This window comes from Bidens hawaiensis, unplaced genomic scaffold, assembly GCF_021521415.1.
Source record: "Bidens hawaiensis isolate Kalapana, Puna unplaced genomic scaffold, B.hawaiensis_p1.1 tig00004101_1, whole genome shotgun sequence".
NCBI lineage: Eukaryota > Viridiplantae > Streptophyta > Magnoliopsida > Asterales > Asteraceae > Bidens > Bidens hawaiensis.
Genome location: NW_027491241.1, coordinates 1,057,624 through 1,129,712, shown reverse-complemented (window position 1 = coordinate 1,129,712; position 72,089 = coordinate 1,057,624). Strand labels below are relative to the sequence as shown.

General features: G+C 35.1%; 2 pseudogenes; both read right to left on the bottom strand.

The window, feature by feature from the left end:
* Positions 1 to 27,174: 27,174 nt before the first annotated feature.
* On the bottom strand, positions 27,175 to 36,566 carry LOC143625331 (U-box domain-containing protein 15-like; annotated as a pseudogene).
* A 13,463-nt stretch (positions 36,567 to 50,029) lies between these two features.
* On the bottom strand, positions 50,030 to 71,749 carry LOC143625330 (G-type lectin S-receptor-like serine/threonine-protein kinase At1g11410; annotated as a pseudogene).
* Between the last annotated feature and the right edge of the window lie 340 nt (positions 71,750 to 72,089).

Sequence of the window (72,089 nt, the reverse complement as noted above, 5' to 3'; positions counted from 1 at the left end):
TTCTCGGTTTCAGTTCGGTTATAGTCGAGCTTTTTTTTATTTGTTTTTTCAATTATGTGTAGAAATTGCAAACAAAATTTAAAAATGAAAATGATGATTTTAAGCTCGTAAGAGCATATTAGAGGACTACATATGTATTGAATTCAAAAAACAAAAATAGATGCTTGTTACATAGAACCATACGGATACAAATTTGCTATAGTAGCAAAGCTTAAAATTTGAAAGGACCTTAAGGAAAGTTAGGATCGGTGCGTATAAACGTCTAAGAATGATATCTACTCTCAATGATGTGTGCGGAATCCATAATCAAGGTGAAAAACACAATGAGATCTCTTTAACTCTTCTCCATCTTTTTTATTTCAATCAATAGCAGTGAAGTACAAATGAATATAACAAATATCAGTACATGTACTTACTGGACCAAAATGTATGAATGCATATGTCAAGATTCCTATTTATTGGAATACCTGGACATATCCGGCATATAAGTACTTATACTCCGCAAAACTTATACCCGGAAAACGTATACATTTAAAACATCAAAATACAGCCCAATCACTGCTATTCTAATACACAACCTACAAGACGTAAGCAATAGACATTATACAATAACAATCTCCCCCTTGGATGTTGCTTGGTCTTGGTGTCTAAGCAATAGACATTCATGCACTAACAAACTCCCAATTGGATATTGCTTAGACTTGGTCTTCATCTTTTCAAAATATCAATCAATCATCAAGGTTAAAGACCTTTATACGTTATGCCCCCGTTGAAGCCCCACACCCCTCAGCCTGAGGTGTGGTTACTTGAAGCTAGCTTCATCTATTATTAGGAGAATGTTTAACATATCATTTTCTAACTAATTAAATAAAGTCAATGTTCTCATTTCAAAAAAAAAATTAATAATAAAAAAAAGAATTTAAATAAAATCATATGATGTATTTGTGATCTACACTCTAAATTTGATAAGGCTGAGGGGTGTGGGGGGCTCTAATGGGGGCGCGAGTGGGGGCTCCAGCCAATAATATTATGACGTGTGGCAGAGAGAGAAACTGGATAAGGGGGGTGTTGGAGCCCCTGGCCCTGGTGTGGAGGGGCTCCAGCGGATTTTTTTTTTATTTTTTTATAAATGTATTAAAAAAACGTATTATTAAAAAAACTCATAAATTATTTAAAAAAACAAACATTAATTAAAAAAACACATTAATATCTAAAAATAAAATAAAAATTAAAGTACTAAAAAAAACATTATTCTTATTCTTCGGCTTGGTCTTCTTCGATCAACCTCTTTCGGATACGTTCCTTTTGCTTTTCCATTAGCATTTGATCGACCGGATTTAGGTTACTGAAGTCTCTAGTAAGGAAGTCCAAATCTCTCATTCGACTTTTTCCTTTTTGTCATTAGAGACCACCTCCATGGTTTTGTTGAATTTATTGAGGGATTCAACAAGATTGGCGATGTTTACGGCTTCCCCCTCAGCCGGTTGTTTCCCCTTGGCGTCCCGTCCCAATGGCCGCCTCCTCGGCGGTGAAGACGTTTCCTCCCCCGCAATGTTTAGGTCGAATCCAACGCGGCAATCCGACCCAAATTAAGCAATACCATACCCAAATTAAGCAATACCATACGTAACATCCTAATTTTAATTGGAATAAACTATAGCAATACCATACCCAAATTAAGGACAATAAAATGCTCATTTTTATGGTGTAATTTTCTTAAAGGAATATTAACATATGAAAAAGTTACGGCTGCTGGAAAATCGTTGGTGGGAAGTTGGTTAACAATTAAATTTAAAAGAAATACGTTGGTAAAGATGGAGGTCCAAAGTTGTAACTATTTCTTAAATTTACAAAAGCTGAGTAAAGTTTAGGGGGTAATGTTGTAACTATTTATAGGCATATTTTTTAATGGACAAGTTTGTCCTTATCTTACATGCTATATAATGTGTGCATTATGCATTATAAGTTGTACATTACTTCAAAAAGAGGTGTCTTAATTTGTCCATGACTTATGTATTATATATAGTATAGATATAGATAGAAGAAAAATAAGAAAATATATAAACCTGCCAAATACATAAGTAAAGATGAGGGGTAAAAGTTAACAATTTCTTAAATTTTACAAAAGGTTAGTAAAGTTTAAGGGCCAATTTTGTAACTATTTTCTTACAAATTGAATTTACATAAAACATATTTTGTAGTGGACAACTTTGCCCCTATGTTACATGCTTTATAGGGTGTACATAAAGTTTTGAATATTGTAAATTACTTAAAAACCTAGTGTCTTAATTTGCCCATGAGTGCTACATTATATATAGTATAAACGGATGGTCGTGCGATGCGGCGGGGAACGAAAATTCTAGTAATCATGTAAAAATTACGAATGTTCAAGGTTCCTTTGAAACCTTAAAAACGTTTAAACCGATCATCACTCTTGGTCAGCTGGTTTCAGAATGTTCAAACCATAGCAAACGGTTTGGTTTATGCTTTATACTGAAAATTGTCCATATAAAACTGGGCCGGTCGGTAAACTTACTATTGAAGCTCAATGTGTGAAACCAAACCATTAGTAACGATTCAGTTTGAATTTTCAACGATTCGGTTTCGGTTTTCAATGAAAAAATATGAACCGACGGTTTGACTTATTGCTTAACTTAGAAACTGCTAAAACCGAATTATGAACACACATACGTAACATCCTAATTTTAATTGGAATAAACTATAGCAATACCATACCCAAATTAAGGACAATAAAATGCTCATTTTTAGGTGTAATTTTCTTAAAAGAATATTAACATATGAAAAAGTTACGGCCGCTGGAAAATCGTTAGTGGGAAGTTGGTTAACAATTAAATTTAAAAGAAATACGTTGATAAAGATGAAGGTCCAAAGTTGTAACTATTTCTTAAATTTACAAAAGCTGAGTAAAGTTGAGGGGGTAATGTTGTAACTATTTATAGGCATATTTTTTAATGGATAAATTTGTCCTTATCTTACATGCTATATAATGTGTGCATTATGTATTATAAGTTGTAAATTATTTAAAAAAGAGGTGTCTTAATTTGTCCATGACTTATGTATTATTTATAATATAGATATAGATAGAAAGAAAATAAGAAAATATATAAACCTGCCAAATACTTGAGTAAAGATGATGGGTAAAAGTTGTAACAATTTTTTAAATTTGCAAAATGTTAGAAAAGTTTAAGGGCCAATTTTGTAACTATTTTCTAGCAAATTGAATTTATGCAAAACATATTTTGTAGTGGACAACTTTTCCCCTATGCTATATGCTATATAACGTGTACTTAAAGCTTTGAATATTATAAATTACTTAAAATCGTAGTGTCTTAATTTGCCCATTAGTGCTACATTATATATCGTATAGACGGATGGTCGTGCGATGCGGCGGGGAACGAAAATTCTAGTAATCATGTAAAAATTACGGATGCTCAAGGTTCGTTTGAAACCTTAAAAACGTTTAAACCAATCATCACTTTTGGTCAGCTGGTTTTAGAATGTTCAAACCATAGCAAACGGTTTGGTTTATGCTTTATACTGAAAATTGGCCATATAAAACCGGGCCGGTAGTTAAACTTATTATTGAAGCTCAATGTGTGAAACCAAACCATTAGTAATGATTCAGTTTGAATTTTCAACGATTCCGTTTCGGTTTTTAATGAAAAAATATGAACCAACGGTTTGACTTATTGCTTAACTTAGAAGCTGTTAAAACCGAATTGTGAACACTCATACGTAACATCCTAATTTTAATTGGAATAAACTAAAGCAATACCATACCCAAATTAAAGACAATATAATGCTCATTTTTATGGTGTAATTTTCTTAAAGGAATATTAACATATGAAAAAGTTAAGGCCGCTGGAAAATTGTTGGTGGGAAGTTGGTTAACAATTAAATTTGAAAGAAATACGTTGGTAAAGATGAAGGTCCAAAGTTGTAACTATTTCTTAAATTTACAAAAGCTGAGTAAAGTTGAGGGGGTAATGTTGTAACTATTTATAGGCATATTTTTTAATGAACAAGTTTGTCATTATTTTACATGCTATATAATGTGTGCATTATGCATTATAAGTTGTAAATTACTTAAAAAAGAGGTGTCTTAATTTGCCCATGACTTATGTACTATATTAGTGTATATATATAGTATATATATATATGTGTGTGTGTGTGTGTGTGTGTGTGTGTGTGTGTAGACCGAAAACGTTGTGACACGAGTAAAAACGTTTATTGGTATGTCACTCATGACACAAAACCATCTTGACGAGTGTGATCGAGTTTTAGTTGTTTCTTATTCTCTTTGACTCAATAGGGAAGTGACTCTAATTCCTGATCTGTACGGTTTTGAGAAGTGTTGGTAAGTGTTATGTCATCAAGTCATTTTAGTTAGTTAGATTTACTTAAGATCAAAGGGAAGTAAGAATAAATATGGATACAAGTTTGAAGGTGTGTGTGGGACACATTTGTTTAGAACTTTCCTTATCTCTAACTAGTGTTGTAGAAGTCGCTAGGCGCTAGTCGAGCGGTCGGGTACCGACTAAGGATTAATCGGATTAAAATTATACACACACACACGCATATAGGGAGAAGATAAATAGAAATTTCATTTTTAGAGAGAAAACTAAAAAACTTCTAAAGAATAATTTTTAATTAAAAATAAAAAAAAATATTTTCAAATTTTTGTCTCTTCTATCATTCTTATATTTTGTTACTCTTCATTGGGAAAAAAATAAAAAATAAAAATCGATGTAATGCACATATGTAATACTGTGCAATACTGTTGTATTACAGATGTGTAATAGTGTGTATTTTATATGTTCAATAGTGTTTAATTGCATATATTCAATATTTTGTATTGTATATGTGTCGTAATGTTGTATTATATGCAAAAAATATAAAAAAATAAAATGAAATTCGATGTAGTGCATATATGCATTAGTGTTGTATTACACATACGCACTAGTGTGTATTCGATGTGCGTATTAGTCTTATATTGCATATATACAATAGTGTGCATCAAATATATGCAATAATGTTGTATTCTATGCAATACATACTATTGCACATATGCACTACACTCGACGAGGGTATTTTTATTATTATTTTTTTTTATTTTTTAACAATATCAACATATAAGAATAATGAAAGAAAAAGAAACTACAAAACATTTTTTAAAATTGAGAATTCTTTAGGAGTTTTTAAGTTTTCTCTTCAAGATGAATTTTAACTTGATCTCACCCATATATATATATATATATGTATGTATAAATATATACCTATCAATATGAATATAATAGTTGAAAATAGTTCAAAGTTCAAACATCTAACATTTACATAACAAATTAAGTACTTAAAAGTATATGGCTTAGTCATTTAGGTCAAAAAGTGTATTTGGACTGATTTTGCTGGGTCAAATTTCACTAAAAGATTCTAGATATATTGGGCCGAGTTAGGCGATTTGGACCAATGTTATCTGACTAGGACTGACTTTGAACAATGTCTAGTTGGGCGATTTGGATCAATTTTATCCGACTATGACCTAATTTAACCGACTAGGACAATTTTTGACTGACTAGAGCCTTTGATTAGCCAAATTCGAGGCGCCTAGGGTCCAATTAACACCTAGACGTTGATTAATCATTAGCCTAGGCCTATTTATGAAACACAGTCTCTAACACCCACAAAAATAAGCCTCAAAGAGTACCCATTGCGCTGTCGAATGGGTTTAAGCCAACGGAAGTTACTTCGGAGTTGCATGTTTGGTGGAAAGTTGAATAGAAACTGCCAAACTGGTCAACTAGTAGTAATTGTGACTAGTAACAATTTGACCCATAAGTGGCAACTATTATAAGTAGTAAGTATATTGTCGTAGTTACAACATCAACAATACCGATAGTAACTTAAATGATAAAAAAAACTATGGTTATCGTCAGCAAGTTCTATCATCGGCGACTTTAAAACCTAAAAGGCTACCATGTACTATAAAACCTAAAAGAAATGAACAAGCTTTGAAGAAAAACAAAACCATTTATAATCTAATTGACCAGAATTCTATAGGTATGGAGATGAACTGTATCCACATCAATTATAGTCTATATGATGTTTTTTATCAACTCATAACCACATTCATATCACAATCTTCTACCTACACGATATCATTTTTGTCCTCCGATAGAAAAGAATTTGTCATGATGCTCCACCGGAATACATATTTGAACAGACAAATGCTAAAATGGATGGCGCCAATGTAGAAACACCAAACAAACTAGCTGGAGTTTTACGGGTATGGCGATGCACTGCATTCGATTGAAGGCTTGAGATTTGCAAAACCAAACACCCTTAGTCTCATCATATGCAACGGTCCTCCTTGTGACCAACCTCCAATGTAAGAATCAGTAAAGTGAAAGTTAAAAGTGAGAGTGAAGAAGAAGACGCCCTTACCTTGATCAGAGACTTTCTATTTATACGAAATGTGGGTAAACGTCATTCACATTGAATGACGTCCATGCTGTTGAGAATAACTATTTCTGATGGTAACGCCTTGCATTTGATTGGTCCAAATATCTTCACACGGATTCAACAATATATTCAAGGTCATGCGAAAATATAATATGAATTGGTCACTAATATCATGACACATGGATTTAATCTTTCGCGGGGTTCTAACTCTTGGGTTGACCTGTATGAGATTCCACTTGGAGTTTGGGTACATATCTCTTTCACACTTCTACGATCATGTGTAATGGGAGAGATACGGGTGGCGTTTTGGCCCAAAACTCTCCCCTACACCGCCCCCCCCCCCCCCCCCCTTCAAAGTTATGGGTAAAGTTTTGGGTTTCAAAGTACATAACTTCAAAAGAGGTGGTGCTTTAGGTTGTTTTTTAGAGAGTGAGAGAGAGGTGTGGGTGGGGGGGGGGATAATTGATGTGCTAAAAGTAGTTTAATAATTATTAACTAATTTAACTTAAAATAGACACTAAGTAGTACTATAGACTCTCTAAACTCGACTAAACTGTTAACCGGCAAGTGAACCGATCGACTCTAGTAAAGCTAAGTAAGTCCGGATATCGAACCCACAAAACTCTTTTAATTACATTAACTAGCTAATTAGACTCGACTAATTGACACGACTATTTATCTATATTATTTTATGGGGTTTTTATTAACATAATAAAATTAAACTATTATTAAAAACTAATTAAGAAAAGACAATTAATTTAAACAAAAGATAATTAAGTTGATTTAAATCAGATGATGATGAAAAACTACCTAGGCTAGAATCCCCTAAGTTGCAGTTATCAATTGATCGGGAAATATTTGTTATGGAACTGGGATCGTAAAATAGAAGCTTAAAAGAAAATCTGAATAGGACCCATGACCCTTCTCAAGAAGACACTTATGGGTTTCTAATAAGTTTTAAAGCACACCAGTTTTCAATATTAGACTTCCATACGGTCACCTAATTAATTATGTACAAGTATCTTTATGTGAAATCCTACCTTACGGCGCGGAAATCAAAGATGGTTTAATATATTCAATTGACTCGATAAACAAAGTTGGCCAATCAAACGTAGATGGACTCCTTACGAAGAACTAAATCTAGCAGTATTAATCAACAAAGATCTATCAATAACCTATCACCTTACAGCTATTTAGATTAGCAGCACACTTAGGTTTATTTGATAAATTATTATTATTCCTATGATCTTATTGCAATTCAATCACAAACTAGTCAAAAACACACGTTAAATGACCTAACAGCAGCCTATTATATGACAGACAATCACCAAGGCAATTGTGGAATAATAAAACTCATCATACAATCCTAAATACACATATGCATCAATTAAATATAATCAAACTCTTTAACGAAGGTTCATCATAAGCCTAGGCAGTCTATAATGTTTAGCCTAACATCATAAAATCAAACAAAGCAAAACAAATCCCAATCAAAATCAAACGTTTAACGAAGGTTCATCATAAGCCTAGACAGTTTATAATGTTTAGCCTAACATTATAAAATCAATCAAAGCAAACTTAAAAGAAATCATGGCGAAAAGTAATGGAAACGAAATATAATAGGTGATAAAACCTGTAGTCTTCGTCCTTGATCGAATAGTACTTTACCAGCTGATTCCTTGCATTGAAACCCACCAAAAGATGCAATCCTAAGCTCCAAGAAACTCCAAATTCGGATGTGGTTCGTCAGGTATATTCAGGTTTAAGGTTAAGAATGTTTATACAGTGTTCTGTGCCCAAAACCGGATCAAATTCATGGAATATTCTTTAATACGGGCTCTAGGCGTCGTACGGCTAGGTCTGGCTTCCCTGGTCGCACGGCGCGGCGTACTAGGGAGGAGGGGGGTCAGGCCGGTTTGACCGGCTATCCCTCCTAGTTCTTCTCCGGTTCATTCCTAATTCGTCCGGTTCTTCATTTTAGCTCATTTTGACTCGTATTTCGCCCTTTTCAACCACGATCAACTCCTGGAACCTAAATCACGCAAACATGTTAGTAGTATATAAATTCTTAAATAAAAACTAACAAAAACTAATACAATATTATACAAAATATAAAAGGGAAATATATATTTATCATTATATTCATAATAATGATTGTAGGAGAGTTATGAGATTTTTACCAGTAAACCACTTTTTACAAGACTCTCCAATGCTGATTGGACCGCCACGTGTTGCAAAACGCCTAAGTGTGGAAAGTTTTGAATACGCATGTCACACCCCATCCTAAGGCGGAAATGCCAGGGCGTGAGCATGATTTTCCACAGCTCGAAGATAATATCATAAATAAAATGTGACAATATCTATTAAGTTAATTATTTTATTTCAAATGTACACACAATATCCAAATATAGCAAAATGATTCAAATAAATAACTATAATAAATTTAAATTATTTTGTCTTCATCAAAACCCTAAGGTCTTTCTAAGTGTCCATACTTCAACTTTAATTCAATGGTAACCTACATATGCGTAGAAAATAGAGCTTTTTTCAACAACACATGTTGAGTGAGTTTATCACCAGTTTCTGACGCTAAAAATAATATTAATATAATAAATAAAAGAAATAAGCAAAGCATAATAAATGCGATAAATGAATCAAACCATGAGCAACAATTAACCATTGCCAAGCGAATTGGGCGCCGGTAAATCAACCATGAGCAAATAATAATAAGACCGATGCCAAGCGAATCGGGCGCGGGTAAATTTTAACGTGAACCCTATACAAGGGAATATGTTGGACCTTTCCGAATACGAATACGCACATAAACAAGTAAGCACATAACAAGTATATTTGATCAATCACACATAATTATACGTTTGCTAATTTTTGAGATATACACATATATATAATATGAAGTATGAATATGTCCCCAAAACGTTTAGAAAACTTAGAATGACGAAATTCACCTTAGATGGAAGGCAAGTGATTAATAAATATGATAAACGAACTACGATTTAAACGAGTCGTCCACTAATGCATCGAACAAGATAAAATCAGAACCTGAAACTTTGGGATATGATATTATAAGTAAAAACGAACTTAATGCCGCTGGAATCGATCCAAACAGACGTATAGAACTCCGGTTATGTTAAATCAAAGGTTTAAGCAAGTTCGTACTGACCAAAATCCGAACAGCGAGTCGGAAGTCAGGTTTTGGTCAGTAGCCTTAAAATTTCGTTAAGAGAATAAAAGTATTCTGGACCAAACGTTGAATCCGATCAGAAGCATGAGAAAACATAAAGTCAAACTTGTTGACTGTTTTGCCCTTTAACAGGTTTTAAGCGAATTGACCAGTCAACACCCTTCACTCTCAGAAATCGATTGAATATTATTGACTAGGGAATATATATGAACGATTTCTTAGTTTACAACTTACCCAGAAAGTGAAAGGATCAATCAAGAAGATGTGTCAAAGGTCCACAAGCAAGCAAAGTCAACCGTTTATGAGTGAATCTACAAGAAATAAAGAAAATCGAAGAAGTTTATGATGTGCAGAGGAATATGACGGCTAGGGAATGTTTATTTAGGGTTTAGGGAAGTTTGTGGCAGAGATTATAAGTGTTGTTTATATAGAATAAGCAAAAACGAACCATATTTAGTATATTTACTCGTTTAGAAAACCAAATCGGGTATTAATGATCAAATCAATGTTACAAGCAGTAAAATTCGTTTTTGAGCAAGGGGTAATAAACATGGAATGTATCTAAGTTGTATTAGTTTTATTGGGGTTTAAAACACTCGATTATGTCCTAAAATAAGCGATTTTGGGCCAAAAACGAACTAGGAAACAATATAGGACTAAACGAATATGTGCAGCATGTTGGAGGCGCCGCGTGGCCACCCAAGGGATCTGTCACCGCGCAGCGCTCCGGGGAACAAAAGGAAACTTTTATGTTTTGGCAATTTAAGTCCCTATACTTTCTAAAATGTCTAAATATTGTTTATATTTTAAGATAAATCAAGAAATGACAATCTAAGGAACCTAAAGGATATAAACTGAAAACATTTTAAGGGATACTTATAAATACTTGATTTTATTAATGATGAGGATCCGAAAAACGTTCCTGAGTAGGGTTATGTGTAAACGAATACAAGTTCAAAAAATCCGAGATGTTACAACGCATGGTGTAACACGTTTAGTTTCTTAATTGCACACTCCCAAGAGTGGAGCAATATTTACCATAAAGTCACGCCTTTAATAAAATGATAGGGCTGAGCAGGGGTTGGTTATTAGGTGAAACCGAAGCTAAAGTCATCGGTTGTTTGAATATACAAACCGTTCGGTTTTCGATTTCTCGGTTTCAGTTCGGTTATAGTCGAGCTTTTTTTTATTTGTTTTTTCAATTATGTGTAGAAATTGCAAACAAAATTTAAAAATGAAAATGATGATTTTAAGCTCGTAAGAGCATATTAGAGGACTACATATGTATTGAATTCAAAAAACAAAAATAGATGCTTGTTACATAGAACCATACGGATACAAATTTGCTATAGTAGCAAAGCTTAAAATTTGAAAGGACATTAAGGAAAGTTAGGATCGGTGCGTATAAACGTCTAAGAATGATATCTACTCTCAATGATGTGTGCGGAATCCATAATCAAGGTGAAAAACACAATGAGATCTCTTTAACTCTTCTCCATCTTTTTTATTTCAATCAATAGCAGTGAAGTACAAATGAATATAACAAATATCAGTACATGTACTTACTGGACCAAAATGTATGAATGCATATGTCAAGATTCCTATTTATTGGAATACCTGGACATATCCGGCATATAAGTACTTATACTCCGCAAAACTTATACCCGGAAAACGTATACATTTAAAACATCAAAATACAGCCCAATCACTGCTATTCTAATACACAACCTACAAGACGTAAGCAATAGACATTATACAATAACAATCTCCCCCTTGGATGTTGCTTGGTCTTGGTGTCTAAGCAATAGACATTCATGCACTAACAAACTCCCAATTGGATATTGCTTAGACTTGGTCTTCATCTTTTCAAAATATCAATCAATCATCAAGGTTAAAGACCTTTATACGTTATGCCTTCCTAACATCCTCAAACAATTTGATATTTTAGTCTTTTATTTCGGCTTTAAACTAGATTTAACACCTTTCAAGAATCAATGTGTTAAACACAAAGCTCGTATTGTATCTTTACGTTATGCCCCGAGCTTAACTTTCTTGTTTTTTGTTAAACACCCAGCTGTTTCTACTTGCTCTCCCAGATATTACCAAAATATGACAAGTTAGTACACCAGCATATAAGTATGTACCGTATAAGATACACAGCGTATAAGAAACTTATACGGCGTATAAGACTTTATACGGAGAAACATAAAGGAACTTATATGGCGTGTAAGTGTATACATTCAAGGTTATGCAGCTCATAAGGTTATATGGAGACAGGGCTATACGGTGAATAAGTTATACGGCGTGTAAGATTATACGCTCCAAAGATATACGACGTATATGTTGACAATGACAATTTTTGCAAATTTGGATGTGACAATAAAGGTGTAAAGTTCTGAAATTTGGGAAACTGAAGCAAACTAAAAGTATGACAATTTGTGAGCGTTTGGTAAGGTTTGAACGGATAAATCTTCCGAAATGATTGAAAATAGGTATAAAAGAGATGAAATTGTGCGTTTCCAAATAGATACTGAGACCTCAGCTTTGATACCACTTGAAAGGACACTAAGAAACATTAGGATCGACGTGTATAAACGTGTAAGAATGATATCTACTCTCAATGATATGAGGTATCCATAATCAAGGTGAAAAACACAATGAGATCTCTTTAACTCTTATTCATCTTTATTATTTCAACCAATAGCATTGACGTACAAATGAATATAACAAATATCAGTACAAGTACTTATTAGACCAAAAGGTATGAATGCATATGTCAAGATTCCTATTTATGGGAAAGCTTGAACATATCCGACATATAAAGGAAAGCTTGAACATATCCGGCATATAAGTACTTATCCGACGTATAAGTACTTATACTCTGGGAAACTTATACATTCAAAACATCAAAATACATTCCAATCACTGTTATTATGATGCACAACATACAAGACCTAAGCAATAGACATTATGCACTAACAAAATTCAAAAAAGTTCTTAATCAAAAAACACTCAAAGTTTAGTTCCAAACTTCATTCATCATCTTGTTTATCTTCAAAGTTTAGTCATAGTCTTCATCATCTTCATTACCATCAATCGTTTCGGTTTGGTTTTTTTCGGTTTCTTAAAAGCGGAAAACCAAACCGAAATCAAAAATTCGGTTTTTCAAGAAAACAAAAATTAACTGTCAGTTAATGCTCCGGTTTGGTTTTTATGGTTAATTCGATTTCAGTTCGGTTAATTCGGTTTTCTGCTCACCCCTAAATTATACAACTGAACCAATCCCCAAACATATTACTTGTGACATCACATCAGGCGGCTAACTATTTTATGAAACTAATGATAATTACATTATTACATTACGGGAAAATTCTGAAAATGATTCAAAAGAAGAGAGAGAAAATCAAAATAGTCCAAAAGTTTTTTAAATTCCAAATATAGTCCATTGAAAACCATCGGCGCCGATGCATTTGGAATCCCGCCGATGGTTTTCATCTACCAATAAGAGAGAGACACGTGTTACCTAACCCGATAGTTTTGTTATCAAGTCTATCTTCCCTGATTCTTTTGGACTGGAAATAATCTCCACGAAAACCATGGTTTTCCAATGAAATCTATTTGGCCCGTGAGTTTTTAAAATACATTGAATTTAAACTTCATCTTCTTCATCTTTTGGCCATGAACATCAAACCCACTTTCCGGCCACCGGCACCACCACCGCAACTCCACCGCTGGCAAAAACCCACCTCAAAAACCCACCACCACTCCACCCATCGGCAAAAACTCACCGCCACCACTCCATCACGCCACCCGTCAGCAAAACCCACCACCACTCCACCCGTCGGCAAAAACCCACCACCACCACTCCACCGGCAAAAACCCACCACCACCACTCCACCCGTCGGCAAAAACCAGTTATTTTCGTGGAACTAGTTTTGAGCTTAATTGAGTATGCTGATATTGTAGGATGATATAAGCATAAGAATCAAGTAAGACTGCTTGATATTTTATATCTGGTTACTCAAAACTTTAGTTAATTTGGTATGTATGAAGTAGATTTATGCAAATGAAATTGTTAACTTAATTATTAAAAATGTGTAGTAACAAATTGAAAAGTTAACCGGTGGTGGTGGGTTTTTGCCGGTGGAGGGTTTTTGCCGACGGGTGGAGTGGTGGTGGTGGGTTTTGCTGACGGGTGGCGTGGTGGAGCGGTGGCGGTGAGTTTTTGCCGGCGGGTGGAGTGGTGGTGGGTTTTTGCCGGCGGTGGAGTGGCGGTGGTGGTGCCGATGGCCGGAAAGTGGGTTTGATGTTCATGGCCAAAAGATGAAGAAGATGAAGTTTAAATTCAATGTTTTTTAAAAACTCACGGGTCAGATAGATTTTATTGGAAAACCATGGTTTTCGTGGAGATTATTTTCAGTCCAAAAGAATCAGGGAAAATAGATTTGATAACAAAACTATTGGGTTAGGTAACACGTGTCTCTCTCTTATTGGTAGATGAAAACCATAGGCGGGAATCCAAATGCATCGGCGCCGATGATTTTCAATGGACTATATTTAGAATTTGAAAAACTTTTGGACTATTTTGATTTTCCCTCTCTTCTTTTGAATCATTTTCAGAATTTTCCCCAACATTATTATTATTAATTAACTCAACATCAACTCATCAACCCGCCATGCACTTCTCAATCAAATTGGTCCAAAAATATCAAACCGTCACGCAAACATCCACTCCCCATGGGCAATTTTCTTAATCCACATACATCACATACACACATTAAAACATAAGTTTAACAATTTTGAACTCATTCTTTTACCCATAATTTACATTTTTTTTTTGGCATATTAACATGAGGGAATCCTGCTTTTAGCACGAGACTATGGGATGTCATATGTTCAGATCCTGGTGAGAAAATTTTATCATAGAAGTGTTGGTTGTTAAAAAGAAAAGCACGGGGCTAGGGATTACCCCGCCCCAAACCTTGTGTAAGCCTACACAAATTAACCTCCTTTTTTTTTCTAATGTAGAAGCCACCTAATATAATTGGCCTGCTATTTGTTTGTGTTATTGAACTTATTTTGTTTTATGTCTAAATCTAAGTGTCAACCCTGCTTAAATTATTATACGGACTTTATTTAACCTTAAGGTTGCTTGTCATACTTACTAATTCTAAAAGCATTTACTAAATAAAACCTCTGATTCATATATTAAGTTATAAAATAAAGAAATGTTTTCTTATTTTTGTCGGACCGTCTAACTGACACAACCATTAAATCTACTCGATCATAATACAAATGCCCACCGTAGGAGTAGAAGTATAAAACTCTCATATATTCATGTCCACCATAATTTATTACACACCTTGATACAAGCCGTTTGGTAAATCTTTTCAAAAATAAATTTAGTCTAATTTTTTTTGGTTGTATGTCGTTTTGTATGTATATATTAGGTCATTATTAAAGCTTATTAATCGTTTCACGTTGTCTTTTAAATGATTCGTTTTAGCTTAAACCAACTTTTATCCGCATTACACAAAGTTTTTTCACTGGATATTAAGTTGTATTGCTATGTATATACTAACATACAAAGTTAGTATAAGATAGCACAGCTACATAGATTTTTCTTTTTCTTTTTTTTTTTAATTTTTGAACAGCAAAATATATATTATAAGAGCCACCCTTCCTGTAACTCTGGAAGCCTACTACATATTTTTTTCCTTTTGGATGATGGCATTTCATTTTCTGAATAGAACTTGTTTAACTGCATAGATTAAGGCATCAATTATTTAGTATTCACGTTTAAAAAAAAAAGTTTTGATGATGACTTCATGTACCAGCTGTTAAGTGCTACTGAAATCTGCAAAATATCTCCGGTTTATTAATTTATTATCTTGATGACTTCATTCAATTTCATTAAGTTATTGTGGCATAATTAGACTTTGGTGTGTTTCTGGGGAACATGTCTATCAAGACGTGTGCACTAAGTTCATGATCAAGTTAAATAAAACTTTAATATAAGCAATAATATTGGTATTTGTTGTATTAAATACGCTAGATGAGCTACTAATCCATTTTTATATTCACGTGTGAAACGCTAAAATAAATAAAGGGTATACTTCAATTCAAAATTGATTAACTGTTGATTTATCAATTGAAACATATACAACTTGACGAGTTAATAGATTGAAGGGTTGAATAATGGGAACTCTAACACAACTATATGTATTCATATCAAAGTAATCAGCTCTAACCATGACTTAAAGCTGTGCCAAGATCTTTCATGTCAACCCGTTACAACATCAACAGTTTCAGCTCTAGCCACGTTGCTTTTGTTTAATGACCCCCCCCCCTCTTGTAATTTACGTTTTGATATCTTAAACTTTAATAGAGTTATTATACGGCCGCTGAACTTTAATAATTATTTGTCTTTATACAACCATTTTTCATTTTATCTTTATTATATGTTTAATTAGTTTTTACATTCTTTTATTTAACTATATTGTTACACTATGTTAGATCCCGTGTTTCACACGGGTGGAAATTATAATAAAAATAAAAATTATTATATGTAATACGTAAATTAAATTATTTCATATTCTAATTATAACTTAAAGTGTTAAAATTGAAATACATGTATATTAAAAAAATTAAAAGATTTGTCAATGATTTTCACCATTTAATAATTTTCCAAAATTTTAGCCATTGTATTGATTTATATAGTCGAACTTTTGTTATTGATTTAAATGATTATAAAATAAAATTAAGGAAGAATTTTATATTGAATCGTAAAAGGTTAAAGAGTCTTTTTAATATATATAAATAACTTAATATAATTTAAGAATGGTAATTAAATGAAAAATAATGGATAGAGGATTTTATGAATTTAATAAATTGTTATACATTTATTTTTTTGTTTAACTTTATAATTAAAGCTAACTTTTAACTCTAGACATGTTTAGTTAATCATTGCGCTTGTTTACTTTTACCGTTGTTTAGGTTAAAACCTATATGATTTATATTAGTCAATCAATATATCAGGTAACAAAAACATCATCACCAACATTCACCTACGACCCTCCGTGAAGCGTGGGCCCAATACTAGTTGACGACAATCCAAATAACTATTTTGTTTATAACTTGTGTTTTTGATTATTTTTATTATGTATCTTATTTTCAATTAATTAAGAAACTTGTTTATATATTTAGCTAGATTAAGAAAATAATTGGAGAACGAAAAGGAGCACTTGTGGGGTTTTTCCTTCAACGCCTGCTAACCTTGATGTCAGGTGAGCTTGATTAAGACCATATACTGACCGAGGTTGGTTGAGGCTTTCCTATGTGATGGGAGGTGCGCCACACTATTCAAAGTTGCTGGTAAAAAAACCAGTAATTGTGAATACGGACAACGTTAGTTTAAAAGGGACAAATAGTTTTACTTTTGGAAATAGATAGTTAATTGACAAATAATTAACAATAATAATTCAATTTACTCTTTCAAACTTTAATTTTTTTTAGCTACCCAACAAATATATTTTTCAATAGTGTTTAAACTAGGTTTAAACTTGATAATAAACATGAAAAAGTAGCGTTCAGGTTAATATGTTGAAATATTTTACAGTCGTTCTGGTTAAAGTGTTTAAAAATGAGGTATGTTTGCCAATAAAAGCTTGATTATTTTCATTTTTTATTTTGGTGTTTTAGATCTATGAGGATATATTGCGTCAAGTTGTGTCACGTTATTATACTTTCTTACAATAAAGGGAGTGGATGAAGCCCCTTAATTCATTACCCAATTAGTGTTTTTTTTTCTATTTAAAAAAAATAAAAGATTTGATTAGTTGGATGAATAATGGGGAAGGCGCTTTGTAGGAAACACCCCCAATCCAAAACCAGTCCAAAAAGCCCCGGAGGACGGTGTGCCGGGGCGATTTGGGGCATTTTTGTGGGCTAACGGAGCCCACTACCCATGGCCTTATACGACACCCAAAATCCTATATAAATCCATATTGTCCGGATTAGAACTCAAGACCTTTTACTAAAAACAAGCATCTCTATCTATACTTATATTATAAAACATTTGAGAATAACATGTCAAGAGTTTTTTATTTTTTATTTTAAGAGTTTTACAACATTTTAATATGATACAATATTTGATACATCTAGTTTAAGTAATTACAACTTCTTAAAGTGGTAAACTAGTCTTTTAGTCGTTATCCCACTACATTTAATCCATAGTATTTAATTATTTGTTAGAGAGAACTGCGTTTTCGTTCTTGTGGTTTAACCAAATCTATGGTTTTAGTTCAATAGTTTCAAATTTAAGATTTTCCTCCAATAGTTTTGTTTTCACTTGAAACTAAACCCGATACCACTAACCATGTTAACTTTGATAGTTAAATTCATCAACGCGCCCCTCACATAAGGGGTAATTTTATCCTTTTTCTCCCAAAATAAACTTCATCCCTAATTCCCAAATCCCATTTTCATCTTCATCGTTATTTCCTTCGTCTTCCACAAACCCTTCAACTAAGCGCCATGATCGAAGCCACTAGAGATGAATCGTAATCTTTGTTTGTTCGTGTAAGGTTTGTGGAAGACGAAGAAAAGATTCAAAAGAACAATGAAGATGAGATTTGGGAATTAGGGACAAAATCACGTTGACGGGTTTAACGACCATAGTTAACGGGGTTAGTGGAGTCGGGTAAAAATGCAAACGAAAACAAAACTATTGGACGAACACCGTAAATTTGAAACTATTGGACCAAAACCGCATATTTGGCCAAAACATAAGGACGAAAACCGTAGCTCTCTCTATTTATTAATTAGTTGAATTTCATATTTTAGTTTTAAATAGCTTTTATTCAATTTTCTTTTATTAATACGTATAAGTCGGGTCGAGCAACATGCCGTGTCAGAATAGGTCACATAAAATGGTTATTTTGGTTAGAGTCAAAACGTGTTCGGTTTAGAAAATGTTTAGATAGAATTATTCATCTATTGTTAGTACATTTGTAGTGTTATGAAAAATCTTTTGTTTACGCATGTCAATTATGTTAAAACCAGGCAAACCCCACAGCAAAGCATGGTCTCAACTGTTAGCTATCTGTTAAGTGAGCTAGCCCAATATTTAAAAATATTAAAATAAGTTTCATTATTGAGATACTCGCATTCAATTATTTGTTATTAAATTATTAGTTTAAAATATGTATACAGGAGAGATATTCTAGATTATAAGATTCACAAGCATGCGTAATCATGTAGAAATAAAATCCAAGTTGGATAAAAATAATGATTAATGTTACATAGGAATTCTACAAGTACATGGGTGTGACGTCCACTTGTGAAAAGTAAATCCTAACAGTTCATCACTCATTTATGCTATATGGTTTGGATATCTAGTCTTATTTTTCTATCATTTACGTGATTAGTTTGAACTCTAAAGTAAAAGCTGTAATCCTATGTTAATAAAATATTTAATTACCTTGTAACATTTATGTCATACGCGAGCAAGGAGTTTTGTCGTAGTGGTTCTTTGGACGGTGGTTTATTTTGATAATGATGACGGTCCGGGTCACCAGTGTTGTCTGCGATTATAGGCAAGAATGAGCTTTTGCTAATGGGTATACCTGGGTAGCTGGACTTTGTTGATCGTTTTTTTAAAAAAATAATTGAAACGGAACGAGTTCCTTCTTTTTGGAACGGTGGCTTTCCATTGTGTTAGGTCATCGCACACCTCAATTTTGAAAAGAGTTGTCCCCCTTTGACCAGACTATGTTGTTTTAACCGAACTCACACTGGTTTTAGAGTTTGGCTTAGGCTTTGTTAGACTAACGGAATTAATAATTTTTCTTACATATGATAGAATTTTAAACATTCCAATAAAATCTTAAAACATTACTAAAACATCCAATAAAATATTTAAATTCGGTTGCTTTTATGAACCTTCAATCATTTAAACAAAATAAAAATTGATAAGCCACTACAAAAATCAAGATCACAAACAGAAACCAAGAACATAAACTAAAATCAATATCAAAATCAAATAGACTGTATTTTATATCCATTAGAAAATAGAATAATTTATTTATCATCTTGTAATAATTATTTATTTATTCAACTTTTGAAGTCATGAAAATAGAAAAGAAAAGGTAAAATACCCAAATTAGAATTTGGTCCTCATTAGAATGTGCTCCCAACCACAAAATCAGGAAACCTATTAACTATTATCACATGATGCTCTTATCAAGAACCTTTTGAATTTTTTGTTTGTTTGTTTTGTTAGAATCATTAAGAGGGAATATTCATTTGTAACCAAGTTCTAATATATTATTTATAAATATTATCTATTGTTTCTAGTTATAAAATAATATTTTTATATTAATGATTGAATTTATCGTTACAAAGTTTTCCTTATTATCCGAGTCACTATCGAGAAAACATATTATTGATTACTATTTAGTTGTTTTGATTATGTTCGAACTTAATTAATACCCATCCTATAAATGCTTCAAAACTTCTCTCGCTTCCAGATCCAACATCAGAAGTCACCGAGTTATTGATTTATAAACCGAAAACTATCAACTCGAAGCGCTTGACTAGTGAAGAACTCAAAGGGGAATGCTTTGGGTGCCCTGAAAAGTTCATTCTGGGGCATAAATGCAAGAAGAAACAACTTTTTATGATTAATGTTGAAGCCAATGAAAACCTCGAATAAGATGATCGTGATTGATGCTTGAGTTGAAGGGCTTACTTTTTAGGGCAAAAACTAGGTTAACGGGGGAGTATTGTTACGTAATTTACATTATTTATATTTATGTTTTATTATTATTTTCAAGTTAGGGATTGGTATGCTATTTGGTTTAGTCGGGGGTATCTTTTGTAATTGGAAGTCTATTTAGTTACGTTTGATTTGTAATGAAGATCAGAATGTCCTGAGATAATATTTCATCCTCTATTTTGGTTTCTTCTTCTCCAGTATTCCTAACCGTATCATTTTAATTAACTCATATTCTCTTTTCGGTTTAAAACCTAAAACATCAGTTAGAAATTCGGAAAAATAAACTTAACGATTTAATTTTTTTCTTAACGGTGGTACAATAAAAATAAATGTGAACGATAGAGCCGGTGACAACAATTTTCTAACATGAGATTATTATTAACAAAAAAAAATAGGAGTCTAATAAAATCTATTTTTCCTATGTTTTTTAACTTTATACAAAATGAATATTAAGTGCATGCGCCTCTATTCCTAGTGGTTGTTTGTTTTGACTTTTATGATGGGATTGTATGGTCATGCTATAATTAAATCCATCATATAACGTTGAAATGCCGATGAGGTCCAGCCCAGCTGGTCGGAGGTGGGGGGATAACTCGCTTGCGAGGGTCCCGCCCGGGTGGTGGCCTAGGTTCGAGTCTCTGCGGAGGCAAAAAAATACCATTTTAGGTTGAAAGGTCCCTCTTTCTGGGAGATTCGAACCCGGGTCCTTTAGGTGTTAGGGGGTGTGCATTGCCAGTGAGCCAAACTGTTCAAAAAAAATATATATATAACGTTGAAAGCATCAAATTCAGTACAAGCAGAGGTGTACAAAAAAATCGGTTTGGGACCGGTTTTAGGCAAATCGAACCGAACCGGTTTGGGTTTAAAATCGGTTTCACCCTAACTGGTTCTCAAACCGACTCAAACCGCCAGTTTCAGGACCGGTTCCTCTTAAGATCTACCAAACCGATTTTAAAACCGAACTGGTTTGAGAAAAACCGGTTTAAAACCGACTAAAACCGGTTTATAACCCAAACCGAACCGACGTAACCAAGCCGGCCTATCTTATGTCTAAACCGGTTTATACACCAGTAAGTACAAGTGTCTTATATGTTATCTGTTATTCTCATGATTAAATCATAGCCCAACATGGCATGGGCTCAATCTTAATAAGCCCAATGTGCAGTTTTCAAAGTGTTGCTGGGCTTCAACCCGATGGGCCGGAATTATGATCCAAGAAGAGAAAACCGACACCACATCCACGCCAACACGGATCTAAACCGGGTAATACACTCTCGCATTACTGCGATTTTTGGTAGCAAGAACTAACGAATCCAAAACTATTTGTATCATTCTCCTTCGAAAATATTTAATGATTCGGGTATCAGATATTTATGTATCAACAGTGTCAAAAGACTATATAACACATAAATATTTTTTATTTGTATCTGGTTGTAAGTCTGCCGCCCCTCATATTAATCATTTTGACATTGAAAACAAAGTTGTAGTTGTTAATTGTTATTATTAGAGCTTTTAGTGAAGTTTGACAAGTTTTGGGTGTCACTCATAGCTTACGTGGTGTTTGTTTATAAAAACTTTTAAAAACCTTTGACTTGTAGATTAGAGATTTTTAAACTTCAAATGGTCTGTTTTAATTTGTTTTTGATTTAGACGTTTAAAATGTGAAACATTTTTTAAGACACAATAATAACATCTCTAATATACGATTGGTTTGATTTGTGATTTTGTATGTTATTTTAGATATATTTGGAATAAAACTTGAAAAACATTTTTTTTTTAATTTTGAAAAACAAAAAACTTTAGCGATAAAATAGGACGGAAAATTTGTTAGCATGAAGGGCATTTAATAAGTTAAGGTTTGGTAATTTGTCGTTAACAAGAATATAACAAAAAATAAGTTTGTAAGTAATTTATAACTTTTGAATCCGAGTTTTGGCTAAGGTATCAACTAGGGGTGTGCAATTGAGAAAACCCGATCCGACCCGCATCAACCCGACCCGAGACCGATAACCGAAAATATTGAAAATGAAAACCGAAGACAGACTCGATTTTGACAGTTCGGTTAACAGAAGAAGTCGTTATCGGTTACCGGGTAATCAGGTTTAAGGAAAGAACCGATGTTCTGTTTCACACACAAACACGATATGCATTTAAACACACAAACACGACCCGTAATTGAAAGACGATATGCAATTGAACATCCAATCTTCATCTTCTTCACCCCTTTTGTTGTTTTCACCATTTTTACAGGTAATTTATTTTGAATTTTCACACAAAAAAAAAACGTTTAAGTAATTAAATTCATGTATAATCTTGAGTTTGATTTCATCGATTGATGAAATTGATTAATACTCTGTTGAAGTTAAAAGATTGAATTGGATGGAATACAACGGTCGATTGATTAAATCAATTTAATTTAGTATAAACTTGATGAAGCAAGAAGATGATCGATTAGAATGGAAGCAATAGCAGGCTAGTGACCTTGATTGGAATGGAGAAATCAATATGAGGCTATGATGGATGAAACAAATAGCCGTCGTAGTATTTTATTTGTTTAGGGCTGTGAGAATATCTTTTTGTTAATAAGAATTAGTCTTTCGGTTCAATATTTGTTTTCACGGGTTAATACCTGAGCCCTACCCGAGACCGAAATGCCAAGGATTTAGGGACCGAATTCAAACATCTGCAATATAGGGTCGGTCTGGGTTAGGTATATTCGGTCCGGTTCTTCGGGTTTTTTCGAGTCGACTCTAATTCTGCACACCCCTAGTATCAAGAACAAAAAGATTTGTGGGAGGTCCAGACTAAGTGGCAAATATGTAGACTTGAGATGGCGGCGCTTTCTTATTATGGAGCAAGTTCGTAGCGGTGAGGTTTGTAAATACAAACATGCAACAAGAGAGTCTTTTGTCCACCACTATCACATCTCTCTCTCTCTCTTAAATACACACATTTTTTAAAGTCGTTTTTACTCTGTGTTAAGCCACTATGCTTACCAGTCAGTCAGTCACTAATACCCAAGTTCGCGCATTGAGACATAATTTCAACCCTCCATTATTAATTTGACGCTATATATGTGTGTGTGCGCGCGCGCGCGCGTGTTATATTATTTTAATAGAGTTTGTGAAGGTTAGTTGTTGTGGATGGGCTTAATGAGCTCGTGACGTTGGACCAGTCTTGTTGCAAAAGTTGGCCTATGCGGTCGAGCACTTGTCGTGTAATCCCCAACTAGACCGAGTACTCGCAGCTCCCCAATTGACCCACTAAGCAACATCTAATGACTTCTGCAAACATGTTGATTGGACTCACTCGAAACCCAAAATCAGCTCGTTCATGGTCATACCCGCAATGTGGTTTGACTATCACAAAGTTTACTTTTTCATATCAATACAAATATACAATCTAGTTTGGTTATATATATATCATGGTTGTAAAACTCCCGACTAGGCGCCGAGTACTCGCCGAGTAATCGCTACAAGTATGGTGCCGATGCGACTTTCTTTAACTCCGCCTAGTTACTCGGAATTCATCAAAAGTGGTCAACCTTCGCCACAATTGGATCTAGTCGGTCAACTCGAGCCAGCTATTTACTTTAAAAAGTTAAACATAATTCATATTTCTATAATATTAAAGAATGACTATCATTTTTTTAGTTAATTATCTTCAAATTTTAGATACTTTAGTATTTGAAGATGTATTTCTTTTATTCATATTGATATTCACGTAATTTGTTATAAATATTAGTAGAATTTTGATACTTGGCACATATAAGTTCCCAACAATTAGTTCATTATAAATTCCCCAGTCGACAACCCTGGGATCGCCTAGCGACTTTTGCAACCATGATATATATATATATATATATAGGGGAGGGATCTTTTGAGAACCATGTTGAGTTGTAAGAACTTAAGAACTCCATTATAGGCCACACATTTAATTAGGTGAATTGGAATATGTGATTGAGATTAAATCTGGCAAAAAAATCAAAGTAGGAGAGAGAATAAAGATGTAAGTGGTTACACTAACTTTTACGTCCATTACACATGTGTAAAATGTCGGCTCGGTGTGCAAAAAATTCTGTAATTTTTTTACGTGTATGTAACTTACATATATTACGCATGTGTAAAAAAAAATTCGAAAAAAAAATCGTTACACTGAGTTCTTTCGAGTTCTTAAAACTCAAAGAGGTTCTCATTTGAAATCTCTCCTATATATATATTTATATATATATTTATGTGAAGGATCATGCGAGAGGTGATATTATAGCGAGAAGTACAAGAAATGAATCTGAACCATTGATTGTATTTAATCAGTGGTCTATATTATAAATGGCAAATTCATAATTAAAAACACATTTTTATGACATATAATTTAATAAAAAGATTACATATGTCTTTTATGGTGTATGTCTCATTAAACCAGATTTTAATGTTTTAAGTGGTTACTTTTTGTGCCTATTTAATGCTCATTAGAAGGTTAATACTATTTTGTTTTTTTCATTATGATCGTTTTTTATGGTTGTGTAAGTTGTTTATTTGTTTTTATAATTTGTTCATAAAACACATAAATTTTGCAACATTACATTGTATATTACGGATTTGTTTATATAGTACATACAATGTATTGAAGTAAGCATATTTTTATTTGTTTTGCCAACACTTTATTATGTAAACAAACCGATTCCTACACAGCATTAGTTTTGCCTACACTATATTAGATACTACATTAGTTATAACTACACAACATTCAAAAGTGTCCATACACTATATTTTTTTACCTACGCTACATTAGATATGTCTGCACTACGCTAGTTATGACTACACAACCATTTGAAAGTATACCTACACAACATTCGTTTTGTCTACACTAAATTAGATATGTCTACCCAATATTAGTTTTGCCTACACTATGTTAGTTTTACCTACACAAAATTAGTTTTGTTTACACTACATTAGATATGCCTACACTACATTAGATATATGTCAACTTTACGCTAATTATGACTACACCACATTAAAAGTGTGCCTATACTATATTAGATATGTCTACACCACCCTAATTATAACTACACAACATTTTAAAGTGTGCTTACACCACATTACTTAGCTACATCTACATTACATTAGATCAAATGATGATGATAGCAATAATTAGCCATTTTTAGAATAAAATGATTTTAGATCAAATAGATTCCAATGATTCAAATTTTATATGAAATAAAAAATAATAATAATAGTTTGTAACTTACAATTTGCTAGTAACTTATCATTAATTATTAAACCATTAATGAGCATGAGTTACAAAATAAAATATTGTATATTTTATTAATATATCCTTGAATATAAATAATCAGAAAATAAAAAAGAAATTATGTGATTGGTTAGAATCTCTTCTCGCACTTCTCGCAATAAGAAACATTTCTGAAATGAACCTAATCATATATATATATATATATATGGTAATGTTAAAATGAAAACTCATTTGAGTTGTGAAAACCCTATGTAACATCGTTTTTTTTGTTACATGTAATATATGTTGTAACATTTAATACAAAACATCGAAACATAAAAAAAAAATGTTTCGTTATTTTTTAACATTTTTTACTAATGTTTATATATGTTTTCAGGAGAGAGAAAAAGTTATATTTATATTTACATTTTTTATTCACTTTAATTGTGGATCACAAGATTTAAACATTAATTAAAAACATGTGTTTGAGAATGTGTTTCTAGAGTTTTCACAACTCAAATGAGTTTTCATTTTATACTTAGCCTATATATATATATATATATATATATATATATATATAGTATCAACTACAAAAACGACTCAAGTAGAATGAATATGAAACCGTTGGGTGATTATACAAGTTTTACCTAACGTAGAACTTAATTATGGATAAAAAATGACTAAATAATAACTAAGTACCCAATTTGTTCTATTTATATTTGGCATTCAATTAAAGCAATTATAAAAATAAAAAAATCAGCCCGGCTTCACGTAAACTGGGCCTATAGAGGATGCTACAATTTTGAAAATAAAGTGGGCTTTTTCTTTAGCTATTTGTTAAAAACAGAAGTCTTTTTTTCCTTATATTAATTGTTATAAATGCTGGGTGCCATTTAAACTAGGCAACTAGCAATTAGGGGTGTTTTCAGGTTTTGATTTTTTCGGATCAGTTTATTTGGGCTTGGGTTAGTTTGAGTTGGGTTGTTTGGTTTTCGGGTTTAAATGTAAAATGAAAAAAAAAATGTTTTATTCACAAAATATCATCATACTATTAAATAAATATCATAAAATTTCAAATATCATATTATAATGTTCAAAAGTCACAAAACAAAATATGAAACATAATATTTCAAATACCGAAGGCTCGCATCTATAAAGAACAGATAATAAATGTTCGGGTTTTTTTTTTTGGGGTTTCAAGTTTTGGGTCGGGTCCAGTTTTTTTTTTTTTTTTTTGGAGAAAACTGACCTGACAACCGACCAATTTAAGGTTCAGGTTGGTCAGGTTTGGGTTATTCGGGTATTCTCGGGTGGCTTCGGGTCAAGTTCGGTATTCGGGTATAGAACTTCTACATTGGCTCAAGTTTTACAAAGATAATCAACATCTCCAAACATAATATTCATATGACTAACAACATCATACAACCTTATAACAGGATCATTCAACATAACTAACATAACCGTATCTGAAAACAACAATCCAGCGTTACCTATTATTATAGCTCGGTATCTGCCCGCTTTTACTCATAAGTTCCAACATCGCCACCGCCTTCATCTTCCCTCGTTTCGTTCCATTTCGTGATATCTCCGACACATGCTCATACACCCCGTACTGAAGCGCCACGACGAGGTTATTATTATTATTCGCACAAAGTTTCAAAAGGACCGAAGCCACACATTCCTTATTCTTCGGGGTCCCTTCGCGCATAAACCTAACTAATGTTTCAATAAAACTAAGTTGTCCAAGTTCTTTTTTCCCATCAGGATGTTCAGCCAGTAACAATAATATTGAAAGTGCCTCATCAACCATGTCCAAGCCTTTGTTTTCCAAAATGCTTAGCAAATGTTTAATCGCGCCCGATTCAATAGCTTTGGCTTTATTCGTTTGTAAAATGGTTAAGTGAAACAAGGCAGTGGCCACGTCTTTTCTACCCCTTATCGTGCCATTGCCTAACAATGCAACCAATGGTGGGATCCCGTTTAATGAACCGATCAACGTTTTGTTTTCGTCGAGCATTGATAAACTAAACAATGCGGCTGCCGAGTTTTCTTTGGCGCCAGTCGTCCCGTGTTGTAATATTTCTATTATAGCGGGGATGGGTGCGTGGTCAGTTACTTGTTTTTTTATATTTTCGTCGATGGAAAGGTTTAAAACTGCGGTGACCGCGTGTTCTTGGATTTTGGAATCCGGGTATGAAAGAAGGTGGACAAGTGGTGGGATGCCGCCTTTTTCGGCTATTAAGACGCGGTTTTCGGGGGATTCGCGTGAGATCATGCGGATTTTCGTGACCGCTTTTCGTTGTACCTCGAGTTCACTTGAAGATAGGTTTTGAATTAAGATGATTACTTTCTCACTATGTGCTTTTTTAGGGGGTTGAGAGGGGGCTTTTTTGGGGATTTGGTAGTTGTTGGTTATGCACCATTGTTGTATTAACTTGTGTAACGCGACGTTTGGGGCTAACGCCGTGTGGGTTAACGGGAGTCAGGTTTTCGGGCAGGTTCGACGGTCGGAGTCTAGCCATTGTTGTATGCTTGCTCTCTCATGTCTGTATTGAAAGATGAAATTTTAATATTGAGACAAGAATTGGTTACAAAGTTTTTAACTAAGGTGCATTGGTTTATCATGTCAACAATATGGTCAAAATGGTCATATTGACCATATTGACCAGTGAGTTTGACAAAACAGTCTTGACTTTTAAGTAAAATGTTGCGACGTCACAACAATGTGTGCGTTGCAGAAGGTGTTTTTTTTTAAAGCCAAATGATTTTTTTTAAAAGAAAAAAGTCAAGGCTAACTTATCTGTAAAAATGGCTATTTTGGTGATTTCCCTTATTATTACGCTTGATTGATAGTAAAATGTCTAAACTTTTATGCGTGTTTGTTTTAAAGCAATGTTTTCATAATCAAGACCGGTCAACAACAAACCACCTGTCTTATCAGACTAGTTCATAAAAACCGGATGACATCATAGACAATTTAAAGATTAAAAGTATACATATAATTTTAAAACTAAAACACTACATGAAACTACTTTGTTTTTTGGTGTGGATTTGCATTGTTAGCAAAATATAAAGAGCGGAATAAACAAAATATGGAGTCTAAAGTATTAAGCGAGTCATTAAATAAGATTTCGAAAGAAAAAAAAAATAATATAAAAAATTGAAAATCCATTCAAAACAATTGGTTAGGCTCGTTGGTTCAACTTATACGACCCATAACCGGCTAGTTGTGCTCAACAGAACCGCTTATATGGGTGGAACAAGTTTATAAAACCAGACGGCATCATAAAAAATATAAAAAAAATAATATTATATATATAATTTAAAAATTAACACACTAGCTGGAACTAATATATTTATTTGGTATGAATTTGCAGTGTTAACAAAATGTAAAAAGTACAATAAACAAAATATGAAGTCTAAAGTATTAAGCGCGTCAAATAAGATTTTAAAAAGAAAAAAAAAGCGCAAAATTTTTTTACTAGTCTGGTTCACAGGTTTAACCAGTTCGACCCATAACCTATAGAATTTGGTATTCGATCTTGGTTTTTCATATCATAACAAGAGGTTAAATACAAAATAAGATCCTAAGATCAAGGAGAACAAAAAGGAAACAGATAAACTAAACAGGCAACTAAATATGACAGCTAATATATCATAATAATTTCCTTTACTCCCCCTCAAGCTGGAGTGTGGAGATCTCGAACACCTAGCTTGCCAAGAAGATCACATAAAGGCTGAGTTCCCAAGGGCTTGGTAAAAAGATCTGCAATCTGTTGTTTGCTGGACACGTGAAGGGGCAAGATCTCACAGGATTCAACACGTTCTCGGACAAAAAAACAGTCCATTTCCACGTGTTTGGTGCGCTCGTGAAAAACTGGATTGTTTGCAATATGTTTGGCAGCTAGATTATCACAATGAAGAGGTGTAGCATCATGTATGTCAACTGTAAGATCCTTAAGCAGCGAACGAATCCAAAGAATTTCACTAACTGTAGTAGCCATAGCACGGTATTCAGCTTCCGCCGAGGAACGGGAAACTACTGACTGTTTCTTTGTTTTCCAGGATACCGGAGCACCACCCAAAAGCAGCAAATAACCCGTCCGCGAGCGTCTGGTGAAAGGACAACCCAACCAATCGGCATCACAATAACCGACAAGTTGGATTCCACCATCCTTTGGTATAAATATACCTTGACCAAGACTAGATTTTATGTAACGAAGCACGCGAAGAGCTGCATTCATGTGGTTATCTCTGGGATCGGAGACAAATTGGCTTAGTACATTGACCGCATAGGCAATGTCAGGACGCGTGGCCTGAAGATATAACAGTCTCCCGATAAGACGCCTATAAAGAGAGGCATCGACCTTGTGACTTTCAAGACATTTATCAAGCTTTAGATTTTGCTCCATGGGAAAACCACTGGGTCGACATCCAAGCTGCCCACAATCAATTAGTATATCCATGGCATATTTATGCTGACTTAGAACAATCCCATCTTCAGTCCGAGCAACCTCAATACCCAAGAAATACTTCAATGGGCCAAGATCCCTAATGCTGAAATTCGTATCCAAATGAGCTTTGGTTCTTTGAATCATATCTTCGTCATTACCAGTAATAACGACATCATCAACATAAATTAAAATTGCCACAAACTTGCTTTCATTTTGATAGGTAAAAAGGGAATGATCAGCATGAGATTGTTTATAACCAATATTTAGAAGCGAGACTGTGAACTTTTGATACCAAGTACGCGAGGCTTGCTTCAATCCGTATAGGGACTTTCTGAGACGACAAACTCTAGATTCTTCTGGATTGGAAAAACCTTGCGGTATCTTCATGTATACTTCTTCCTTTAAATCACCATGAAGAAAAGCGTTATTTACGTCCAATTGGTGTAGTGACCATCCTTTCTTGACAGCAACCGTGATCAGAGTTCGAATAGTAACCAGTTTTGCAACTGGGGCAAAAGTGTCATGGTAATCAATTCCCTCTATCTGAGTAAATCCTCTTGCCACTAGACGGGCCTTATATCTCTCGATCTCGCCATTGGGTTTGTATTTTATTTTGTAAACCCACTTCGAATCGATGGCGTGTTTCCCTTCTGGCAATTGTTCTAACGTCCATGTTTCGTTTTGTTCAAGAGCTTTAATCTCTTGCTGCATGGCATCACGCCAATCTTTATCCTGCATAGCTTCTTTGAAGGATTTTGGCTCATTTGAAACAGTAATGGCCGCTAAAAAAGCTTTGTGAGATTCCGAAAATTTGTTATAAGAAACATAATTGGAAAGAGGATGTACCGTAGAAGAAGTTCGATTGTGCACGGGTTTGGCGTGGTCTATGGATGGTGGTAGTGACACGTTGTAATCTTGTAGTCGGGATGGAGGCACCTTGATCCTTGTGTCCCGTGGAGCCAGAGGGTCAACATGAAATTCTTCAATGGCAATGTTATCCTCGATTTGTGTCTCTTCAATCGGTTCAGTAGTCTCAATGGGTTCGGTTTCCTGATAGAAATCGGACATGGCATTTTCTTCACCATTGTCGTCTTCCATATGCTTGGCATAAACATCTTCATGCCACATGGGGAGCTCAAAAATATCAGAAGTTGGATCCTTGGATTTGAGATAAGCAAATGGAAAATTATTCTCAACAAACTTGACATCACGTGAGACTATCATTTTTCCGTGCTCAAGATCAAAAATTTTGACACCTTTCGTTCCCTGTGGGTAACCCATAAACACTCCCGGTCTTCCCTTGAATTCGAATTTGTCACCTCCTGTCTCTATGCTGCTATAATAGGCTAAACACCCTAAAGTCCGCATGTGTTCATAGTCGGGTTTTTGTCCGAAAATGATCTCATAAGGGGTTTGGTTGTTAATAACCTTAGACGGAAGGCGATTAATGATGTAGACAGCCGCCTCCATGCATTCTCCCCAAAATCTCTTTGGAATGCCCCCGTTGAACATGAGAGCCCGAGCCGTTTCGAGGAGATGTCGATGTTTTCGTTCAACCACTCCGTTTTGTTGGGGTGTATGAGGACAAGTAGTTTCTGACAAAATACCCTCACGCGCATAAAATTCTTTCATGCGGTTGGAAGTGAACTCACCTCCATTGTCACTTCTTATCCGTTTGATGGTTTTTGAAAACTGGGTTTTAACCATTTGGTGAAAGTTTATCAAACAATCACTAGCTTCGCTCTTGTGCCTGATTAAAAAAATCCAAAGAGCCCTACTAAAATCATCCACAATAGTTAAGAAAAAACTTGCATGGGTTGTGGATGGTTTACGATATTTACCCCAAATGTCACAATGAATCAACTCAAAACATTCGGTAGTTTTAATAAAACTCTTAGGAAAAGGAGACCGTGTGTGTTTTGCTTTAGTACACGAATCACAAACATTGTTCTTAAAATTGAAAGAAAATTCTCTTAAAAAAGAAATATGCGATAACTTGGATTCAGATGCATGGCCCAGTCTTGAATGCCAAGTTTTTGCATCAACCTTCGTTGCCATAGCCTTCCTTTCTTGAGCCACCATCCCCATCCGATATAGACCTTCAACGCATTTACCCGTGCCAATCAACTTCCTCGAGTGTAAGTCCTGCATCACGCAAAAATCCGGAAAAAAACTTACAATACATTGTAATTCCTTTGATAGTCTACTAACAGAAAGCAAATTGCAATTGAAGTTAGGAATGTGTAAAACATCTTTGATTTTAATTCCACCAATTAGGGTGCAGTTCCCTTTAGCTTCTACCGGTATACTGTCGCCATTCGGTATCATAACAGGCGCCTCTCGTATGGCTCGAGTGCCATTTTCAAGAGACTCCTGTTTATGTACAATATGTTCGGTCGAACCCGAATCCCAGATCCAATAATCAGGTTCATTACGCTTACCAGCCATGTTTGCTTTACGAGTAGGTTCACCTTCTGTATGCTGCCCACTGCCACCAAGATGTTTCATGAGAGTTTGGTATTGTGCTTCTGTTAGGCCCGCTAGACTGGATTCGGTCTCAACGTGTGCAGCCTTCGGCTTCCCTTTGTCCATCTTACCTTTACTGGACCACCATTCGGGATAGCCTATCAATTTGAAACAGCCTTCCCGTTTATGACCATCTCTCCCGCAGTGAGAACAATGATCAACTTGTTTGCTTCGTTGAAAGCTGGAAGAACCTTCCCGTTGTCCTTGAGTTCTAAACGCAGCCGGCTCCACCTGTGTTTTTCTCATCATGGTGATTTGTTTCTGCTGTTCCTCTTCAGAAGCTAGACGATAGGCCTCTCCAAGTGTGGGAGTGGGCTTGATGGAAAGAACATGAGTTCTTATTGTTGAAAAATCCCTATCGAGACCCATCAAAAACTCATACAATCGTTCTTTGTCCTTGAATTCAGTGAGTCTTTTCCCAATGTTGCAAGTGCAATTTCCACAAGTGCATCGCGGGATGGGAAAGACAGATTGTATCTCATCCCATATCCCACGGAGCTTGGTATAATACGCCGAAACGGACGAATCATCTTGGTGGGTTATTGAGAGAGATTGTTTTAACTCATAGGCTCGAGGCGCACTCTCCTTCCCGAACCTTTCCTTCAAGTCATTCCATATTTCAGAGGAGGCGTTAGCATACTTCACACTCCCCCTGATGTCTTTATCCATCGCTGTCGTGAGCCATCCAATGATCATGGCGTCACAACGCATCCACAGCATGTAGTTGGCTGCCGCCTTTTCTGGTTTAGGGATCGTACCGTCCACGAATCCCATCTTGTTCTTTGCAAACAGAAAGTTTGTCATCTCCTTCGCCCAGTCACTATAGTTTCCGTCGGTTAAGGTTTCATTGACGTGCATCTGTTTGGGTAAGTCAGAAGGGGATAAATAATAGGGTGAGTTGGCGTCGATGGCTTCATTCTTGCCACTGCCGCTGGATTTATCTCCGGCCATCTTAGGTTACGAGCGGTGGTTCTTGAGAACCTGCTCTGATACCATATAGAATTTGGTATTCGATCTTGGTTTTTCATATCATAACAAGAGGTTAAATACAAAATAAGATCCTAAGATCAAGGAGAACAAAAAGGAAACAGATAAACTAAACAGGCAACTAAATATGACAGCTAATATATCATAATAATTTCCTTTATAACCCGGGGGTGGGGGTGGGGGTGGGGGTTAAATAAATGCATATGAACTTACTTGACCAGTGGCAATAATAACAGGATCCCTCATTATCTCCAACGTGATCGGGCACAAGAACTCAAACGGGATAGCGATTGAAGTGCATTTTTGCAACGATCTATTAACCGCTCTATTGCAAGGAACCAGATCATCAAGAACATTAACCTGTTCGATTCCCGCAAACCTTTTAAACCTATCAAGAAGATCAATAATGTTTTGAGTTCCTTGTGCATTTTGTCCTCTTCTTTCTTTCACAAGTCTCCTTATTGCAACAGTTTCAATCCTCAAATCCTCAAGAGTGTTTAATGACAATCTGTTTGCTAGCTTTTCAATGCTCTCGCATTCAGCGATTCGGTCACTGTCAAATGACAACACTGCCCTCATGTCCGAGGTTAGTTCCATGTCTTGATCGTCTATTCGTTGTTTGGCTCGCTTCAGTTGCATGCACATTAGCTCTAGCTGCAATAATTGGAAATTGTGTCATATATATGATCCTGAACATGAACACGACACGAGTTTTTACAGGTTGACATAAACATGACTAGAGGTGTAAACAAGCAGAGCCGAGCCTAAGCTTTACTTGGCTCGAGGTAGACTCGTTTAACTTCCAAGAGCTTTTGGTTGAGCTTGGCTCATTTATTATTTATTAATTAAGTTATATACATAATAGTTATTTTTTAAATATTTTAATAATAGTTTTATATATAGCATAATAATATGGATTATTCATATTTTTCATCAAAATTTTATAAATAAAAATAATTATTATATAAATATACACTTAAAATATTAAAAAAAAATTTAGAAATAATATGCTCATTTAGGCTTGCAAGCTAGCTAGAGCTAGATAAGTGAAGCTCGGGCTTATGCTCATTTACTAAACAGCTTTACTTTTAGGCTTGAGATAGGTTCAAATCAAGCTTTTGGTGAGCTGATCTTGAGTTGCTTACGAGTGGCTTGGCTTGTTTACACCATAGACACCTTCCGTTTGACACAAACTTTTATTTATGTTATTTTTTTTGGCATATCAATAATCTAAAATAACAAATTTATAAAAAAATATATATATACAAGTACATGCAAAATAATTACTTTTAAACTATTTCTCTTTTGCATATTAATTTCTAGGACAAAGTACCCAATGTGTTTTAAGTTATGACATAGAACACATTTTAGAAAATAAATATAAAATTAAACGCGTCGGTTAACCCTAACAAGACATGTTTAGCTAAACGTGTCCGTGGTTTTGACCCTCTAGACAAACCTCAAACCCAATTTCGGAAATATTATTTTAGGCATAATTTACCTGTTCTCTAACTTCTTCGGAAATTCCAATTTCGTCGTATGGAAATCCATTCATTGCTTGACTCAGTTTATCATAAACAGCATTGAATCTGGTTATCATTGCATCAGCCTCCAATACCTAAGTTAAAGACACAAACAAAGGCCATGTTCTTACAAATGTGTTCGTGTTACGCATATTTATGTTCATTTATGTTTGTTGGTTCATGCTTGTTCATTAAAGGATTTTAATACTGTAAATGACTTTTCTAATTTTATCAAATAGAATTAAGCAAAATTATTAACCAGCCATCTCCACTTTGGTGGGATGGTAAAGGCTTAGGCCTTTGGGTGAGAGGTCCAGGGTTCGATCCCTGGCAATGGCGGTTTATCCTAAATGGTAGGAGGTAAGCTTAAACATTCAAAAAAAAAAAAAAATTATTAACCATAAAACAAAAAATATATATGAGTAGTATTTTATTAGTTTATAACTTTATATGTAAAATTAACACATGAATATGAATGTTAAAAGAAACACCAACACAAACTTAGTAGCTGGACCAGACCGCTGACACTGGCCATTCTCGGTTAGCCAAAAATCAAATAAAACATTATTTTGTGTTCATTTTATTGGTTAGCCAAAAAATCAAATAAAACATTGTTTTGTGTTCATTTTACCAATTTTGACCAAGTTTGACTTAATTTGATCAATTTTGACCCATTTTCGCCAATTTGACCAAAAATTGACCAATTTTGACTGAAACTTGACCCATTTTGACCAAATGATTTTAGGGGCTGATTAGGTGAAATCAAATCGGTAATCCGATTTCCGATTAATCCACGCCTAATTGTGATTTTTACAACGTTGATTCTCGGTTAGCCAAATTAAATAAAACATTGTTCTGTATTCATTTGTGTCCGTTCGCTTGTGTCCGTTAAGTGTTCATTTCCTTAATGAACGACCACGAGCCAAAACTTTCGTTCGGTTAGTCGGTTTACCAAATAAATTTTGCTTCCGGCTTGACAAGTTTTCAACAATTTCTTCGACAAAATGAATGATTTCTTCAATTTACACAGACACGAGATACAAATCTCGGGTATATGAGCATCGAGATCACGAAGCTCTTCCAACAACGGCAGCCAATGCCTCAACCGACGGCCGAGGGTCTGGCTTCCTTTCCTCTGCGTCCCACGAAACTCTCCCATCGAATTCGCAACGTCTATGATCCCGATCAGTTCTTCGGCCAAATCTCTAACGACCCTGGCATTCGATAACACGTTCTCTTCGTCCATGGGTAAATCAATGATTCGGGTTCTGTCAGCATCCAAAAATCCTCATGATTTGGAACGAAACCCGGGTTTGATGTTTGATTTGGAGGTTGATATTGGCATTGGTATGAGGTGATCAAGATTGATGAATAGAGGAAAAGCATTACTGGAAATTGTATGGATTAATTTGGGAATAAGATTATATGAATCAAACATTTAATTTGTGGTGGCTTCAATTATTATCTATCTATAATATATATATATATATATAAAATATAAACGAGAACTTAAAATTCTAAGGACTCTCTTTGATTTAACTTAAATTTATGGATACGGGTTACTAAACCAGGTGACTCTTAAACAAGTTATAACATCTCATTAAATTAAAAATTAATCTTACCAATTATTTGATATGAAAATCTTATAAAATAGGGATATACTAAAATTTAATATCCAATTTTAAAAAAAGATATTATTTATAATTAATAAACAATTTTATAGTAAAAAACATAAACGGGTCATGGGTCACCAAATCCAGATTGCTTTTAAACGGGTTATAACATATCATTTATTTATGAAACCCTTCATCATCAAAACCTAAGTATATTATTAACTTTCTTGCAATAAAGAAAATTAAAATCCAAATATACATATATAAATATTAAAAACGAAAAATGTAAAACAACCCCCGTAATACGGGGGATAAAATCTAGTTATATTATATTTTAAAAGTTCGTTACAATGTTATATTATATTTAAAAGGTATATTGTTTTTCATTGATCACAGCTATCGTGTTTTGGTCATTACCATTCCCAACTAAAGAATTGGTTGCTGACGATCCCAACTTTTAACGTATTGTTCATAACGGTCCACGACTGACAGAATCCTAACGTCGTTAGTTTTAGGTCGCCAGAAAAAATTTTTGGTCGGAAAACTCAAATTTTTTTTCCTGAAAACTCAACATTTTCGTCCCGAACATCTTGGTAACTTTGTATCGGACCTTTAGGAACCTTTTTCTAGTAAAAGCCCAAATTATTGAGTTCGCCGGAAACCCTAGAACCATCGTCGGAATTGGTTGATGGTACTCAAGTGGTGGTAGTTGGTTGGTGGTGAGTCAATTGGTGGTGGTTGCGTTGTTTAGGTGGTGTTTTCCGGTAACAAATTTGACTTTTCCGGCCAAAAACGTTTTTCCAACGATTTGAAACTAACGGCGTTAAGATTTTGTTAGTCGCGGACTATTAAGAACAAATATGTTAAAAGTTAGGACCGTCAGTAGCCAATTCATTAATTGGGACCGGTGATGACCAAAAGAAAAAAGTTAGGATTAATAAAAACCAATATACCTATTTTAAAAGTTCGTTACAATGTTGGTTACCTACATACTTGTGTAACCAATCTATAGGAATGAATATAAAGTGTTTAAAACTATCTTAAATAATGACATTCACTGCCTAGCAAAAAGGTCAGTTTAGTGGATTCGGGTTTAAATGAAAAACGGTTAGGATTAAAACGGATGAATTAAAAAAAATGTTTTGTTTCGGATCAGGACGACTTTGGTTGGTTTAAACAATTGGCATAAAAATCGTAACAAAAGTAAATTCAAATAATGGGTCGGAACGGGTTTGTTACGCGCTTGATGCCACGTTACGCACGAATCGCACCAGGTTGTGAATCGAGTGACGGGTGGCGCGTCTGATGGAGTGTTACGCATGTACAGGCGCTGGTTGCTCGGCCGGTGACGAGTGCCCTCGATGCCACGTTACGCGACCCATAATGCATGATGTGTTTGAAAAATAACATCAACCCAATTTGATTGGTTCGAAAAATAAAATATGCTCATTGTGACCCTTTTTATTGGAAATGGTTGTCTCAATTATGGATGACATCGGTACCGTACCGGTACCGAAAATTCCGGTCCTGAAAAATCGCAAATTTTTTATACCGGTATCGAAATATTATGTTCGGTACCGGTACATGTATTGAAGGTAAAAAATTCAAAAAATACCGTTACCGGTACTGATACCGAAACTCAAAACTTTGATACCGATGGTACCAAATCGGTATCAATTTCGAATCGATACCGGTACCAAATTTGCTCATCCCAAATCTCAATAAACTCACTATGTGAAAAACAGCCATCTATTTAAAAAAAAAAATAAAAAATATTAGTCCATTTTTTGGACGGTTGTTGGGTCCACCCAATTAAGAAGAAGAAATAGTTCAATTTGACAATTTGAAACTTTTTAATTCAAAACTTTTAGTTTATGTGAGTTTTTTAAAAAGTAATAAATATGGTTTATGAACATGCTACACATTTCAAAAGAATTAAAGGTTAATTGCAAGTTCCAAGTTTTAAATTGTGAACTGATCCGTATAAAGCTCAAACTGCTCGAACTTGCTGATTTTAGGTTCGATGACGGTTTGATCAATTTTAGCGGAGGGACACCCCTAGCCTTTGTATTTTTGTCGAAGTACGAGTTTCACGACAAAGGTTCAACATGATGGGTTAGGTCGTTAACTCGTTTTGAAACCGACAAGAATGACTTTTTGAATGTTTCCCACTAAAGAAGAACTTCAAATGGTTTACCTCTTAATCGTGATGAGTTGGTGATGTTCGGTTTATTTGTACATATATTAGTATGTTAACTTAGTCGTTTTATCCGTTTATTTTAGAAACTTTGGTACTTCATACATGTTTATTGTGTTTCAGGTCACAGGTACTTAATGCGTTTAATTTGGACCTGTACGAGCATGGAATGAAGACCAGGGATGTCCAGCACGCGAACCGAGACACTAATTTGGACTTGCTGAGTAAAGTCACCCATCGCGTAGCGCGATGGGTGTGGAAGGCAGGGCATCGCGCTACGCGATGCCTTTCATTTTACACTGTGTTGACTTTTGGTCCATCGTGTAGCGTGATGGACCAAATGAGGGGACCATCACGCTACGCGATGGTCCGCACAGACGGGAAAGTTAGGGTTTGTATGTTATATTCGTTTTGACGACCCTAGACGCGATTATCAAGTTTCCAGAGCAGTTTCCAAGGAGAATAGCAGTTGATCATCACTTCCATTCATCTAGAGTCTATAGATATGATCCAAATCATCATAATCGAAGACCGAGAGATGCCGAGACGCGGCTAGACCCTTCGAGTCATACCCGAGATGTATAGTTTGTAATCTTTCAGTTATTATCTCATGTACTAGAACAATTGATTGTAATTATCTTGATGTTAATCTATGAGTATTGATGTCTAGTATTATTTTGCACAACGTCAGTTTAGGTTTATTTCGATCAGAACGATTAGTGTGCCAGTTGCTATGATAATTGCTTATAGGATTGTTTTGACCTGTTAATTTTTAAATTTGGAAAGTTGCTTAAAAGATATGGGGTGGATCATAGAATTGCAACGCCTTACCATCCACAAACGAGTGGACAAGTTGAGGTTTCAAATCGGCAGATTAAACAAATTTTACAGAAAACTGTGAGGACGGACCGAAAAGATTGGTCAACGAAGTTGAACGATGCTTTATGGGTTTACCGAACTTCTTTTAAAACGCCGATTGGAACCACAACATATAGACTTGTGTATGGCAAGGATTGCCATTTACTGGTTGAACTCGCACAGCGTGCTTATTGGGCTACTAAGAAAGTTAATTCCAGGTACGATGATGTAGGTAAATCAAGGAAGTTAGCATTGTGCGAGATTGAAGAGTTGCGGGACGAAACGTATGAGTGTGCGCCGGCCTACAAGGCGAAAATGAAGAAGGTCCACGATGCAAAGATTCGGTTGAAAAGCTTTGAGATTGATCAAAAGGTGTGGTTATAAAACACAAGAATGAAGCTTTTCCCGAGTAAATGGACAGGCCCGTTCTTAATTGTTGGAGTCGGTAATCATGGCCAATTTGAGATCGAGGATTTCAAATACCACATTCGGCAAGTGGTAAATGGTTATAGGTTGAAGCCATACTTAAAGATGGATGATATTGATATAACGTTTAATATACATTAATCCCGTGTACATTTTATTTATTATTTTATTAGTTTTGTTCGGTTTTAAGTAAGATTTGTATACTACTACCATGGTTTTATGTTTTAGGTTTTGGGTTTTAATTTCGTTGAAAAGAGGGCGAAAAATGAGCAAAAACAAGCCGAACCAGAGAACCAAAGGATCAGGAAACGAACTGGACCGAACCAGAAGAGAACTGGACCGGCTAGGCCGGCCGGCCCCACCCTTAAGACACCAGAGCGCCGCGTGGTGGGGGTGGCCAAGCCAGTCTCCAGAATGTTCCAGCTTTTAACCGTCTTACGTATTTTTGGCCGCCTGTTACCTATTTAAAGACCCCTAAACTCACCCTAAAGCATACCCTGAAGTTCCAGACGAATTTGGTGAGTTCCGAGGCGTACTAGATCAGTTTTCGGCAGCTTTGGAGTCGAGGAATCAGCCGGCGAAGTGCTTAATATTCAAGGACGAAGACTCCGGGTTTTATCATCTTTATTCTTCCGTTCTTATTTATTTTAGCCATGATTTTCGTTTATTATTGTTTTGTTTTACTTTAAGATGTTAGGCTAAATATTATAGACTGCCTAGGCTTATGATGAACCTTTGTTGATGCTTGATTTTGACTGGGGATTTATTTATCGTTATGGTGTTATGAACTAGTAAAAGGTTTACTTATATTAAATTGATGCATATGAATATTTAGGATTGTTTGATTAATTGTTATTATTCCATAGTTGCCTGGATTATTGTTTGTCATTATGATAGGCTTCTATTAGGTCAGTTACTTTGTGTTCTTGATTATTTTATGATTGATTTGCAATAAGATCATAGGAATAATAATTATTAATTAAATAAACATAAGTGTGCTGCTAACCTAAATAACTGTAAGGTGCAAGGTTATTGATAGGTCTTTGTTGATCAGGATTGCTAGATTTAGTTCTTCGTAAGGAGTCCGTCTAGGTTTGATTTATTAACTTTGTCTATCGAGTCAATTGAATATATTAGACTTCCTTTGATTTCCGTGCTGTAAAGTAGGATTTCGTATAAAGGAACTAGTTTGTAATTAATTAGGTGGCCTTAAGGAAACTTGATTTTTAATACTGGTGTGTGTTAAAACTTATTAGAAATCCATAGGTGTCTTTTGAGAAGGGTCAGGGGTCCTGTTCGGGTTTTCTCTTAAGCATATATTTTATGATCCCAGTTCCATAACTAAGTATTATCCCGGGTTAATTGATAACTGAAATTTAGGGTTCTAGCTTAGGTGGTTGTTCATCATCATCTGAAATAAGTCTAAGTTATAAGTTTAGTTGTCTTTAGTTTTCTTAATTAGTTAAAATTATTTTATTAGTAAAACCCCCCTTAGGCAAATAATAAATAAATAGTCGTGTCTGTAGTTGAGTCTAATTTAGCTGGTTTACGTAATTTAAAGAGTCTCGTGGGTTCGATATCCGGACTTACTTAGCTGTACTAGAGTCGATTGGTTCACTTGCCGGTTAGTAGTTTAGTTAAGTTTAAGAGTCTAGAATTTATTACTTAGTGTCTAGATTAGCGTTTATTTAGTTAATAAATTAATTACTACTTTTAGCACATCAATATTCACAAGATGGGCAAAGAATCTGTGAGCTTCATTGTGACCTCACCGGTTTATGAGGATAATTGAAGCATTTGGGGCATTGTCGAGCTGTAGACACGCAATTCAACGCTGACTGGGAGGCAACTGGGGTTTGTATGTGTGTTCCAGTTTATTTTCTTTTTGTTGAGTCGTTGTTTGACTTTTGTCTCGAGCTTTATGTAGCAAATCCCAAGTGTGGGGAGCTTTTGGTGAAGTGTGCATCATGAGGTTCGGTAAGCTTTTGGTCAATTTCGTGGCGTTCCAGGTACGTATTGCAAATTCCGACTTCGGAATCGTGTTCAGGGTGAGGTCGGGATGTCGAAAAGTGACCGGGTCAGAAAATGCCCGACCCCAAATCGCCAAAAACTTTCTGTTCACTGGGGACCATCGCGTAGCGATGGCCCTGGACAGCTCACCATGGCGCTACGCGATGGTGGCTGGGACGTTTCTGACATCTGACGTCATCGCGTAGCGCGATGACGCCAGATCAACCACCATCGCGCTACTCGACGGTGGCCAAAACCCTAATTGACCAGATTTGGGTCGCGTAGCGCGATCCTTATCCCCATGACCCATCGCGCTACGCGATGGGCCATGGATAATCCGAAAAAATAAAATAAATAAAATAAAATAAAATAAAAATTTAATAATAAATAATAAATAAACTAATAATAATATAATAATAATAATAATAATAATAATAAATATTCATAAATAACCCTCACCACCGCCTCTTCACATCTCCCTCTCTCTCTCTTTTCCTTACACACCACCGTCCACCACCATCACCCCTCCTCTCTCTCCGACCACTGCCATAATCGCCGGCCACAGGATCGCCGTCGTCCTCCACCAACCACCGTCATCATCTCACCACCATCCATCATCCATTCACCGTCGCAGTCACCACCGTTCATCATCATCACTTACCACCGTCGTCTCTATTCACCACCAGTAGTCGCCGTCACTCAACCATCAGTCATCGCCACCACGTATTCTTTGATCGTGATTCTGATTCTTGAGGTAACACTATTCGGGTTTAGTTCGATTTCTGTTATGAGTGTTTGGTTGAACTCCCTCTTGAATTAGATACGTTTAGTTGTGTGTTAATCGGGTGTCGGGGCTTATGAGCAGTTTTGTGCTCAGGTATTGAAATTTTAGTGTTTATGATGCCGGGTGTTGGCAGGTTGATTATTGGTGGGGTCGGTTTTGTGTCGGGTTGTGTTTAAATGTGTTGTCGGGCCGGGTTTCGTATTTTTATTAATAATAATAATAATACAAGTAAAATAAATATTGAATAATAAAATTTTTAAAATTTTGAAATTATTTTAATATATTTTAATATTATAATATTATTTTAATATAATTATAAAAACTTAATTTTAATATCTAATATATATAAGATCATATACTTATATTTTAATATTTTAACTAATACTAATAATAATATTAATAATATTTTCTACTATATTAATATAATTTAATATCATAATAATACATAATCTAATATAATAAGATGTTAAAAAATTTTTAATTACTAATAATAATATTATTAATAATATCTTTTCTTAAAACATATTAATTTAATATATATATATATATATAATATGAACTAATACATATTTTTAATAATATTTAATATAACATAATAATGTAATTTAATATTATAATAATATAAATGAATTTCGAGACCCGAGCCGTCCGATTTTGTGAATCCCGGTTATGTTCGTTGTGTTGCATGTTTTTCGAGACAATAGTCAGTCGTGCCTGTATTCGTGTCAGTTCGAGTCAGTTCGTGTCGTGTCGAATTTTCGGGATTTTGTGCGTTACTCGTATTCGGGTTATCCGCCCGTACTCAATCTCCATTCGGGCATAGATACCTGGGTTTATTTTGGATGTAAATAGGACATCCCGAATTTTTTCTCGTTTTTCGTGTCTTAGATTGATATTCTGTCTCTGTCTTGCAATATGTCGGACGTTCCAGGATCTTCATCAGACGCCGCCGAGCACAAGAAGCAGAGACCAGCAGGCGCGGGACGACGTGGTCCCGTCGCACGTCCGAGGGGAGCTCCAGATCCCCCGCAACCCATGGTGTGCCCACCACGGGTCATCAGGTACGACGGGGATGAGATCCTGATCACTCCCGATACGGTTTAGGAGTGGATTATAGGGACGGCCACCTGATCCCTCACATCATTCTTCGATTCGCTCCTTTGTCGAGGAGCAGACTTTGTATCGTCGTTTCACGACGATGCAGCTATTCCGACACAGGACGATCGACTGGCCCCTGCTCTTCGCAGTCGGCCAGGAGATGGCCGTCCGGGCTAGCTTGATCGCTCGGTGGATTCAAGTCCTCATGGTTGACTCGGCACAGTACGTCGAGCTCACACGTAAGTTCTTTTCCACATTCAAACATGTGCCAACTGAGTTCTCCGAGCCCCATGCGGTGTTACTCGCCCTAGGCCGGCGGACATACGATATGTCCGTGCCTAAGTTTGCCGTGGCCACTGGCTTTTACATCGCCGAGGAGGTGCTGACCCCGGCGTTCCTTACGAGCGTCCGGGGTTATACTCTCCGATCGCAGACCGATCGGGAGTTTTGGCTGACAGAGGCCCGGTTGGGCCAGTTTTGGGTCACGATAGCGGACAGGGCCCACTCGAGCTTCGTTGTCGATTCGTCCATTCGGGACACCGTCCGCCGATACCTTCACCGCATTGTTGCCTGCTCTATCATTGGCCGTCACTCGGGCCACGAGAAGTGCAGCAACATCGACCTTTTCTTATTCCTATCGATGATTACGAGCCGGGAGGCCAATATAGCTATGCTGCTTCTCGCGTCGTTCTCCCGGAGCCGTGGTTGGCAGGGTCTTTCGGCCCAGTTATCTATGGGGCTTTATATCACCCGCATTGCAGAGGGCCTGGGGGTATTCGATCGCTATCCTCATGACTATTTTACCCCAGGCCCTGCTTCGACCCCATATGCTTTGGAGGATGCCAGGAATGCCGGGATTTGCGAGCTTCATGATCCACCTATGCTCGTCCCGGTCCGACAGGGTCCTCAGGCACCACCACCTCCGGGGACAGACGCGGCTGTCGCTCTCCATATGGGCATTCCTACGCACCGACAGCCTGTCTACGTCCCCCGCATCATGAGACCCCAGCAGCAGCACCCGCTCCGCCACCCACAGCAGCCACAACAGCCAGTCACATTAGAGATTATTCAGCAGCAGCAGGCTGCGATGCAGATGGAGAAGTGGGCCCATATGGCCCGCCAGGACGAGTATTTTCGCATTTTATTCTCTCATCTGCAGGTACCGATCCCAGTATCCTTAGAGACACATCAAAGCGCTGGAGATCAGACGGAGGCATCTGGCTCAGGTCAGGCAGCTGATCAGCCTGACCCTGCGGGAGGCAGATGGCAGCAGACGTCGGTTACCGTTTTTGGTTGTTTTTCCATTTATTTTGTTTTTATTCATATGGTCTGTATAATATTATATTATATTTGGGAAAATATGTATGGGTAACCGGTTGGGTAACATTTATATATATATATATATATATATATATATATATATATATATATCTTGTGATGATTGTTTGTTGTATTTGATCTGTATATTTGAATATATTTGTATATATGTTTGTGTTGCTTTTGGAACTTTGTGGGTGTGTTCACTATAAACCCTCACGATACCTTACTCGTCCACCCGGGCTACTGGGGGTTTAAAAGGCTTGTTGAATATGCTAAATGCAATCGTGATTCCTACGAAAGTGAGTCAGGTCTTTTATTATTTTTAATTAATTAAAAAAACTTTTTATGAAACTGACTAACTCGGCTCGGTAATGATTTTATAATATAATAATATTAACTATTGAAAGACGTAAGTCTTTATACTTGTGATTGGTTGCTTATACATGTCTCGAGATTTGTGCAGATGTGGTTAGTCGGTATTGGTCATTAGTGGAGGCGTGTGTCACGAGTATGTTGAGAGTTGTGGGCCGAGTTTAGCATTGCATTGTCATTATTATCAGGTGATTTCGGTTTCATAAACTGTTTTGTTATTTTTATTTTTATAGTTTTTAGAAATGTAATTGTATATTTTGTTTAATCCAATCACATTTGTTCCCCGAGTTTTTGAGTAGTTAAACTGTCAGTTCAACCCTGTCTCCCAAATGATTATTAATTGCTTTATTATTTTAACATTGAGGACAATGTCAACCTCAAGTGTGGGGATGGGGGGAAACTGAAAATTTTTTGCCCGATAGTACGTCGAACAGTATTCAGAAACCTAAGTTATTAACTGTCACTTATTGCTATTAATGCCAAGTTAGAGGTTTTTGGTCATGGTTGGTTTTTCAGCTTCTCGATAGTTTTCCCGACAAATGTTTTTAAAATGAGAAGTTGAAAATGGAATCGTTTAGGCGGGGATAACGAGTCAAGGGGATAGGTATACATGTTTCATATCGGCAGCTATTATTTCTAGACATATTCTGAGATTAGCCTCTATACTTAATATACATATTATATAATAGATATAAAACATGTCTTGTCATTGATTGAGGGAAACCGATAAGTTTTACAGAATTAGAACTTGCTTGTCACATGCTTTTTGAGATCTTAATACCACCACCTGTATGGAGATTAGAACTTTAGAAAACCCGTTCCGTACATATTTCCTCACTACATAAATTCCTTACCCGACATTATCCCCTAGGAGCCCGTTTGGACCATATTCCTTTTCTTTTGGTAAACTGAGCGTTACATATCATTTCATCCTCGGCCTTTATTTTATTTTTACCCGTGTGATGAAATCCAATTCGTTATCGAGTTGTATATATATCGAGTTGTATTTAGTCAGACGAGTTGTAAAGTTGTAAAGTTCTGAGTTGTAATTATCAGTTATTGATGTCAAAAAAATCAGCAAAAAGACAAAAAGAAGTTATCAGTATAGTATTTCAGTTGTTTTTAGTAATGAGTTTGTAAATAGCGGTTGATTGTGTAATTAGTTCGTTTGTATTCGTGAGTTTGAATATTGGTTTGTTTAACTGGGTTTCATCCACATGAGTCACTAAATAAGCCTAATCCGTACACGAACCTAAGCCTCAGCAAAACCTTAGTCCGAGTCTTTATGCAACCGGTGGTTAATGGGTGGAGATAAGACTGACCTGCAAGCATATTAAGTTGTAACTCATATTAGGTATTTTGAGGGCAGAGACATTTACTAGCACATCTTTTGCTAGTCCAGATATTAAACCGAGAGGAGTGTTGATAGTGTGAGGGATGTGAACATGTATGCCCTAACCGGAAACAAAGTACACTTGTCTGGGCGATTCTAAGGTTTTATTGTAACATTAACTTTATTTGTGGGTTGTCAATCTAGAAAGTGTCAGTCTGGGAAACAGGGCATGACCTTAAACCTTACTAGTATTAATGGTGATAATTGGTTGACCTATGATGGCGGTTAATGTTTACTTTAGAGTTTTGCTTGAGGGCAAGCAAAAGATAAGTGTGGGGATGTGATGTTCGGTTTATTTGTACATATATTAGTATGTTAACTTAGTCGTTTTATCCGTTTAGTTTAGGAACTTTGGTACTTCATACGTGTTTATTGTGTTTCAGGTCACAGGTACTTAACGCGCTTAATTTGGACATGTACGAGCATGGAATGAAGACCCGAGATGTCCAGCACGCGAACCGAGACACTAATTTGGACTTGCTGAGTAAAGTCAGCCATCGTGTAGCGTGATGGGTGTGGAAGGCAGGGCATCGCGCTACGCGATGCCCCTCGCTTTACACTGCGTTGACTTTTGGTCCATCGCGTAGCGCGATGGACCAGAGGAGGGGACCATCACGCTACGCGATGGTCCGTACAGATGGGAAAGTTAGGGTTTGTATGCTATATTCGTTTTGACAACCCTAGACGCGATTATCAAGTTTCCAGAGCAGTTTCCAAGGAGAATAGTAGTTGATCATCACTTCCATTCATCTAGAGTCCATAGATATGATCCAAATCATCATAATCGAAAACCGAGAGATTCCGAGATGCGGCTAGACCCTTCGAGTCATACCCGGGATGTATAGTTTGTAATCTTTCCGTTATTTTCTCATGTACTAGAACGATTGATTGTAATTATCTTGATGTTAATCTATGAGTATTGATGTCTAGTATTATTGTGCACAACGTCAGTTTAGGTTTATTTCGATCAGAACGATTAGTGTGCCAGTTGTTATGATAATTGCTTATAGGATTGTTTTGACCTGTTAATTGTGTGAACGCATACGTTTACCCTTAGTTGAGTCACACTGGCAGGGACCGTTTGATAACCAGTGCCGTGTGTTAGCGAGCGTGGATGCCTAAGGTTTAACCGGTTAGTCAGTCTGTAGTTGACACAAGATAGTTTATCTGTTAAGTTGCATGAGTTTGCTGTTAGGTTGCTTACTTGGATTCCCGGGTGTATTTTGCTTTGTTTGATTGATTCAATACATGATTAATTGTTCGTTTATTATAAAACTAAATTTTTTGCTAGTGTGATCAGCACTTTGATAGAATTCACTTCATAATGTTAGGAATCGGTTTCACATACTCCTTGTGGTTGGACACCCTACTTACCCTGACTAGCTTAAGGTGATTAGGACACTAGATTTAATTGTTTTTGACTAGATAGCGACAGTCTAGCATCAGTTGGTTATGGGACGGTCTCTATTGGCAACTCAAACTCTAGTTTGCGTCAAAATCTTGTTATACCAGATACCCACGTATCTGTTGCGTTGGAGATTGGGAGACCAAAATATCCTCGTCTTTTACGGGTCGAGTTAGTGTGATGGTGTCTATGCTAAGGGCGTGTTTTAACTTAAAAGTGATACATAATGTTTGAATATTTAAGACCCATAAAGCCTCATCACTAGTTAAGATAACAATTTTTTTGAACGGCGTTTTGACTCCGCACTAGGCCATTAGGCTTAGCAATTACCAATATATGAGAGTACCACTTGCAAGTCGTAAGAGGCCTAAAACATACAAGGACATGAAAATGACCAACAATAACATTAGTTACCTGCTCTCACGTTATAGAATCGGTATATCTAGAAACGTAAATTGGATAACTCCCAAAATTTTAATATAACAAAGAAAATAACTGCAAAAAACTAGCACGTTACAGTTGCGAATCGACACAAATTCGGTTAATATCTGCAGTACCAGCACAAATTGGTAAACATTAATTTGTAAGCCAAAAAATCATATTTTAAAGGCATGGGATCAAACGTCGAAACACGGATATAAAAACATGTTACGATGGGATAATTTTAAATCATGGAAAAAGTTTCTGTCATTTTAAAGACCAACCACAACAAATACGAAAGCAAAGTTTAAGAAAATTTTAACCAACAAATAAAACATGTAAAACCGACATTTGTCCAAGTTTAAGGTTTAAAAATATAGTTCGTTAAATATTATAATTAGTTAAAACAAAAGATAAAATAAAGGAAATATATAAAAACCGTTTAATAATATACCAATCTATACTATATTTTTAAAAGTTAAAAAATATATAAATTACAAATAATAAAGTAAATTTAAGTAAAAAGAATTAAAACACAATATATGTAAAAAAAAATAGCGAACTTAATAAAAAGAAAAAAAAGAGTAAAGTGAATAGTAAATTGATTAGTAGATATATGCGGATGAAGAAATTTCCTTTTTAATATGTATAATAATTAGCTTAAAGAGCACAAAATGAAAAGACTACATACTAAAAGTTGAAAGCAATCCTGAACTTACTAAAACACAAACTAACTCGACTCGTTAAAACAAGACCCATGAACTCAGGTACATGACCCAACTTTAACCCATCAAGATTAACCTACAAGTACTAACCCATTACATACATATTGTTCAAACTATTAGAAAAGTTACTTGCAAACAACTTTATTCAAGATGTTTGGCAGACGTGACATATTATATGTTTTACATGCCTTGTTTATGGCTTAAGAAATTAACTATAACATACTATAAAATTATCGGGCATGAAGGATGGTAATGGTTTCTTCATTGACAGAGCCATCACCACCACTTGCTGACGTAGATGGTAAGTCCCTACCATAATTCAATTGTCTAAAGATGAATGCTGGTTGATTTGGAGTAGGAAGCATTGTTTCATGATTACTCAACATAAAAGCTACGCCAGTCATTGTAGGTCGATCACTAGCCAATTCTTGAACACATAAGATACCGACATGGATGCATAAAAGAACTTCACAAGCATCAAATGAATCTCCTAGAGATGAATCGACTACCTTCAAAGCTTTATCTTGTTTCCACAAATCCCAAACCTAACAACGATGTTGATTATGATAAAGTTCAAATGATGGGTTGAATAATCACTAGCCAATCTCCTAGGAAGCATTGTTTCATGATTACTCAACATAAAAGCTACGCCAGTCATTGTAGGTCGATCACTAGCCAATTCTTGAACACATAAGATACCGACATGGATGCATAAAAGAACTTCACAAGCATCAAATGAATCTCCTAGAGATGAATCGACTACCTTCAAAGCTTTATCTTGTTTCCACAAATCCCAAACCTAACAACGATGTTGATTATGATAAAGTTCAAATGATGGGTTGAATAATCAACAAGGAAATATGTGATCAAAATGAGTCATGTACTTACATGCACGATCAAATTAAGTGATTTCTCCTTATAATAGATGTTATTTTTCCTACCACTTATTATCTCCATAACTAGCACCCAAAGCTAAAAGCATCATATTTGACTGAAAAAGGCCTTCCATTGCATACTCCGGAGACATATAGCCACTAAAATCGATCATATTGCGTCATCATTAGATAAATGAAATAAATCAAAGTTGAATTATACAATGAAGAGCTACACATACTAAGTTCCAACAACTTTACGTGTTTTAGCTTCTTCGTCATCCCCTCCAAATATTTTCGCTAATCCGAAATCAGAAATTTTAGGGTTAAAATCTGTATCTGGCAAAACATTGCTTGCTTTTAGATCCCTGTGGATAATCCTTAGCCTAGAGTCGTGATGAAGATATAGCAGTCCACGCATAATCCCCTGAATGATTTGGAACCGTTTCTTCCAATCTAAAAGAGATGCCCTTTCTGGGTCTAGGATCGAAACCATTTCATTTAAATATTTCAGAGTTTGAAAAAATTATTTCGAAATTGAAGTAGCTGAAGTTTAAGAACTTAATTGTAAGTTAGAGAACAAACCGAAGATAAAAGAATCCAAGCCTTTGTTTGGTAAGTATTCGTACACTAACATCTTTTCTTCCTTACGGAAACAATATTCCAAAAGGCAGACTAGGTTTCTGTGTTGTAGTTTTGCTATCAATGATACTTCGTTTTTAAATTCTTGCATCCCTTGACCTGAACTTTGCGATAATCTTTTGATGGCAATTTCTTGCCCATTTAGTAGCTTAGCCTGAGTAATTCATTTTATTATTAGTTAACAACAATTATATTTAACCAAAAAGGCCATGATAATTATAAGGATTGAAAAGACACTACCTTATATACGGAGCCAAATCCACCTTCTCCAAGCTTGTTTAAAGGAGAAAAGTTATCAGTTGCTATAACTATTATGCTCAAATCAAACACATCTAAATCAACATTTTTTCCAATATCCTTCTCCATGTAAGACCCTTCCAAGGTTTTCAAATTATTCGTAAAATCGAACCCAGGTTCACCTTCGTTTCGATTGGCTGCATCAACCCATCAAGACATAGTGAAAACTTGTATATTCATGCATCTATGTGAGTTTCATTCTTTTTCTTGAAGCGCGCATAACTCCAAGCAAATAACAATGAAACTGCACTGACCCGGAAAACAACCCAAGCCAAATTCCAACCCACCAAAAACAAGTCTAGGTTTTTTATACTACGATTTGATCCCAATTTACTCATTTTTAGATGCACTAGCGCGTTGAGCCCTTTCTTACAAAGATAAAATATATAAATTTTGACATACCATTTTTCTTCCTTACATAACAGTAAATGGAGATGCACAAGACAAACCCTACTGCAATCATTATCATCCCAAATAACAAATATCGGTCTTTATTCGATTTGCTTTGCCTCTTTGATGAATACTTGGCTGTAATTTAATATCATCAAAGATTATGACAACTGATATGAGCTTATTTTACTTCCATATAATATCGTCATAAGTTATGACTTGATTACATATCCTTAACCACAACTCTTTAATTCAAATTACTTTACGAAGTTATTGTCACTTGGTCAGTACTGCATCCATGGTAGTTAAGAAGAAATATCAGAGATGATGTGAGCTCATGACAAGTAATTATTACAAATATAGTAGTTAACTACACAGATGGTCGCTGTGGTTTGGGCAAAATAATAGGTTTAGCCAGATCATGATCTTTAGGCTTTTGGATTTAGCCGGCAAATGATGTGAGTTGGTAGGCTAAATTTAGCATACTGGTGACACATGCCACTTCTTTATTGGTCAAAAGCTATGTCTAATTAGCAGCCTTAGCCTAAGAAAGGAAATGACTAGAAAGAAGTGGACTAAGTATCGATTACTATTTCTGGATGTAGGTCATGCTATTGCTATACCACCCCTATTTTATTTCACACAATCAAACGTCCATTCATAAAACACTTAGATAACCATTTTGAACAAAAAAGTTTAATTTTGAAAAATATTGGTTCAAACGGTCATTTGAACATCTAAAGACCACCATAGGGGGGGGGGGGGGGTTCAAACTATGTAAATTATTGGTCGGAATAACTATTTTGTCAAATATCCAGATGACCGTTCTCACCAATAGATGATCAAACTTAAATTTTTTTTGTTTAAAACGGTCGTCCAACCTTTATCCAGATGTTTTTTTGAAATGCTGTGAGATTACATGTTAGACGGAGTGCGTATACCTAGCCCTTTGAAAATTATGTTATCAAAGTCAGCTGCTTTGGTAATTTTTTCCTGAAAATGATTTGTCACAAAACAAAATTTATCAATGCAATGATGGCGCACCTAATTCATTGGCTTCAACCCAAATATAAAATGACTAGCCCCCATCTGTAAATGTCCTTATATTGTTCATTTCCCCATACCACGTAATACAACCTCCGCCCTCATACGCTTTACTAATATCGCCACTTGCATACCCCATGCACGTGCAATTCCTCGAGCACAACTCTTTACACGCTTCTAACCCCAAACTCATGTTTACACGTGCCATCGATGTGTCGGGTACCTTAACACTACCAGAAAAAGGCCTTCAATGACATGCATTTGCGTGTCATATTATATGACACGCTTTAATAACACTCATTTGTGACGCGCGTTTATGACATACAAGTATGACACGCTTTCGTTACTCACATTTATGACACCAGTTTATGACAAGCATTTAGGTGTGTCATCGTTTACTTTTTTTTAAAATATTATATAATATATATTGCATAATTACTAATTTACACAAATACACAAATATAGCATCAAAATTATATATATATTAGACAACGTAAATCAAAATGTTACAAATATTCCAAAGTTAAATAACAAAAGTATTTGTTAATATTCAAAAGCGTTAATATTCAAAAGCTACCATACTCATATATCACTACCGAAAAATAAACTGGGAGGTATAACTTGACCATTCCTCTCGAACAACATCAATATCCACATCCATGTACTCGCTTTTGCCTCCCCAAACCTAAGAAAATTACACAAACAAAACACTTCAAAATTTGGTCGAGTAGAAACGATTTGGGTCAACATTAAACATAATTAAACATCTAACTTATACTTACATTGTTATTGACGAGTGTTTGAAGTCCTTCATGAATGATCTCTTTCATGAAGTTTAAGATATAGTAACCACACTCGGTACATCTCGGCTGAGTTAGACACTACAAAATTACAAAATAGTAAATAATTAAGACATATAATAAAGATTGTTTTGTTTGTTTACGGGCCTAGTTCCAGGTACCAAAGCAAAGCGGACCGTTAAACTAATTATTATTATTAATATTATTCTAATTATTATTATTATTATTCTGACCGTTAAACTGCTTACTTTGCTGTTGATCCAGTTGACTTTTACCCGCATATAAGCGTTGAAAGAAAGCCCATTCCCTGTATCACCCTTCCGAAAACAGCCTCGTTGCTGCCATATAAGCGAGGGGTCAAAACAATGGCTCTAGTTAAACAAGGGCTATGTGATAAGTTAATAATTAATAATCAGGCAACTATGTCCATTATTAAAAGCAACTGACTTGAAATGCATCCACCTGTGATTACCTACCTCGAATGGGGAGTACGTTTGAAGCGTATAGCGAACTGAGATCCAGTGGCACCTGGTCTTGCATTTACCGTCGTGACTGCATTGCATTGACCAATACCCATTGGATTCGTCTCAGCTACAAAAACCGCAGAAAGTATTAGTACTTACAGATACAACTAGTACTAGTACTAATAATAACAAAAATGTCATGATTGTTAATGTTGTACCTGGAAAAGTTTTTCCATAGATGGTTTCGCCACAGGTGCCTGCAAACCAACATACCAAGAAATACTTAAGCATCTTACCAAAAGTAAGATTTGATTATTATTTATATAAAAATACATACCATCATGACTACCGAAATTACCTCCCTGCAACAAGGAAAAAGAGGTATTATTATTATTATTATTAATATATGTTAAAATGAATCATCATCCTACTAATTATATATATATATATATATATATATATATATATATATATATATATGGTAAGATTAAAATGAAAACCCACTTGAGTTGTGAAAACTCACGAAAACCTTATGTAACATCGTTTTTTTTGTTACATGTAATATGTTGTAACATTTAATACAAAACATCGAAACATAAAAAAAAATGTTTTGCTATTTTTTAACATTTTTTACTAATTTTTATATATGTTTTCAGGAGATTGAAAAAGTTATATTTATATTTACATTTTTTATTCACTTTAATTGTGTACCACAATATTTAATCTTTAATTAAAAACATGTGGTTGATAATGGGTTTCTAGAGTTTTCACAACTCAAGTGGGTTTTTATTTTAATCTAACCCTAACATATATATATATATATAGGGGAGGGATAATTTGAGAACTTTTTTGAGTTATAAGAACTTTAAGAACTTAATATGAACCACATGTTTAATTAATTATGTATGAATTTGTGGTTGCAAATTAAAGTGCAATAAAAAATTAAAAAAAGATGAAAGAAATAATATTATTAAATGGTGAATGGATATTTAAGTAAAAATACACACACAAAAAGACAAAACATCAAATTATATTTTTTTTCATTGATTTTTAATATTTAACTATTTATTTAATCAAAAAAAAAATTTATATAAAAAAACTAATTTTTTGAATCAAATTACTACACAATACAAAATAGCATAACTTACTCAAATTACATGTACACTAGTTACACAAATTACGCAACCACGAAATACACATATAACATAAAATACTCAGATTACATTTACATCAGTTACATAAATTACCCAACCACAAAATACAAAAAAATACATATGTTACACAAGGTACATAAATTACACAACATATAATACAAATATTACATAAAATACCCAAATTACACAAATTGGCCAAATCACACAAGTTATCCAAGTCACACAAATTATACAAGTTACATACACTACATAGATTACAGAATTTAAATATATTACAAATTATACAAATGTAATACACATACACAAACGCTAATAATATTAATCATAGGTAACAATGAATCAAATATTTTTTGAACTTACACGGAACATTTCCTATTACATACAAAAAATCATATCACAAATTAGTGGTTGTACATACCCATCAATATATAAGAAAGTATCTTCGTCTACTTATTCTAAATTCTCCACTTGTTTAATTTCAAAAATAAAACAAAAAACATTACTGTTCACGTGGTCGTCGGATCTGGGATGAAGCTAATCACGTGGTCGTAACTCTAAAATAATTACACGTCTTCATAAAGTTGAATCTATTTTTCACAATTAAACTCTTAAAGCAAAGAAATAAGAAATTTAAAATACAAATAATTATGATAATACATATAAAAAATGACACAAGTTAAAAGTTCAAATTAATGTCAAAATTTGAATGACTAAAAAGACAAATTTAGTAGATTGGGTTAATGACTAATTTAACCTTTTGACTAAGAGACAATTTTAGTTATGTGTCAATTTCTTGTTGGTTTAGATAGTTATCAAGTTCTTACAACTATTGATGGTTTTTAATTAAAATCTTTCATATATATATATATATATATATATATATATATATATATAGGGTAAGGTTAAAATGAAAACCCACTTGAGTTGTGAAAATACGTGAAAACCCTATGTAACATCGTTTTTTTTTGTTACATGTAATATCTATTGTTTCAAAATATCGAAATATCAAATAAAAAATGTTTTGCTATTTTTTAATATTTTTTACTAATTTTTATATATGTTTTCAGGAGAGAAAAAGTTATATTTATATTTACATTTTTTATTCACTTTAATTGTTAACCACAAGATTTAAACATTAATTAAAAACATGTCGTTGAGAATGGGTTTCTAGAGTTTTCACAACTCAAGTGGGTTTTTATTTTATACTTAGCCTATATATATATATATAGGGTTGAGTTCAATGGAGAAATCATATTAGTGTAAGAAGTGTGAGAAATCCTTTGAACCAATCAGATTTTTTCTTTTAGTTAATTACAAGGGTATAATGATAAAGCTCCAAATTGTTTTATTTAGTAAGTATTTAAGTTTTGAAAGTTTGGAATGCTAATCTACTCTTTTTATTTAAACTTATTTGTCTTTTAATACATTTAAAATTATTCAGGTTTTTTAATTGTTATGCATATAAACGTTGGAGGATGGAACGTTATTGATTTAAAGATGATTAAATCACACAAATTATTCTTTTCCTTTTGGTAGTCCTCTTTATACACATAAACATATATATCACGCAAATCACATATTTTGACATACATAATAATTATTGTACAGCATATAGCAGATAAAATTGAATAATTGCCTTTATTTTTTTCTTAAGAGGACATTGGTCTATACTATTAATATTAGAACTCGACAACATATAGCCAAAAGCTATAATATACTTATCCTACACTCCCTACACGTACAAATAAATTTATTTATCCTACGCAAAATACATGTATACAACTACTTTATCGAGCAAAGTAAACATATTAGCCTACACAATAAACTTATTTATCCTACATACCAATTAACATATACGGACCATACAAAGTTAAAAATATTTATCCTATACACCCTAATAATATCCTACACACCCTAAACACTAAAGGATTTTATACTACACACCAATTTATATATACGGACCACACAAAGTAAACATATTTATCCTACAAACCTTACACGTTAAATAGTTAACAATCGTATCCTACACACCCTAGACACGTTAAATCGTTAACAGTCGTATCCTACACACCCTAGACACTAAAGGATTTTATCATATACATCCAACATAGTAAACAAATTTGTTCTACACATCCTATATAATAAAAACTTCTTTTGGAATTACCTAATACCAAAAGGTTATAATAAAATTAAGTTCTTACACAAAAAAAAAAGTTATCGTTGTTTAAATAGTAGGCACATGCACTATGTTATGATTTTTAATAATTAATTACATCAAATTTTTAGAATATAGAAAGAAACACTAAATTTTTTTGAGAAGAAATATTGTTTCTTGTAACCACTAGCATATTTTTGGAAGGAATATTTGAGATGATATTTTTTATTTTTGGAAGATACGGAACCTATATTTGGACGGTAGCATGATATGCTAAATTGATTGACATGGTCAATTTTCAACTCTTAAGATAAATTACTATCATGCCCTTTATCTTAAAAACTCATTAAGTTCATAAACCAATTAATTACAAAACTGCCATAATAAATATAGGCCATAGATCAACAAAATCAGCGGTTATGATTAATTTCTCACAGTAAAATGATTTCTCCACTGAAGGGTGACAAAGACTTTGCAAGTAAGTATTTGATTGATTGAGATAATTAGCAGAAGGCAGAATTGAAGAAGCATACCATGATAGCGAAGTGTAGAGCATATAAGTGGACATTAGATCCTTTGTAGTGCAATCGCTTCCCAGTAATTGGTCCAATCCCCTTTTCCCCTGCAATACACAACAACAACAATAATAATAATAATTGATAATGAATCATATAATGCAATTAATTGAAACAGCATGGGGGCGGCCAGACAGACCAGTTCAGAGTGCTCGAAAATTCTCGACTATCTTAGACACAACATCAGCAAAAAGCTGCAAACAAACAGCAGGATACTAATTGTTAATATCTTCTTCTTCTTTTTCTTTTCTTGTCCATAATAATAATAATATTACATATTATTAATTAATTACTAAAGGGAGAAACATAATTAACCTTGATGACTATTCTTTGATGACTATTCTTTGACGCGATGCTCCATAGGCGTGTAAACCCATAAACACACGAGGATTTTTCTTCATCTTCTTCGTTGTTTCTTCACCTAGCAGATAAATGCAATTGTCAGTGTAGATTTACAATTCTCATTCTGTTGACAGACAGACGCTAGATGTACATGATTGATTGATGAAACCCTAACACTAGCATGTCACGGATGATTACAAATTAGCTAAATATCAGACAGAAAACCAGCCGTTGATTAGCTAAATATAAAACTTTCAATCTGTAGGGCCAATATTATATATTGTTTTTAGGATTGTGTATGTCGTTTTAGTTTGCTTTTAGTCGGTGTAGTACGTACTCGGTACGTTTATTTTATAAGTTAAAATGTAAACTTTGGATAAATAGGGACCTCATAAAAGGGCTACTTAACCCATTTATCCACACAACACTCTCATTCAAGAGAAACTCAAGGGAAATAAAGTTTCTTTCTCTCCATCTCCACTTTTTCTCTCTTTTACATAAACAAACTAAGATCCGAGATCTGAGTGTCGTTGGTAATTTCCGCTAACCAACAACACGGATTGATCCGAATCAAGTCTTGAGATCCATTTAGAGGACCAACAAGTGGTATCAGAGCTTTCGGCTCGACTTTTTGTGGTTTTCGGGTCAAACTTTTCGGATTTTGATCTTAGTTTTTGTTGGATTTGAGGTTGATTTCGTGTTACTCATCTCTTTTGGAGTCCCTTACACCTTAGAAACACACGAGAATCACCAAATCTAAGTTTTTAGTATTTTAAATTTTTGTGTCTGAGCTCAGATTCGGCTTAAAACTCAGATCTATGCCGATTTAGTGATTTTTAGACTAAAGTCTTTTTGACTTTTTGGAAGTTTAGGTGTCATATTCTTAAAAAAATAATAAAAAAAAAATAAAAAAGAAATCCGCTTCTGGGTACTGTAGCAGTCTTATCGCCGAGGTACTGTAGCAATCCCGGGTATTGTAGCAGTCGCATCGTGCGAGGTACTGTAGCACTTCGCACGAGGGGGGGGGGGGGGTACTGTAGCAACTCGGCACTGTAGCAACTCATGCAAAAAAAAGGGTTTCGCATGCACTGTAGCAACTCATGCGAAACACTGTAGCAACTCATGCGAAACACTATAGCAACTCGGTACTGTTGCAACTCATGCGAAACACTGTAGCGACTCGGTACTGTAGCAAAAAAAAAAACCCTAATTTTTTTTTTCTACTTAAAAAAATTCTGGTTTTAAAAGTTTTTCGCTTCGCACCAGATCATTTCGCTTCGCATCAAGAAAATTCGCTTCGCTTGAGACTGCTTCGCGTCTCTTCAAAATGTTTCGTTTAGCTTGAGACTGTTTCGCACGAAATTCTTGTTTTTGTTAAAAATCAAACTGTTTAGGGACTGTTAAGTGTTTGAGACTGTTGTGACCATGGCTAGTACTGATTCTGAGCTGTTGAAGGGGTGCTTGTTGCTTGAGAACCAAGTGGGAACCAATACTAAACCTCCAAAGTTTATGACCTTAGATGACAAGTTTGCTGATTTCAAATGGAGGTTCATAAACTTTATTTCGTTGACTGACTCTGAGTTGATGAGATGTTTAGAGGTAGGTCCTCATGTTCCTGTGGTAGTCACTACAAATGGGGGACAAGCAAAAGCCGATGAAAATTATGATCAAAATGATAAGACATTAATAGAGCAAGATAAGAAGGCATACCTCACTTTAACTGTTTGTCTTTCAAATGAAATTACTGAAACTCTACGTGAACACAAAAGTGCAAAGGGTTTGTAGGATGCACTTGTTGAAAAAGTTGAGGGAAATACCGAGATTAGAGAAAACAAGAAGGCTCTGCTGAAAGAAGAATTCAATATGTTCAACCATCGTCAAGGTGAAAATGTGTTGGACTTGGTAAAAATGTTTGAAAAGTTGATGGTAAGAATCAGAGCTGCTAGTGTCAACATCACGAACTCTGAAATCAACCACAAGCTGTTGAATTCACTGCCTTATACATGGAGCGTCAATGTTGTTACCATAAAGAGAACCACAAACCTGTATACCATGACACTCTCAGAGTTGGCTTCTACCATCAAATCTTTTGAAATAATGGAAGGTTAGCTTCAAATGAACAATCAGTCCAATGAAAATAAAGTTGGGACAAGTGCTGCAGGTGAAAGCAGTCGTGCATGTCCTATCATTCCCGACACATCACATGCTGATGAGGTATAATTTATGTTCTCAAGCTTGCATTAACAAGGTCACATATTATAGATACTGTTTTGGTCAAAAATTGACAATGGTAATTTCGTAACCAAATTAGTAATCGGGACTAGGTGCTTGTATAAAATGAAAGTAAAAGTGCTTGAACACAAAGATTTGTTTCGAGGAAAAAACCCGTTATCCTTAGGATAACAAGCAAAAAACCCCGGACGGTGAAAACTATCACCACCGGTTTATTAATAACAAAGGTGATTACAATGGTGGAGCTCAAACTTGATCGTGATTACAGAGAATGCGAGTACTAGTAAGTCTCGTGTGTCTAGAGTGTGTGTTATGATCCGGTTTTGAGCTCTATTTATAACAAATTAAGTCTAACAAGAAATCCTATATTTAAGGAAATTCCTAGACTAAATCAATTAGCCATTAATTCTTCTTATCAGCACGTTTCCTTATTGGTCACGTTCTAATAACAGCAAGTGCAAGTTCTCGGGTGATCAAGCAACCGTCTTTGACCTGGTAAACATGGAAAGTAGCAAAGATCGTGTTAGTTATATAATGTAATTAGGATACTTGTTACCTTGGAGGATACCGCATCCTGAATCTGTTCTGAACATAACCATTGCTGAGGATACTGAAAATCCGTGCCATAACAGATATCATCAGAATGAAGTTTTGAAAGAAAATGCAAAACTTCGTCAGTTAAATGCTGAATATGTAAAGGCTGACAAGATTTACGTTGAGAAGATTGAAACACAACATGATGATGTTGCAAATCTTAAACTTAAAATTTTTCAAAAAGAGCATAATGTTATTTATTATAAAAACATAATTAATGATTTAAAAGATGAAATTGAAAAGTTAAAACTTGAAGTTTCTGACAAAAAGGAAAAAGAAAAGCAAGTTGAAAGATTTGAAGCATCATTTGAGAAATTAGATGATCTTATTGGAGCCCATAGAAGTACTAAAGTTAAAGTGGGGCTGGGGTATGATTACACTGCCGTACCACCACCATTCAATGATAACTACACCAGCTTGCCCCACTTTAGCTATAATACATCTCCCGAGAAAGAAATGTCATATGGGGTTGGTAGAATACTAAAACCAGTGAAATTTGTTCCTGCGGTGTCGCAAACTGCTGCTCCAGTCCCATCGTCTGATAAATCTAACATCAATGTATCTTTTGAAGCTGGTTGTGTAGAAGAAAGTGGGTCGGTGGAAACGGACACGAGTTGTGATTGTGAAACCGTTTGTGATGACACTTTTGTTGAAAAATGTGTCAACGAAAGTAGGCCTATTGAGGTGAACATATCAAGTTGTTCATCATCAAGTTGTGAGACTGAGGATAATTTAAGTAAAAGCAAAGTTTTTGAAAATGAAAAGACAAGTACTTCGAGTAAATATGTTCCACCAAATAAACGATCATTTCCTCAAACAACCAATCAATTAAGAAATCCTCAGCCATACAACTTCTATGATAACAACTACTATGGTCGTTATCAACAAAATTTTGTTGATCCATATTACACAAATGCGTTTTATAATCATGTTCCTTTCCAAGGATCACCTTTCCCACCACACCAACCACATTATAGTTCAGATGAGTTCTTTGGCACTCCCAGGAGAAAGTGTTGTTTTGTTTGTGGTCACTCTTCTCACCTTGCAAGACATTGCAAGCACTGGTTCAAGCAACAGCTTGATATTCAAAGGCGGCTTAGTCGGTCCCCAAAAGAAGCTTTTAGTAGCCCTGATTCAAGGACTGATCAAGCTGATAGTGAAACCAGTGAAATTGATGTGAGATCCAAAGTAAATAAAGTTAAACACAAAAATAAACCTTTTTGGAAAACCAAGAAGGATAAAATCAAAAAGGATCCTAAGACTGTAAAGTCTGAGGATTCACCAAAAACAGTTTTAAAATCAAGAAAAGAAAAGTTCAAAATTTCCAAAACTAAGGAACAAGTTTTTGCTTGGATTCCTAAGGACTGTTCTTCATCAATTGAGGCTCTACCAAGAAATAAATGGTTTTCAGGAAATAAAATCAAGTTTGGTCGATTTACAGTTGACCTTCCCGGGACAAAAGTATCCCAGGAACCCATGTTTATTTGAACGCTTAGTGCATGCAGGGTCAATTAAGGAGGACTATCAATAGTATTAGGTACTTAGATAGTGATTGCACCCGGCATATGATGGGAGACAAACCCTTGCTATTTGATGCTAAACCATTTGATGGCGGATTCAAGTCTTTCATAAGCGACATGGGAGGACAAACTTCATGGAAGGGAAGCCTTGTTTAAATGGCTTAACAACAACTTTTTGAGCGTTTCTCAAACCAACATCGTCCAACTGCTTCTCTGAAGTGATGGATCCAGCATCAGCTGTTGGATCTCGGTTTGAATCTCTTCAACTTTGTTACACAATGTGATAATGCATGCTTAAGATAGTCTATCTGACAACAACTTTGCAGACCTTTTCACTAAAGCCTTCAATTATGCCCGATTTGAATTTCTGGTCGAATCGCTAGGCATGATCAATTTTGATTAAAACAGCCTATCTATTTTTTTGCTTTAAAATTGTAAATATTTTTCAAATATGTCACAATTTTAGAGGGAGAAAATGAGTTAAGTTTAACTCACCAAAAAGATTTTCAATTCATCTTAAGAAAAGCAAAAACAAATCATTTGATTTACCAAAAAGATTTTATATTACTTTTAAGAAAATCTAAAACGAATTGTCCCGTTTAGAGGGAGCTCCTGCTTAGAGGGAGTCGGATAATTAAAATTTTTAAATTTTGAGAAATTGATCCGACCATTGAAAAATGATAGTACATTGATATGCAATGATCCTAACGCATGAAAAGAGTAGATCAAAAGTCTACAAAATCACTCACAGATGTGTAGATAGGCTTGACAAACAAACAAGTGTCGGGTGATATAAACCTAAATTTCTGCCGGTACTAGTGGATATACAATTATGAAGCGGTTGCATGATTCCGTGAAGTCATATTCATGAAGGCAGAAATGTAATTATACATGTCATACCTAAGCCTCTCTTTACCTGATCACAGTTGTCTTATGAAATAGGTGTCAATTTTTAATTTTTCTTTGAGTCAAGAAAAGAAAAAGAAAAATAAAAAGAGTCAAGAAAAGAAAAAGAAAAACAGAAAAAAAAAAAAAGAATGATCAAGAAAAAGAGTCGAAAAAGAGTCTATCTTAGGATTTTAACTTCTGTTTTATTTCTTCATTTATTTTTATTCAAGCCTTGGACTTTCTCTGTTTGTAGTCATACTAGACCTAATTGTTAAGGCCTTCTAATATTTCTAGATTGAGTCAAGTGTGCAAAAATAAAGCATAAAGTGTCAAGTATGTTAATAAGAGTACTGTGATCAAATAAGAAAGGTTTAAGTCAAGTTGAGGTGATATGTCAACACAAAGTAAGCCCGAGATATGATGGAATCAGTAACATGTCTGATTAAGTGGGGACCACATAAGCACCGTGCCTAATTGTACTTTAAACGTATCACTTTGGCATCAAAAAACTTGTCAGGTTAAACAAATGGATGATATCTACAGTCGGTGATGAAATTATGACATAATAATATCAAAATGGAAACGCGATCTAGGACTTTGCAAATCAATATGATTCCATGTTGTGATCTTTCTCACAAAAATATTAAAATCGTTAAAAAATTCTGTAAATATTATTGGTATATAATATTAATTTCATCTTTACTCCTATCTTTTATTGTTTATTTTGATTTTGTTTTATTTTAGTTTCAACTTCAAAATGTTATGTATATATTTTTGTTATATTTAAAATATATGAAAATGCCAAAAAAATTTTAAACTTTATTATGTTCGTACATATTTTGTTAAACTTTGTTTCATTCAAAATCATGTGTTTTGTTGTCAAGGTCGTTCATGCAAAGTTTGTTGGAAATCTGAGACTTAAACAAATCATTTACAAGTTGAGGGACTGAAATTGGAGGGCCTATGAACGATTTCTTCTTGACCCTCGAGAGGGTCTGTGAACGAATCTTATTTGTTTTAGCTTTTGAGCAGTTGTACATGGACAGGTGGATCAAAATCAAGTCTGCTTGGAGTTACAGATGCTGAAGCGCTTAAATGAAAACGAGAACGTGAAAGTTGGTGATTGAACCTAAAGATGAAATGATTGTGTCTGAAGACAAGGAATGAAACCTGCCGACTCAAGAAAGTTAACAAAAGAAAATTAGATGTCGAGCCTCCCGCATCTGATGTTTCTAAAATTTTTTGTTGATCTTTCTCAGAAAATAAGATTGAAGTTCAAGTCTACAAGACCGGAAAATAAAGAACTGTTCAAGATCCAATCTGGTTCAAGATCCTGGATCAAGACAAGTACTGGATCAAGACAAGTACAAGAAATAAAGACGAAGCAAGGAACTTGACGAAGGTTCCTCGACATACTTAATCCTAGAGGGAGATTGTAGGGCTAATATTATATATTGTTTTTAGGATTGTGTATGTCGTTTTAGTTTGCTTTTAGTCGGTGTAGTACGTACTCGGTACGTTTATTTTGTAAGTTAAAATGTAAACTTTAGATAAATGGGGACCCTATAAAAGGGCTACTTAACCCATTTATCCACACAACACTCTCATTCAAGAGAAACTGAAGGGAAATAAAGCTTCTTTCTCTCCATCTCCACTTTTTCTCTCTTTTACATAAACAAACTAAGATCCGAGATCCGAGTGTCGTTGGTGATTTCCGCTAACCAACAACACGGATTAATCCGAGTCAAGTCTTGAGATCCATTTAGAGGACCTACACAATCCAAATGTAAAATGTGTACACAATACAACACCATGCAGCAAATCATAAACAAATCATATGTACAATACTAATACCCCACTATCCCTACTTAACTATTAGAACATTTAAATTTTACATGCTCAACACCTAATATTCGTTATTATTAAGCATAATTAACAGTAGACCAAAGTGATTCCATATAATCAGATTTCATTAACAGTAGACCTAAGTAATTAACAACATTAGACCAAAGTGATTCCATATAATCAGATTCATGAATGTTTGCTTCTTCAATTACTGTGTGCTCCTGGTGTAACTGTGTGTTCGTACGTGTGACAGTGGCACTGGTGTTCATGTCTACCACCCTACTTAACACTATAGACACTACCCTATTTCACATATTATTATTCTCATACCCTAATGCTACCAAACAACATGCCCTAAAACTTATCCACCACAAACATTTGATTTCTAACTTGACCAACACCATGTCTTGCTGGTGAAAACCACACGGGCATGTCTTCAACGGAGCCAAAAGCAAAACTCATAGCCTCACAGTTCTTAATCAAACCTTCTTTACCCTAAAAATTACAAAAAGTAACATTAATTAATATTTTAATAATAATAATAATAAAAATAGATAATACAAAATAATTATTATATATAATAATTGAGAAGTTTGGTGACGTAACCACCTGATTGGTCTCACGTGGTCTCACGTGGTTGGTCGATTTTTTATTTTAATTTATTTTTTATTTCTAATTTGTAAAATGAGGGTTTTAATATCGAATTCGTGTTAGCTTGCGGTCGCGACACGTAGTTTTTTTGCTTCGACTTTTTTTGTCCGTTGATTCCAGACGAATCCGTGTCAATTCGCGGACACAACGTGCGTATATTTTTTTGTTTACGTTAGGTCATTTTTACTTAAATAAATTAATTTGTTGTATTGTGAGTGTGGACGAATTAACTTATCGCTTTAGTTTCGGTTTTGTAACCCGATACTGTGACATTTGAGCCAAAACAAGGTACACCTCAGTACGTATTTACCAATTAAGCAAATAAACGCCTGTTGCGTAACAAACGAACGATTAACCGAACGGGTCGGGTTATGACCCAGATATCTCGGGGGGCCATCTATAAGTGATATACGATCTATACAAGCTAAAATATTAGAAATATGGTCTTAGTTTGATAGCAAACAAGTTAAACGAAAACATGCTCGTTTAACCGCCCGCTATAGATTTAAACGCGAAAGATAGTTACTAACCAAGCAATGTATCATCCGTTAAGCCGAAAAAGACTTACCAAACACTTATTTGAAATGTTTTAAGCGATCCGTGAAAATATTTTTGATTTTTACAAATATATAGTATGCTTTTATAATTTTACACAAAACTAGCCGAAAAACACTTGTTTTCACGCTGTTTGTCGCACCCGATAAGTTTTTCGGCCAAAAACCGAACCCGAACTAAATTTGGACTGGGCTTTTCGTTTTTGGGCTTGAGAAATCAGAAACTTGGGCCGAAATGGGCCCAAAGTGGGCCCATGATGGTCCGATCGCAGCAGCAGCCCCCCCCCCTTTTTTTTCTTTCACATTTAAACTAGATACAAGATATTTTCAACATTATTTCTTGAAAATTCTGGACATAAACTTCTTCTCCAGCCAAAAATCAAGAAACCCTAAGGTAAACAACTTAAATAAGCTACTTTTACACTTGTTTAAACTTGTTTAATACCATAAAAACATGTCTTGGTTACTAAAAATCATTCCTAACCGTGTAAAAATCCTAAAATTGGTCCAAAAACATGTTTTGATCATACACATGGTAAGGAACCTGTTTTGATAGTTTTTTTTGGCCATAAACACGGATTAAAGGGTTGAAACGACGTTTTTACGGTTCAAAAGTTCGTTTTTGTGCACTAGCCGAAACCCTAAGTTAAGGGCTGTTATGTTGATGAAATATTGCTTGGTTTGTGATATAGGACTTGTAACTAGCTTTCTTAGAAGCACAAGAACCTGAAAACTTGATTAAAAGGTCGGAAACGAGCCAAACCCGCTAAGGTAATGCTAAAATACTCGCTTATGGGCAATTTAGGTTAAGGTTGTGATGTGCATATTACTTGAAATTTTACAAAGACATTAGGGACCATGTCAATGAGTCCCTGTTCAAATTTGGTAATTTTTCGACCATCCGAGAATATTTGGCGAATTTATTATTGAATTAGGACGTTTATTTGGGAAAAATAGCTAAAATACTTCAAAATTTATAAAATTTTTCTGGGAACTCAGATTTGATTTATTTTGATCACATATGAATTTTGGGATCATTTGGAGAAGTTTAAAGGTGTTTTTTTTATTTGCGTTCGTGTGAATTTTTATAGCCGAATTTGGGCCGAAAATAATATCGCACGAACTTTTTACATTCTGAAATTGGTACAGGTTGATTTGGGACATGATTTGAGCATTCAGGAATTTTTGTGGAATTTTTGGAATTTTTTGGGATAAACGGACGATTTTCGGGCGAAATATAGCTGATAAATTGAATTTTTATAAATTAATAAATCAGTAAATAATTCCAGAAATATTTTTATAAAAATATACATATTTTAATTGATAAGTGGCTAAATTTTCATAATTTAATGATTAAGGGTTAATTAATTATGCTAATTTGAATATTAAATAAATTCAGTTTTTATAACAACCGGCAAGTTCGCGTCTAACGAACCTGCGGAAATATCAAAACATCAAGAGTGATCAAAAATCATATTTTTGGATTAATTAAGTAAAAACGAACTTTTCTATGAGAAAGCTGGACAATCCGGGTGGATTGTGCGCGTTTCTTCTCAAATCAAACTGAATAAACGGAAACGGGTCCCGTGGCTAATCCGGGACCCCAGTATGTGATCATTCTTTATAACTTAATCATTTTATTAACCAATGCATTTACCCAAGCTTATTTTCCCATAACTATTTTCTGAACGCGTAAACGAGCAACTTGGCCTAGCTGGGAAAACGGGAGTCTGAGCCAAGTTCGGTTTTAAGTATTAGACATTGAACAACATCACAACCTAAGCCTATGGCCACTTTCTGGGCGTTCCAGCTACACCCAGATTAGTTATACAGCCCAATTTAGTATTGAGATTATAATAATATTAAAATATTAATATTATTATAATATTGATTATAGGAACTACTGATAGCGGACCGAACAAACCACGAGCCGATACAGTTCTGATTATCTACTAAACCGTGAGTTTCATGACCCCACTTTTAAACTGTTTTACGAACTTTTGGGGTGAAAATCATGTTTGATTATATCTGTATACTTATCTGAAACATGTGATGATGTGAATTATCTAAGTGCTAACACACGAAAGTCCCCACGATCACAGTGATTAACTTCGAGCCGGTGGCTTGTGAATAGTACTATTGGTTTGACAAACCCAAACGGAGCCGGCACGGTTTGCCGAGACACCAAAACCGTTTGCACATGACCATAAATTTTACGAACCAGCTATGTAGTGTTAGACATAGCTACCGGGGCATGTTGTGGCGGAAAGGGGCCACAGTGGTTGATTGAGCGTGGGAAATGGAGGCACGCAGCACGAACAGTCCAGGCTTCACTATAGCTTAGCATAATTACATCACATACATCATTTACATCACATACATCAATTACATCACATACATCATTTACATACATACATACTTATTTCATGATTACAAGTGTTGACTTTTGAGTACTCATTACTGATTTCTTGAAACTCGTGAAACTCACCAACTCTAGTAGTTGACCCGTTTTAAACTGCTTTTCAGGTGTACCTAAATTGGAGTAATTTGATGATCTGTTACTTACCTGAAGTGTGTGGTTGATTCTATGTGAATAGAGGCAAGGATGTTAGTAGTAAGAATGTATAGTTAATGAACTAGTTTTGTTTATATCACCTAGACTGGAAAACAACGATAGAACAAAGAAATGTAATATATTGTAAATTAGTTTGTAATGTTTCTTTATAAACAATGTGTTGATATCAGAGGTGTCTGTTACATTCCCGTTTTACGCTTCCGCATTGTGCTAGTCGGGGTGTGACAGATACTGACCGAACTCGTGTCGGTTCGCCACCACAACACATTGTTTTCTTGGTGGGATTTAATGCCGACAACGTCGATTCAGACCGAATTCGCGTTAGTTCGCAAGCGCAACACATGAGTTATTTATCACGTTTCTTTTTGCTCGACGATTCAAGAATCAACGAATTTGTATCAGTTCGCAATTGAAACACGTGTGTTTTTTTTGTTCGCTAGGTTCTTTTTTTATGTTTTAAATATGTTAAATTGTTGTATTTATGTGTGGAAGAATTCATGTTTTACCTTACTTTCGGCATCATAACCAGATACCAACCAAACTTCGTAGGTTCGGAACCGCAATGTGCATTTTTGCTATATCGCCTCGCCTCTACTTGCAGTCCCGCCGTACGGTTTGATAAGTTGTACGAGTATGGCTGTCAATAACATCGACCCGGAATCTATCTAGTTAATAATAATATTAATTAAAAGTACCTGAATCATGGCTCCTAATATCTCCGCGACCTTTGAGCTCTCAAACATGTTCCAACGCTTCCCATTAAACGCATCTCGAAACCGTAACGCCGCTTCACGACTTATGAAGTTCACAAAAGCAAACCGAGCGTTTGCTCGCTGACTATCACACATACGAACACACACATTTAAACCAAGATCACACAGTAATCACAGAATAATTAACATTAGACCAAAGTGATTCCATATAATCATATTCATGAATGTTATCAGATTCATGAATGTTTGAGAAGGGAGAACCTACCAGATTATTGATCGACGGTGGTGGTGGTGGTGGTGAGCAGTGGTTGAAGGAGAAAAGGAGAGGCGCTGTAAGGGTTTAATGATATTTGAGATATATGAGAAAAGGAGCAGGTGTTGTAAGGGGGAAGTTTTAGGCGGGGTGATTTTTTATTTTGGGGGGGGGGGGGGTTAATTTTTGAAATTATGACACTGACATGCAAAAATAAATGTCATAAATTCTCAAGTTTTTAAAAAATATGACATTTTTATGATGACACACACAATTGTTTGTCATAAATCGACGCATGTCATTAAAGGCCTTTTTTCTAGTACTGTAACCTTGGCTAACTCAACGAAACCGTCTTTGTCCTTGCATATCTGTGTTCCAACCTTTCTCATACACCCTTTGGAACTATCACATATGCGCGAGTCTTGCGGTGAATGTGGCTCGTATCCAGGAAGGCAGTCACACTCAAAAGTGGCCGCTATATTCGGATCACAAATGCCAAAAGGGCCGCAATGGTTATAGCCGTCACACAAGTCTTTTGGTGCCGACCAGTACCCAATCCACTTACGATCTACCTCGTTCCAAATTAGCCTCTCTATGGTTCCAGATTCGGTAACGAAAAATCTAGTAAAAAACGGACGAGTTGCTCATTTGGAAAAACAACACCACCTCATCGTCGTTGTTTATGTAAGTAGGATGAATGATAGGATCATTCACCATCAGTGGTATGCCACTGAATCCACGACCGTCCATGAGCCGCACGCCAAATTCTTGTCATACCTTTAACAAGAAGGAACATTTTAGTTGAACCAACAAACTCCAATTTCCATGAACAATCCCCCACACCAGGATTCCCAGTAGACTTCAAAGACGAAATCACCCTATTCAAACCGGTTTTCCTATCTAAACCAAGCTTCATACCTGAAAGATACATACCAGAAGGATAATCAAGGCTTTGCCATAAATAAACCTCTTTGTTTGTGCCTTGAAATAACACAAAATTTCCCGAATCCAACAACCTAGCTGAAAAATCATGATCATTCCCCAATCCGGAAACGTTAGTGGACCAAAACACAAAACTTTGATCTTTTTCTTGAAGGACGAGGTTCCCGGTTGGGTCAAAGGATAAGATACCAGACGAGTTGGTGATCGGGTTGTCTCTATTGGCAACCGAAACTACTGTTTGCTCTGAAATCTTGTGGTACCAAATACCTACGTATCTGTCGCTGGAGTTTGCGAGGCTAAAAAATCCAAGCGCAAAAGTTACTCCAGTAGAGAACAAAAGATCCCCATCTTTAACTGGTCGAGTGAGTGTGATTGTGTCGATACAAGCCGAAAACCCGAAGCCTAGTAAGATTAACACAGATACTAGAATTCCTCTTTCTTGAACCATTGATTCTGGTTGTTGTTTCTCACTTTTGTGTCTTACTAATAATGTGTTTGGATTAAGGATGGTATGTGTATGTCATAAATATAGCTTTCAATTAAACCCTGATGTTCATAGGTCGACCATAAATATAGCATTCAAATACTGTAGGGCCAATATTCTATATTGTTTTTAGGATTGTGTATGTCGTTTTGGTTTGCTTTTAGTCGATGTAATACGTACTCGGTACGTTTATTTTGTAGGTTTATTATGTAAACTTTGGAGAAATGGGGACCCTATATAAAGAGTCACTTACCCATTTCTCCACAAGAACAACTTATTACAACTCTCTTTCACAACTTCCAGG